Genomic DNA, 58205 nt, shown 5'->3' on the forward strand with positions numbered 1-58205 from the left:
AGTATTTTTCTTTCACAACAAATCAGCCGGAACAGTGTTTTGGTTTGTTTTTTCAGTGAAGCGAACGGGGTCAATCTTAAGGAAGAATATAATGCTCAACTTGAGTGTCATTTATTTTATATTTATTGTGCAATTATAGTTCATCTATAAGGATGGCAGGCCAGATGTGCTAGTGGTAACTAAAAAGAAAGAATTTGGTTATAAATAGAACAAAAATAATTCAATGGACCTATTGTGTCTTAATTACATTGCCAGGTTTTCTCTACGACCAATGGAACTCTAGCAAGATATGCAGATATTGGCCCCGTTCGGCTTGCTGAAACTTGCTGAAAAACACTGTTCTGGTTGAATTGTTGTGAGAGAAAAACACTATTCTGGCTGAAAAAAACAAGCCAAATAAGCTGGTTTCTGTGTAAGCCAAATGGGACCATTAGTGGAAAAGTGTGAATAGTAATATTAAAAATAAATAAATACATTTCGTTGGAACTCATATACTCCCCATCATTAGCTAGTGGTAGCTAGGTGATTACCAATTAGGAAGAAAGAAATAAAATTGGGTTACGTATCTGTGGTACTATTAAAGAGATGTGCGTCCTGTTCGCTTGGCTTATAAGCCGTACTTTTTCAGCCAACGAATAATATATTTCTCTCACAATAAATCAGCCAACAATACTTTCAACCAAGGCTTATCAGCCAAACAAACATGGCAGCGCTCCTACCCCAGAACGTAATCACACTCAGCTCATATCCTGTCACGAATTGATGGTGAAGATTGTTTTCCATAACCACCGAATAGGAAGGCCTTTAATGTGCATCAACAGCAACCCGTGATGAGACGATCTTTGCATCGCACGCAATTAAACACAAGGACCGTGAAGGTGAAGACCTGCCGCCTTGACTCGATCCATGATTCATCATCAAGTACTTGTGGATTGCAGTTCAATTCAGGCTATGTTTAGTTCTCAAAAAGTTTCTCAAAAAGTACTACAGTAGCTATTACATTGAATATTGCGATACGTGCATGGAGCATTAAATGTAGATGAAAAAAAACTAATTGCACAGTTTGATTGGAAATTGCGAAACCAACGTTTTGAGCCTAATTAGTCCATGATAGAACACTAATTACCAAATAAAAATGAAAGTACTACGGTAGCCAAATTCTCAAAATTCATGAACTAAACAAGCACTCACAGGATGTAAGTAGCATTTGTGCAGTAACTTTTTTTTAGCAATGCACGACTAGCTACCAAGCTCTGCCATGCATCTGTAATAGCTACCACTGTATCAAACACGCTTTCCGGCAACTTTTGAATTGATCGACTCTGTCCATGCTAAAATTACTCGAGGTTGTTAATTGTAGACTTGTAGTACACAGTACTTGACTGCGGATGAGTTGCAGATGAAGAAATATATGGGCAGCCGGTCCCTGTCATTTTCCTTCCATTAAAATTTGCCAACAATAACATTTTTAAATTTATTCTATGGCATGCATGCTCTGATTTTTGAATGAGTACTAGTTACGGTTGGGGTCAGAGTGCTCCGTTTCGCTGCATTTCCTTGGGCGTGGGGCCGGGTAAAATGACCCACAACAAACGCATTAACTAACCCAACGGCGACTGAATTGTCATGGGAAAAGTAGCTTCCTAAATCTTCACACCCAAGAGTTCTATGGCCCTCATTGAATGCAATCAATATCTTCGTCTTTGCCTGCACTTATTAATGAATGGGTTGTTAGGGCCTTTGGTTATCTCCGCATTAATGGCAGGCGCAAGTGCTCACCCGGGATTCTCTGTGGTAGGGTAGCTCAACGGCTGGTCACCGGCCCCCTTTACAGGAACTCCGTACGTTACTGAAATTCCATAGAATTTGGAATTGGAATTGCGGGAGCATAGTTTGCATTTACGACTAGGAATTATAGTTTGTAGGAAAAAGGTATAGTTTGAAACATCATAATTAAATTCGATGCTCGGAGCAAATTTGATTAAATAGCCCCTCAATAGACAGATCGGAAATTGGCTTAATCATGGAGGAGGCAAAAGAAATTGCTCGTCCAATGAGTGAATGGAAGGCTTCCCAAGTGAAGAGAGATTGTAATCAAGTAGTAAATGCTTCAAATTTGTTAGCTAGACGTTGTAAATACTCTGCGGTATGGCTGGGCCAAGCAACTGCATGTGCTTGGAACTTCTTCAACGCCACGCCGATTGTAATCCTTTTGTGACCAGCTAATAAAGATCTCTCTTTACTCGCAAAAAAAAAAAAAAAACTCAATGCTATAGCGTGCGGAATAGTTGAAGCTAACCGGAGCTCTATTAAACGGGACATAAGATGATAGATTTACTTATGTGTGTTTATAGGATTGAGTACATATACGCGTGGTCTGTGCCTGTAATATGTAGTTCACACAAAAAGTTAATTTTTTGTGATGTTTTATACATAATTACTATGTTATTTAAATAAAAAGTTGGTGGAGGCACGTGAATGTTTAATCACAAATGTGTAAGCTTCTCCTACCTATTTTATAATATATAACTTTTCATATTTTATAGATATATTGTAATTAAAATTAAATGAGTCAAATTAGGCTAAAACCATATGGCCTCACTTAATTTAATTAGTTATATTTGCGTCAGGAAGAAGTAAGAACCTAGCTCACCCAGGGCCCAGGGGGTTGGTGGATCAAGTACCTCTAGAAAAATTTAAGTATATAAAGGGCTTACAAGCAAATAGCATTTTAATTTGTGGTATCCCTAAGAAAAAAAAATGTTTTTTTCACGGAGTACTATACATACGTAGACACTTACATACAAGATCTTATGATCACATCCGAAAGCATGAGCCAACAAATCTAGAGATTGACTAAGTCACTATAGACATCTCGTTGTTGACTGCATCAGGCACGTCACCTATCAGAATAGTGATGTTAAATCAACAAATAAATTCAAGAAAATAGTAGCACCTATGTCAAGTCTCTTGGTCAGGTTCCACCACAACAAAATCTAATGAGTTGAGCTACGCCCAGTTTGCGAAAAAATATCTTCTTTTCATGAGTTGTGCTTGAATTTCATAGAGATTATAGCATTTTCTTCTCTCTCTTTTTTTTGCGAAAGTGTTATCTTCTTTTCTTATAGGCTAGCATGTTTATTAACATTAACCATATAAATTGGAGTCAGGGAGACTGGATGATTTAGCTTATCCACCGCCCCATGCGCATCCATCCATGAACCATGATTGTGTGGGCGTCATATGACTGTCTACACGTTTGACCGCCATTAAGCAGGTGACGTAGCCTTTTCGAGAATGAAATGTGAAATGGAGCATCAAGTTCTTATTCTATTTATCTATTATTAAATATACATATTTGTTGACCGTGGAGGAAAACATATCCGTCCTAACGTGCGGCTTCGGGAATGGGTATTTTATTTACATGATGATAAGATGCTAGCAACGCCCATGCATGGTCAACTAAGTGTTGCCAACCAAAATCCTGATTCCTGCGCCTTGTTTAGATGCCACTAAAATTCCAAGTTTTTTCACTTTCTCTCCATCACATCAATTTTTAGCCGCTTACATGGAGTATTAAATGTAGGTAAAAAAAATAACTAATTACACAGTTTAGTTGAAAATCACGAGATGAATCTTTTGAGCCTAGTTGGTCCACGATTGGACAATATTTGTCAAATAAGACGAAAGTGGTACTATTTATCGGGTTGAAATTTTGTCAGCATCTAAACGAGGCCCTGAACAACAACTGCATGCATGAATAGTCAACCGAGGGAAAATGGGGGAGAAACCATGCTGAATTGACTCTTCAACTTTAACCTGAGCAGAAAGAGGAAAAAAGCATCCAAGTTGAGTGACAGACATCACCCCATGCGTCAAATTGCAAATAATATAGGGGTATACTCATGGAGAATACAAATAAATACTCCCTCCGTATAGCTTTTAGACGTCGTTTAGTACATGATTCTGCATACCAAGGAGTGATTAATTAGGGTGATTTTTTTTTCTATTTGCTCTTATTAAATAGGGCTACGGGTGTATTGTGGACACAAAAAGAATTCGCCTTGATTGGTTGTTGCAGCATCTCCCGAGGTGATTAAATGAGCACTTGAACGGGCGGCGTGGCGTGCAAAGCAGCAGGGGCATTGCAGTCCAAAACAACGCATGCAAGCCAGCGACGACTTTCTTTGCCCAACTAACGGATTTGCGCAGGACGACATCTAAAAGCTATTCGGAAGGTGTACGCAATCATCAATGGATAGTGTAGTTAGCTAGGAGCGGTAGTTGAGAACGTGGACTTTGTGCTCTACGCAAACGGTTCAGAAGTCGGCTGATCCATAACTGCCGGATGACAGTACAAATTGCAGCATTAGTTCAGTTTCCCAGGCAAACGTGTAGCTAGCTCCATCATCGACCTTCCAGAATCAAGGAGGGGAGGAGCTCGAGGGCCCTCCTGCGACCAAAGAGCAAGCAGCGTATCGCAGATGCATGCGACGCAACCGATTGAACGCCATTACTGCTGCAAGGACGAGCAGGAATATAATCAGAGGAGCACAAATCTGAAGAACCACTGCAGCCGCAGCTGTGTAGCTCAGTCTCCAGTACCTGCCACTGTACAATCTGCGCAGTTAATCCTGTGTACTCCTACAACGGCTGGCTGCTTTGCATGCGCCAGGTGAAGGGCACGTTAGCCTGAAACCTTTTTTATTAAAATAATAATGTTTTTCTCTCACAATAAATCAGCATCAACATAATTTCATATTCCGAATGTCAATTCCTGTACTTGTACTTGTACTTGTGCCACGAAACTGCCATGGCGTAATGTGCAGTGGTTTTGGGGGGGAAAAACTGCGGCAGTAAAGTCGTAACGTACAGTACCGGTGGTAGCAGTTTCGGTGTACGGCGGTGCCGGATCTTATTTTCGTCGCAACGATTACTATCGCTGCTTTACATTATTAATTAAATTGCACTGCAATGGTTGCTAACTGTCCTCTGGCACAATAAGTCACGCACAGCTACAGTGTGGCTTGACACTAAGCCAAGAGGGTCGTGTATGTACTCGATAGGTTTTCTCCGTCATCTGCGTGGACGTGTTGTTGCGAAATCTCTGCAGACTCGTCGAGCTCGAAGCTTGCAAGTCAGCCCAACCTCCGGGTATTATTAAATGATGATGATTAGGTGCATGCACCTGCACGGATGGGGGGTGTCATGCTGATGCAGAGAGCGATTGTCATCGTTTGACAAAGCAGCAGGAATACGCATCATCTGCATCCTGTTCACTCACACACAGCATATGGAAGCAGACCAGCCGAGGAGGAGAGGAGTCTATAGCAGCAGGTACTAGCGGGGAAAAGTACAAGTCTTCAATAATACGCCCGCGCAATAATAAATGGTTCCATGAATGCAGAGTGGTTCCTGGTTGAAAAATCTATGCAAATATTGGGGGGAGGGGTCGTTTTTAGGGATTTAATGAGGGAAGGAAGTAGAGAGTTAGGCTAGGGTGGGCCCACCACTCATCCATTCATGTCCATGCTCTATGCTTTGAGTTCAAAAAACTTCCAATTTTGGCACTATGCAAAAAGAAGATTCTCTATCACATTAAATTTGCAGTACAAGCATGGAGTACTAAATGTTGATGAAATCAAAAACTAATTGCACAGTTTAGTTGTACTTTGCGAGACGAACGTTTTGAACATAATTAGTCAACGATTGGACAATTATTACCAAATAAAAACAAAATGCTACAGTGTAGCTACAATGCCGTCGAATTCAGCCGGCGCCGAATCTGTGATGAACTAAACGCGGCCTAGGCCTACTGAACTGTACAGAGGAACAAAACACATGCACGTTTATCAAACGAGCTGATGTAAGCAACTAAGCATCCACCAAATCCATGCATCGAAGATCTTTGTCGAGAGAATTTTTTATTTGACACTAGGAAAATGAGTTGTTCCTTTTTTTTGCCCTGAAATTTTCTTCGTTTCCTATTTGACACTCACTTCAACTTTCATCCCTAATTTGACACTACCGTCAAATCCGTTAGCTAACAGTGTTAACTGGCTGTTAAAAAGACGTTTTTACCCCTAGAAAAAAAGCGGCGAAGCAAATTTGAGAGGAAAAAAAACCTGCGCTCGCCTCTGATGCATGCGCCCAGCTGCAAAAAAAGGCGCAGGTTTTTTTTCCTCTCAAATTTGCTTCGCCGCTTTTTTTTCTATGGGCAAAAACGTCTTTTTAATAGCCAGTTAACACCGTTAGCTAACGGATTTGACGGTAGTGTCAAATTAGGGATGAAAGTTAAAGTGAGTGTCAAATAGGGAACGAAGAAAATTTTAGGGCCAAGAAAGGAACGACTCATTTTCCCAGTGTCGAATAAGGAATTCTCTCATCTTTGTCCTCCCTTGGCTTGGTCCTATTGTCTATACTCTGCACTCTTTATTCTCTATTCTTTGTAAATACTCCTATGTCCCAAAGAATGCAACTATATATGGGTTGTGTGCCAGTTATATTGATTCACGTTTGACTAAGTTTTTAGTAAATAATAGTCGTACTTATGAGTCTAAATTAATTTATTATGAAAATATATTTCGTAATCAATCTAATAATATTTATTGATATCCTAAATATTAATACTTCTTTATTTATAATTGGTCAAGGTTAAGATACCAAAACATTGCTCTGTGTTAGAATTGCATTTTTATAGGACAGAGGGGGTACTTCTAGTATAGTTGATGTTCAGAATACGAATCTGGAGTGAAACTTTTTCAGTTTGAGGGTGATATGCATAAATCTGTTAAGATGTTCATTTATATTTTGAAAAAGAAAATACTCGTCAAAGTTACGTTTAGGAGAGTGTCGTTGTAAAAAAAAAACGCAAGTGTTTGGAAACAGGAGATGGTATATTTCAAAAAACAATTCCTAGTCTATCTGCTTTTGTGCTGTGCTGTGCTGTTGTGTGCGTCAATTTGGTCCAACTGTTCCAATAAATACACCTTGAATTGGTGGCAATCTCTATCCTCGCCTTCAATTTCCTCGGCTCCTCACACCCAGAAATGAGAAAAAGCTACTGCAGCCCGCTCCCTCCTCTTAGAGGCAAAGGACAAGTTGGAGTAGGACGGGTTATTTGGCTCGATAATAATGAGTGTAATGATAAGGGTTATCATCGGTTGCTATATTTGATTTTCGGTAATCATCATGCACCAACAAAATAGTTGCATGTACCTTTTCCTAGATAACTATTTCGGCTTTCTTTCTTCTGTTTTTATTGATAATACTATAAAAGAATTATTACAAATAGGAGTAGTGTTCAGATATATATCACGTGAACGTTTTATTTCAGTGTCTGATCTAACACCGCGTGCCAGCATGCATAGGTTGATCTTCTAGAGACAGAATATTTCTTCAATATGCCATTTCAAGTTCAAGGAAGATTTTTGATTTATTATTAAATAAAATAATTTGGCAAACTATGTGCTCAAGTGGTTAGTTTTTTAAGGTAAAATCTATTCACTCAGGTTAAGCTATCAATTTGATGTGGGTGATCATATTTTTACATATGACTTTATTTTTTTCAGAGGATCTACAGGAGTAGGATGTGTAACGCCTGTGTATTTACTATTACTAGTATAGTGCCCGTGCTAACGCCACGGCTTCATTCAGGGATATACATAAAAACAACCGTCATATATTGGAAAAATGAAATGGAAAGAATCAGTTCATTTTCAGAGAAATAGTATAATGCCCGTGCTAATGCTACGGTAACATATAACCATGGAAATCAAATAACCAAAAGGCATATATGCCAAGTTATTAAGCATCACTGAGATATATTTACGATTCACAGAAAATTAAATCAGATATATTTATGATTCACGTAAAAAGAAAAAGTAAAAAGGAAGTCCATCTCACCCGATCAAAATATGAACAATAACATTTTTCAAAATTAGTGGTCACATCTATAACAAAGCATTTTCATTTGTCAAAAACACTTCTTTACAATTCTAGGCAGATATCTGGGCAGCAAGGAGATCGCATGTGAAGATCAACACAGGCTTAAAGAAATATAATATTCCAAGAACTTACCTACCATCTATCTAACAGAAGTATAGGAGGACTTAAGTTGATCCAAGAGAATACAACATCAGATGCTATTTGGTTCTAGAAATCAAATGACAATTGAAGTAGCAGGAGTATCATACTACTTTTTTAATGGTGGTATATATTTCTTTTTATAAAGCAGAATCACACTAATCAGAAACAGAGGCTTCATGTCATTTATCTCAGATCCTGGCAGAATTAAAAATTAATTGTGTATCACACTATTTTAGAAACAGAGCCTTCAATGCCCATGCATGCTAACTTCAAGACAAGGAGAAAAACGGGCATGCTAATGGATTGAACTGGTGGGAAAATGTACTATCGTTACATCTTGATTGCAGAGTCATCATTTTCCCTTCCTCCTCACATCCTTCACGGCATCGTTGATCCTTCCTTTGCTCAATTCAGTAGCTCATCATCAGCAGCGCTCCATTGCTGGATCCACTCCCACCACCCCTTGTCACTCCATTACCTCGGAGGCTTGAACTGGAGTCTAAATTTTTTTTCCAAAAGAAAAGATGTTGATATATAAGAAAAGCGAAGTTGTGAAAGGCAACCAAAGTAATAAATTTTCCCTGAATATGCAGAAACCTCACCAAACATTATTGACCAAGGTATCCTGAAAATGGTTCCAAACGCAAGGAGCCAACCTGAATTAGGTACATAGTTTGGTTGAAAGAAAGGAAGCAATATAAGATGCTTCAAAATTGGAGCTGTTAAATCAACGAATAAGAAAGGCACCATCTGACCATTTCAGTGTCTCAAAAATTTAATTTATCACTGTCAAGACAAAAAAGAGGTTTTAAGGTTCCGAAATTTCTTGTCTGGTGCATCATTATTTGTAGTTATTTTCAAGCCAAAACCATTACATACAGTTAGGTTACACTTTTGTTACCTTTAAGACACAATTTTATCCCATTTCAGCCCAAAACTAGAAAGAACGATACATGGAAAAAATTCATCCTTGCTCTTAGTGTTTGACATCTCTTAGATAAACAAAAGTTCAACCTTGCACTTACTTCAAATGATCTGAAATTTGGCAAAGTATATCGAGAAGATCAAAACAGAGGATAGAGGAGTATCTGTTACCTTCAGTAGGGGCTGACTGAAAAAACTATGAAATCCAAAATGCCTTGAAAAGTTTCATTAAGAAGCCACATGAGACAACATTCTTCTCAGCCGGACCCACTTCATTGATCTCAAAGGCAGATAATATGCAAGACAGTAAAAATATGATGAAATAGTCATGGTGGTGCAAGCTACGAGACCAACTTCATTGATCTCATAGGCAGATAATATGCAAGACAGTAAAAATATGATGACATAGTCATGGTGCTGCAAGCTACCTGTATGCTACTTAATTGCTCCAAACAATTTTACACATGAAGTACATTTGGTGATGTAATCAGTCGTCGCATCCTCCTTGGTCAGAGGGGCAAATAGCACATCCAGAATAAATCTGAACAAACCTATAATAACCTTCCAAGCATCCCATTTGGCTGTGTCCTTCCGGTTGAAAATGCCTTCAGATTGAAGTGATGAGTCCTTTTAGATTTAGTAACTACTCTATTAGGAAATTGTTAGTAAGCACTGTGGTTAAAAAAGATGCAAGATCCAAAAGCGTAGGGTAACCAAACTATATGTGTTCATCACTGTACCTAAGCTGAAGCACACCCAAGTTCAACTATTCCATCAATTTTTAGGATCCCCTCTAATGAGGCAATAACGAGGCAAAAGGATGCAAGGAAAGATTGTGTACCACCAGAATCTGGGCGGATCTAATGTAAAAATGAATAAAAACAATAGGAGAAAAAGAAGAGATGCTAGCTCACTGTTGCCCGAAACCCTAACCGTAGACGCCGCCACCGCCGACAGGGCTGTTGTCCTAGCAGCGTGCGACCTGGTGGCCGTCGGCTCATCGTCGCGTGGGGGAGAGGAGGAGTCATCATCACGTGGGGGAGAGGAGGAGTCAGCGTGCGAGAGGACCAGAGATCATTCACCTTGGAGAGGAAGAGGAGAGCCTTCTCTCGGAGCTCCAGGATGCAGAGGTTGAGCATGAGCTGCACCATGTCCTGATCCTCCATCGCGTAGTGATCCTCCTCCGTCGTGTCTGCACAGGCGGCGGGCGATGGTCTGCGGCCTGTGTTGGCCACTCTTGGAGTCGCGAGACAGGGAGGGGAGGTTAGGGTAGGTGACGGTTTTTCAATTTTTTTCCGGAAAAAGGACCACGGACGAACAGAGGGATCGAACCGTCGCCGCTATGGGTGCGAGCGCGTGGGGCTCAGGGCGGAGGGAGGGCGTGCGACCGCGGTGGAGTGGTGAAGTGGGGAGATCGGGGGTGGGAAATCCAAAGAATATCGGCCGTCAGATGTGGCTGAGTAAGGAGAGAGAATGAGTGAGAGTTAATTTGGTGCGCGCGTTTTTAATGTCATTTTTTCTGTGTGCGTTTTATGGGGTGGACGTAGTTTAGGTCATGACTATAGAGGTGGGATTTGTTTGGTGGCTGTAGGATAATTTGAAGTGGTGTATTATAGGGGTAGAGATTTGAAGAAAAATTGAAATCACAATAATGATTTTTTTGGAGAGGAAATATGGAATTGAAAATAGAAACAGCAGTGCTAGCGTTCGAACGTCCAGACGGACGCCCGCACCTACACTCTGTCTCTCCCCGCGCACCTCCATCCCGCGCTCGCCTACACAGGGCCCGCGGCGTTCGACTGCATGTGAGGAGTCCCCGCTTGCGCCCCTCCACTTTCTCACGTGCATGCACGCGGCCAACAGCTACTGTAGGTAACTACAGTAGGTGGCTATGCTAGCACCCATTAGAGGGGGAGGGCAGCGGATGCCTAGCCAGCGCCGGAGGAGGAGGAGACACCGAGGTGAAGGTGAGGTAGAAAAAAAAAGCATAGACAGAGGTGCAACACCCAATCTGCTTTTGAAATATCTGGATGCAACACTTATAACATACGTCTGAAGGCAGATGAAACACATGAACATACATCTAAAACACTAGCTGCAACACCAGATCTACTTTTGACATATCCAGATGAAATACTTGCAACATACATACAAAATAGCTGAAACACTCAAAATATGCGTATGAAACACTTGCAAAAATACCTGAAAACACAACACTTCATATGTGTGAAAACATATGCAACATACAGAGAAAACACTTACAACACATACGTCTAGAAAGGGAGATGAAACATTTGGAATATACACTCGAAACATACGTATAGCCATTACAACATGTGCAACATTTTGATCTACTTTTACAACATCCAGATGAAACACTTGCAACATCCATATGAAACATCTGAAACACTTGAAACGTACTCTTGTAACATGGGTTTTGCTTGGATGAATGGACGGCAGCGCATGGACCTCGCTGTGCGGTAGCGACACGAGCAACTCGCTGGTGGGTGCGGTGTCACACGAATCTCATCGCCCTCGTCTGTTTGCTGGACCTTCCATCATGGAGGCTCACCGGCTCGGTGGAGGTGGTTGCGGCGAGCGAGCCGACTGCGGCGAGGAGGCAGTGTGGTGGAGGCGAGCGGGGCATACTAGGCCTGGTGAGGAATGCGGCACGGAGAAGGTAGCGCGGGAAGGCAGCACAGAGGAGGCCACAGGGGATGGGGCTCGGCGCAGCGGGGGACCTGTGGCAACGAGGCGAAGTGGGGTGGCGGATGGGCACGGTGAGTTGGCGAGGCAAGGAGGAAAAAGACGCTGCGAGCATTGGGGTACGAGGATAGGATGAGTGGGTAGGATTACTGGGCAAATAGCGCGTGCCCAACAAACACCACGTTCGCTTGTTGGTTTCAGCCAGCCCAAACCAGCCAACCAACAGTGTTTTTTTTTCGCAACAAACCAGCACCAGCCAGCCTAAACCAGCCCAGAAACAAACCAGCGAATAGGCCAAAAGTCTTTTCCTTGGATGGCCTAGAAAATTAACCATCAGCCGGCCCAACTAAGCAAACCTGCTTCTCTACACCACCCAAGGCCCAATGCACGCGAGTCCACACGCCCCCAACTCCCGACTCCGCTGTCCACTGCTAGTCTGCCACCAAGCAAACCAGCCGCGGTGCCACCGGCGATGACCACCGCGTGGTTCGTCTCAACCTGCCCCACCCGCCTACCCTCCACTCTGGCTTCCCCGATTCCCAGAACCTCAGGGTGGGTTATCGGTCGGGTCCTTGCTTTCCCCGCTAGGCCACTCGGTTTCTCGCTTCGTCTCAAGCCGTCGCCTGCCATGGCCGCCGCCGGCGTCGGCGGCAATGGCTCCCCGACCGCACCCGGAGACTCTATAGGTAGTTCATGTGTTTGGTAGTGGAATTCTTTGCTCTCTATGCTGCTTCGTGTTTCATTTGTTCCTTAGCTGTGCCCAACACTTCATAGTTCTTCTACTAGCTATTTCGACTGGCTGTATTTATTTCACGCACATTTTTTTTATGATTGCGTTCAAAATCTTCAGGAACTTCTAGGATTGGAGAGGTTAAGAGGGTGACCAAGGAGACAAATGTGCATATGAAGATCAACCTCGATGGCACTGGTGTTGCTGATTGTAGCACTGGGATACCGTTCTTGGATCACATGCTTGATGTGACTATACTTTATCTGCGTTGTACAAGTAATTAGGGAATTGGAGGTATCTATACAGACATAATATGCTTGTGGTTCCTTTCTTTGTGATTTCTAGTGTCCATGGATGAGGGGAATGGGAACTTTAGGCCTTTTTGTGCAAAAGGGGAGAAAATCAAAGCCGCGTAGTTAACATGAAAGTATATTGATCAAATCCATAAAGTGGACTTACGGAAGCATCTTCTGATAGGAAAAGTCTTTTTGTATACTGCTCTTTGTTAGATCGGTTCTTTTAGGCATATTCATCAGATCGGGATACATAGTAGTAGAATAGGAATATAATAGGTGTTCGGGATTTACATGAGAGGCAGAGAGAAGGGGAGTGAGATATAGCAAACCATCGAAAGCCGTAGTGGTGGAAGCTCCGACCAGGGTCTCATTGACGGATGCCATCTGCGCGCCGACAGCGACGTTCGGTGGAGAGGGAGGAGTCGGCGCTGTGGCGTCCTCGGCGACGGCGTGTGCGTCGGGGTGGCGTTGCCGGCGTCGGTGGTGCTTCCCGTCGCTGGCAGCGCCCCTTCTCGAGATCGGGTCTAGGAATAGGATGTTAGTGGGGTGACTGGCGGCGCGGTGAACCTCGTACTGCGAGCCCCGGCCCCATCTTTCCTTTATAGCGCTGTGCGACAGGGGCCCACCAACCATGTAGGGTTGGACGCCCCCGATCAGGGCACGAGAACAAGGCCCAAAAGGCCATTGGGCCTAACTGGTGGGAGATCAAACCTAACATTCTCCCCCTTGATCTCTCATCTATTCTTATTTCATACTCAAAACTTTCAATTCATATTTTTCTTACTTCCATCCTATTTCATCACAGATTAGTGCATAGAACTGTCCCATCGTCACAGCAATTAGTGCCGTTAGACTAACAGCCACAATACAATTCTCCATTTTGAAATGTAAACTTTCTTTGGGCCCTTCGTATGTTCGGGACTCATAGGCTTTCCCTTAAACCCATGCCGGCTACGTGTTCTCTGAACACGTTGGGTGGTAAGCCCTTTGTGAGCGGATCCGCGAGAATTTTCTCTGTACTTATATGCTCAAGATTTATTATATGATCCCGAACTTTATCTTTCACAATATAGTACTTTATGTCAATGTGTTTGGCAGCACCACTTGACCTATTGTTGTGAGCGTACTGTACCGCTGGATTGTTATCACAATACAATTATCACAATACAATCTCAGTGGTTCATTTATATCATCAATCACTTTCAATCCGGGTATAAATTTCTTCAGCCAATTTACCTGCCTCGTTGCCTCATAGCATGCTACCAACTCGGCATACATTGTCGAGGATGTAGTTACGGTTTGTTTGGAGCTTTTCCACGATATAGCCCCTCCTGCGAGAGTAAATACATATCCTGACGTGGATTTTCTTTCATCTCCCGCATAATCAGAATCTAAATATCCCTCTATCTGCAGGGAGCCAGATCTTCTATGCGTAAGCATGAGACCTTTCGTACCCTGCAAATAACGTAGGACTTTCTTCACTAATTTCCAATGTTCAATTCCTGGATTCTTTTGATATCTGCCAAGTAACCCGGTAACAAAAGCTAAGTCAGGGCGTGTACACACTTGAGCATATTGTAAACTTCCAACAGCTGAAGCATATGGTACCGCTTTCATTCGGTCAATTTCATATTGGTTCTTGGGACACTGATGTTCCCCAAATCTATCGCCCTTGACTATAGGAGCAGGTGAAGGACTGCACGCATGCATACTAAATTTCTTCAGGACCTTTTCTATATATACCTTTTGCGATAATCCTAGAACCCCTTTTCTCCTGTCTCGGTGAATCTCTATTTCCAAAACGAACGAGGCCTCACCGAGATCTTTCATATCAAAGTTTAAGGACAAAAAATTCTTCGTTTCCATTAGTATATTGATATCACTACTAGCAAGCAAGATATCATCCACATACAAAATTAGGAATATGTACTTTCCATTCTTGAACTTTGCATAAACGCAATTGTCCTCAACATTTTCTTCAAACCCAAAACCTTTTATCGTTCTATCAAACTTCAAATACATAGATTGATTTCTTCAAGCGGCATCCCATATTTTCCTTTCCTTTTACGACAAAACCTTTCGGTTGTGCCATATAAACATTTTCTTCCAAATCTCTATTTAGGAAAGCTGTCTTTACATCCATTTGATGTAACTCCAAATCATAGTGGGCTACAAGTGCCATTATAATTCTGAATGAATCTTTATATGAGACTGGAGAAAACGTCTCATTGTAATCAATCTCTTCTCTTTGCGTGAAGCCTTTCGCCATAAGTCACGCTTTAAATCTTTCTATAGTCCTTTGGGAGTCATATTTCGTTTTGTAGACCCATTTACAGCCTACTGTTTTGGCTCCTTTAGGAATATTTTCTAAGTCCCAAACTTTATTGGTACTCATTGATTTCAATTCATCTTCCATGGCCTTAAGCCACTTTGATAAGTGGTCGCTTCTCATGGCTTCTTCAAATGAGGTGGGATCATCCCTCATCTGACATTCTTCTATTTTATAAACTTCATAGTCATCAGTAATAGCTGATCTTCTTATTCTTTGAGACCTTCTAGGTGCCTCCGGCACTTGTTCCACATTTGGCTGTTGTTGTTCTTCCTCATGTGCAACATTTGGTTCTATAGGTTCCTCAAGGATAGGTCCTCAAGGACATGTTCCTCATGTTCATTCATTGTCGCCACGGGAGAACTTGCAACAGGTGTTGGCACTACAGTGTCCTGCACTATCGGTGCAACGGCAGTAGGTAACGTGAAGAATGGTTCTTCAACCATCGGAGTGGGTACATGTACCCGCTTCTCCCGTAGGCTGATTTCTCGTGCTACCATGCTCCCTCTGATCATGTTATCCTCCAAGAACACAGCGTGTCTTGTTTCTACAATCTTCGTATGTCTGTCAGGACAATAGAAGCGATATCCTTTTGATCTTTCTGGATAGCCAATAAAATGGCAGCTGACTGTCTTGGAGTCTAACTTTTCTATGTTTGGGTTAAATAATTTTGCCTCAGCTGGATAGCCCCACACACGCAAATGGTTAAGTGAGGGTTCCCTTCCTGTCCATAATTCATACGGTGTTTTAGGCACCGATTTACTTGGTACTCGATTAAGTATGTGAATGGCGGTTTTCAATGCCTCCATCCATAAACTAATCGGTAATGTGGAGTAACTCATTATGCTTCTTACCATATCCATTAAGGTACGATTACGTCTTTCAGCCACTCCATTCTGCTAAGGCTCCCCCGGTGTGGAGTACTGAGCAACTATGCCATTTTCCTATAGGAACCTTACAAATGGTCTAGGAATTTGGCCATAGGGGGTATGTCGCCCATAGTACTCTCCACCTCAGTCTGATCGTACTATCTTGATTTTCTTATTGTGCTGATTTTCAACTTCCGCTTTAAATATTTTGAATTTATCCAATGCTTCCGATCTTTCTTTAATTGGATAAATATTGCCATAACGAGAGTAGTCGTCTGTGAATGTTATAAACGAGTCATAACCATCCACACTTTTCACAGGAAAAGGACCACATATGTCTGTGTGGATTATTTCTAAAATTCATGTGCTTCATTTGGCATCTTTCTTAATTTTTTTGACATACTTTTCTTTGATACAATCAAAACATTGTTCTAAATCTGAAAATTCTAAGTACGAGAGAATTGATTTCTTAACCAATCGTTCCATTCTCTCCCTCGAAATATGGCCCAAGCGACAATGTCATAATTTCGAAGAGACAGTATCAATTCTCTTCCGGTTCTTAGTTACATCCACAGATGGGGAATCATTCACATTCTTATCACATACATTGTTCGCATTCTCATCAAGAGATAATAAATAAAGCTTGTCTTGTCGGAAGGCAAGACCAACACATTTAATATTAACCAGTATCTTACATTTGCCATCACCAAAATGGCAATCAATTCTATCATCATCAAGTTTCGAAACACTTATCAAATTTCTACGCAAAGAGGGAACATAAAGTACTTCTTTAAGTCTAAGCACAAAACTATTATTCAATTCTAAAGAAAAATCTCCAATGGCTTCAACATTGGCTTGGACTCCATTTGCAACTTTAATCGTTCTTTCTCCTCTTTGCAAGGTTCTCGTCCCACTTGACCCCTGTAAGGAATTGGCAACATGAGTAGTTGCTCCTGAATCAACCCACCAAGTGGATTTGTCATAACATAAATACAAGGATTCATCTACAAATATAATAAATTCATCACCTTTCTTTAGCAGAGATTTTAGGAAGTCTGGACAATCCATCTTGTAGTGTCCCTTCTTGAAGCAGTGCTTGCACTGATCTTTTTCAGCTCCACCATACTGCTGATTCTCATAATCCTGGGGTTTCTTTCCCTGTGAACTGGAAGAAGAGGTCTTATCCCACTTAGGTTTCCCTTGTGGTTTAGAATTCTTGCCATTAAAGTTCTTTCTTTTGTTATCCTTCGCAAAATGAGCAGATTCACCTTGTGAGGACTTTATCCTCTCCTCTTCTTGAGCACACATTGAGATGAGTCTTTCTATGCCCCATCTTTCAGGCTGCATATTGTAGTTCACAATGAAGATGTCATATTCTTTTGGCAAAGAAGCAAAAATCAAATGAATCAGGAAATCCTCCTCCTTTAAATTTATTTCTTTTAGCTTAGATGCCGTAGTGTTCATCTTCAAAATGTGCTCTCTTATGCTACCACCAGTGAATTTCTCATTCACAAGCTTCTTAATCAGTGAACTTATTGTGGCCTTGGTAGACCCAGTAAACTGACTCTTGATTTTCTCAAGATATTCTTTAGCAGTAGCACATTCAGGGATTGAGCCCCTTATCTGTTCTTCTATGGTGGCTTTGGCTACCAACAGGCACTTACGGTTGGAGAGAGTCCATTGCCTATGTTCAAGGTCATATTTCGTTCTTATTTCAGCATGATCATGCTTTCGAGCAGCGAAATCAGCGTCAGATTCATTGTCACCTCTCACCAGGTCCTCTGGCTTAGTAGGACACGGTGAGATGATGGCAAAATCGACCTCTCTCAACGCAAGTTCCAATTCATACTTCTCCCGCCACACACGGTGATTGGTTCCGTTGAGTGTCGGGATGTTGGCAATGTTCCTAATGCATTTGCCTCCTGAAATTACACCAGAGTAAGTAAGAAACATTTATACATAAAATTTCATGCTTTAACTCAATGTTGGTCAAATTAAAACTTATAATTCATCCATGCAAACATTTTACATCACCGTTGGGCAGAAGTAAAATTAATGCACAATTTCTCATGGATCAAAATTATAATATTGTTATTAACAACGTTGGTCAGAAAATAACAATATCATAATCGCATCAAAATTATTAGAAATTCATTTCTCTTAAAATTAAATTATCCTATTGGTTCAAATTTAATCAAAGAGAACAATAATTATCATGTACAGCGGAAACATTAATAATCTTTTCATATTATTATTTTTCAGAAGCACTAAAAAATTCACTGTTTTCTGAGCAAAATATCGTTGGATAAAATTTGCACAGAAAATTGTATCAAAATCATTCAAATTCATCAAAAATATGCATTAAAATTGCTCCTGAAAAAAATAATAAGAAGATTTTCTTCTTTCATTTCAGGCCTGCGCGGCCCAACTCGCCCAGCAGCGCGGCCCGGCCAGCAGCGCGCGCTGCAGCGGCCCAAGACGGCCCAGCGTCCACGCGCTCGCCCAGGCCGCACCCAGGCCGCAACCTGGGCCTGGGCCGGCAAAGTGCCTCGGCAGCGCACTCCCACCTGGGCCTCGAGTTGGCCCAGCGAATCTCGAGCGTCCGTCTCGATCCGACGACCAGGCGCACGTTTCGCCGAGTATAAAACCGTGACGCCGCGCCCGATCGAGCAAACCCTAGGTCATTTTCATTCGGTCTCTCTCTCTCTCTTCGCCTCACTGCTCTCTGTCTTCTCCTTTCTCAGTCGCAGCAGCGAGCCGCAACCGAGAGCGAAGGAACGGGCGCTCCATGGCGCTGTCACCGCCCCCCTCGCCGGCGCGCGTGCTCCCCAACGGGTGAGCACGCCGCCATCGAGCGGCCTGGCCGCGGCGTCCCTTGGCCGAGCCTAGCGAGCAGCGAGCCGAATCGGCGCTTCTTCTCCCGCGCCGGCGAAGAGCCGGTTCGGCTCTTCTTCTCCCGCGCCGGTGACGGTGAGTCCGCCCCCTTTTTACCTTCTTCCCCGTCCTTTCTCTCTACTGGGATTAACCCATGGTGGGGATGGGGAAAAATTAGGGTTAGGGTTCGATTTTTGCCGATTCGGTTTTCTGTATTTTTGGATTTCTTTTCTTTTTCGTTCATCCGAATAGGAAACTAGGGTTAGGGTTAGGGTTTGGACCCTCCTTTCTTTCTTCTTCCCCTTCTTCCCTCTTTCGGATTTGGGTCTAGGGTTTTCTTTCTATTTTCTTTTCCCGATCCGCATCAGATCGGTCGGTTTCATTTTCCCGATCTGATTTCTTGTCGAACCGTGGCTCCGGTACCATTGTTAGATCGATTCTTTTAGGCATATTCATCAGATTGGAATACATAGTAATAGAATAGGAATAGAATAGGTGTTCGGGATTTACATGAGAGGCAGAGAGAAGGGGAGTGAGATGTAGCAAACCATCGAAAGCCGTAGTGGTGGAAGCTCCGGCCGGGGTCTCGTTGACGGACGCCATCTGCGCGCCGGCAGCGACGTTCGATGGAGAGGGAGGAGTCAGCGCTGTGGCGTCCTCGGCGGCGGCGTGTGCGTCGGGGTGGCGTTGCCGGCGTCGGTGGTGCTTCCCGTCACTGGCAGCGCCCCTTCTCAAGATCGGGTCTAGGAATAGGATGTCGATGGGGTGACTGGCGGCGCGGTGAACCTCGTACTGTGAGCCCCGGCTCCCACCTTTCCTTTATAGCGCTGTGCGACGGGGGCCCACCAACCATGTAGGGTTGGGCGCCCCCGATCAGGGCGCGAGAACAAGGCCCAAAAGGCCGTTGGGCCTAACTGGTGGGAGATCAAACCTAACACTCTTAACTTAAGAATATGTTTAAGAGGGCCAGTAGGACAATCATTTTTTTAGAAAGTGATGTATTGTACCATGAGAACTTGAGGCCATCCTGACGTGGAAAACTCTACCACTTTTCTAGTTCCACGTGTTGCAGGTGGTCACTCTTGGGACTGTGCTATCGAGCAATTACTTCGCAAAATACCTGTTTCAATTTTCCTTTTCCTAGTATGATGTGATCCATGGCGAGAGTGCTACTTCTCTTCCACCAATCAACCAATGTAGTTAGTGGGATGTATGCCTCTGGTTATTCCATACAGGTAACAGAAATGATTACTGTACTTGAGTGAGTGACTAGCACTTGTGAAGAGAAATAACTGTAAATACTAAAATAAACCAAAGAAGAAAGCAAATATTCGTGTAAAAAGGCCACCTATTTCCATTATATTCCCTTTTAAGGCATTTATTTGTGAACAGGCTGCTGCTCTTTAATGGTCTCTATTCTATTGTACTTATGTCATGCGGTTCAAAATAGAAGGTTCTAAATGAGTTAGATAAGTACTATGCTTTTCTCAGTCAAAGTTGGCCATTAACTTTGACTCTTTGAGCTTAAAACTTGCAGCAGCTGGCATCACATGGACTCTTTGATGTGTACGTGAAGGCAACAGGTGACACGCATATTGATGATCATCACTCAAATGAGGACATTGCTTTGGCAATTGGAACGGTGATTATTACTTTCCAAGAACATTTCTCCCTTTTACCTCTAGATGCATTTGTATGGATCATTATTAACTTGAGGTTAGGACATCCATATAGTTTCCTTTCCCAACTTTTGTACTAAACTTAAACTGAATCACCAACTTTTTTTTTTTAGTTTTTGACTTTTGCTGAATCACCTGTAATTCAATTCCATGCAATCAGCATCAGCATAGATAGGCAGACAATCAATGAGATGATATTCTCTTATTGTCTATGCAGGCACTACTTGAAGCACTTGGTGATCGAAAAGGAATTAACTGATTTGGGCATTTTACAGCACCCCTCGATGAGGCAGCGGTTGAGGTTATACTGGTAAGTTGCATTCTCTTGCTGTATTTACACACTATAAATGTGTGATTTTGCATTGACTCTATGTGCCAATATATGTGCCATTTATGCATTCATAAGCCTCAAATGCTGTGTGGGCTTGTACCTGAGTTGCACATGTCTGGCATGCTCTACACTTAAGAAATGCTCAATCACCTAGTTCTCTGTTTTTGGATTTCCATGTATTCATGAGCATATACTATTACTAGAGGCCCGTTCATATGCATTTATTGATACTTCATCACTAACATTCAGGCTGTTTATTAGGTTTTTGTTTGTGTATGAAGTTTTTCATATTCATCTATCACATACAAATTGAAAAAAAATACGATTGCTGCTCTGTTAAATTTTATCATATATTTGTTTGCCATTTTTGGTTCATGTTAGTTTAAGTTATTTTATTGGACACAATGGTCATGTTGTCGATGTTTTAACTTCTCTTCACTATGGATATGCAAATTTTAACCACCTCATTTGTTTTTTTAATAAGCTGAAACAAATTGTTAGCTATTATTCTATTATTCTCTTCACTATGGATATAGTTGAGCATAAGGACGAGATGGTTGAGTTTTCTCTATATTTTATAGCTAATTTGCATGACCCTGCCCCTATCACCTTATCTCGCTCCATATTGTCTTTTGAAGCTTGCTGGGAAAAACTCACACCATATCATTGAGGCATCTTTCAAAGCATTTGCTAGGGCCCTTCGACAAGCAACAGAATATGACTTGCGCCTTCAAGGCACTGTCCCCAGGTCTGTCTTACCTTACTGAAAACTTTATTCAGAAAACTCTCCTTAGTTCATGACCAGTAGGTGAAAAAATGCTTCAAGTATTGTTATTTCAATCCACACCATTCTGCAGATGTAGTTCAAGTTTACTACTGTTGATTGATATCTGGCATTGGTAGAGGATAGCTGGGTTTAAAAGCTAACTAACATAGCATGCTCTTCATATTCTACGATCTACACCCCTGCTGTCTGCTGATATGTTTCTTGGTTGTCTCAATGGCAGCTCCAAAGGTTTTTTTGTCAAGATCATAGCATTGCGAGTTTGAAAGAACGCATATCATTCATTGCAGCGCACATCAATGAGAGGAAGCCTGCAGAGTAGGCAGCTACAGCTTGGTTTCTGCTGCTTATTACATTGGGAGCCTCTGTTCACCTCTAACACCAAAGCATGGACCTTGCTAATGAGATCATCAAAAATCAAATACTACTCATTATCTGCCTTGTGACAGTGGCATAACGCATCTGCTCGCTACTGAAACTCTATCTGCTCTCTGGAGTTACGCGATATCTGAAGATTGAAATAGGTCTAGACAAGCTGTGGCTTTGAGAGCTACACTTGTCAGGAATAATGCTGCGCCTTGTATGAACTTTGCGACGTGGATCATCCGGTCACATATGTAATTGTTTGGCCATTGAAGGGAATAAATTGTTTTTTGTGTCCAGTTTCTGCCAACAAACTGGAGTTGAGCAAATATGAGCCCTCCAATTATCTGGAAAGAGGGACCAGTTGCGGTTACACTAATCAGCGAACGTGAACGTTTGCTGGATGCCTAATCAGCAAGTCTCCGGCATAATTTTGGCGCATGGCCATGTGGCACGCATCAGTAGTTGACAGGTGATGTCGCTGCCGGAGTTGACAGCATGGCACGCCGCGTGCCTGGTTTAGCAAAGTCTACGGCGATCGCGTGTGTAGACTGCTTCCGCTGCTCATGGATACGCAGGCCGGCCGCGCCACTGAAGTGGTTCGTTGAGCGTCGTGCGCTGGCAAAGTGGCAAACGTCCGCTGCGCGAGAACCCGCCTCCATGTTGGTGCATCTTACTACGAACTAGGTCAAAATATACGTTCAATTTGGGACAAAACGGAAGTAAATTATAGCTTAGAATGGGGCCAGTACTGGGTCAAAATTGAAGTTTAGCTTGGGATAATGACAAAGTGAATTATATAGTTTAGAACGGAGCAGAGTACAACATATAAAAGCGCGGCTAGTGCAATAGTACTACCAGTACTAGATCAAACACTGAAACTTTCGATTTTATTTCATATATAGAGGAAAACGTAAAGATTGCAGTACACTTGGTGTGGTTTCACCACAAATTATTCAACCCGATCGAGCTACTACTGCTCGATCAACACAAACACCGCATTGCGCGTGCACAATATAGCTAGTAAACTAGGTGTGTGGGTGTGTGGTACACCTGACCTGACCTGACCTGACCATTACAACCGAATTCATACGTATAAGTATAACCTTCACTTCACGTGGCCTCATGTTTGAGGACTGGAGGTACTATGTATATATACTTTGTGTATGGCGGCCTGATCCACGCACTCGGCTGCACTTGTGCAGCATGCATGCTTGGCGCCGCCGTCGAGTCACCACCGTACCGATCAGGTACGGCCGGGGTACCCCGGATAACCGTTGCCGCCAGGATAGCCGCCGCCACCCGGTAGGCCACCGCCACCGGGCAGGCCACCGCCGCCTCCTGCCACCGGTGCCGCGCCGAACGCCTGCTGGACCCAGTCGACGGTGGCCTTCTCGAGCATGAAGGCCCTGGCGAGGATGTCGTCCAGGATGGGCGGCTTGGCCCCGAACACGGCGTTGGCGATGGTGATGGTGCCGGGGTTCTGGCTGCTGAGCGCGGCGATGGCCACGGCGGGGGTCTTTCCGTTGTTGAGCTGGAAGTGGATGAGCCCCTGCGGGAACACGAACACGTCGCCCACGCCCAGCTGCTGGGTGAAGAGCGTGTTGTTGAGCAGCTGGTTGGAGGTGACGAAGCCCACCAGGAGCGTGCCCTGGATCACCGTCAGGATCTCCGACCCGCGAGGGTGCGTGTGCGGCGGGTTCTGCCCACCGGGGACGAAGTCGATGCGCGCCAGCGAGATGCCCAGCGTGTTCAGCCCCGGGATCTCGGTCACCGCCACCGGCGCCACGCCGGAGCCCTGCCCGTTTGGTGCCGCCGGCACGATGTGGAAGAAGAAGTCGTTTGCCTTCACCACGTTCGGGTTCTTGCACACCACCCCATTCACCAGCACTGCATGCACACGCCCACCAGTGTCAGTACAGGCATCGCAGATCATACACATGACTTGCCTTTGCACGCATACATACATACATACATGTCTAGAAAATATACTGAATTGAACAAACTACTCCTACTCGTACATATAGCAAGCCATAGTAATAATATATTTATTTATTTACCAGGGCTGTTGTTATCAGCAACACAGAAGTCCTGGAGCTGGGTCGGGTCAGTTGCCAGACCACGGGGAACTGAAGCAAAGCCCACAAATGCTAGCACTGCAAGCAGTGTAGCAAAGGCACGGGAAGCCATCGCAATGTTTATTTTGCTAGCTAGTGACCAAGTGTGTTCTCTCGATCGAGCTGCTTAGCTAGCTTGTGTGCTCTAATACACTTGCCAGGGCACCAATTTATACTGTCATAAAGGTAACTGCGCAGTAGTGGACTGCTTGCACGCTCTGCTCCACAATTCACCATCCATCACTAGCTCGCTCACACTGTGTAGTTTGAGTAGGCATCCGCGATGCTAGTCTCCCGATGGCTTAGGTAGAATGTATCTATGTCTTGTTGTTACAGTTCCACTAACTGTTTGTTTAATTTAATATAATTAATCACGTGCCTGATATCATTGTGGAATTACATGCATGCACGTACGATGTGGTTGGAAAATGTGGGTGAAGATAACAAATTTTTTCAACCACTCTAAACACTTACCCACTAACACAAAGATTTCCATAAACCCACTTGTGACTTTGGATCGATCCGCATCCGTAAACAAGTACCGCTCTGTACTGAAAATTCTACGGGTGGCACCTCCTGAGGAAGGTGACTAAAATTTTCTTTAAACTCGCGTCTCCAAGGTTCCAGAGTGCTCGTCCGCCACGCCACACCATACATATCAAGTGATATTAATTCATTTTAAAGAATTTCAAGGTTTGATAAGATAAACCAAGGGCTATAGGAGTGTACCTACACCAAATAAATATTTTGGTGATGGTCTTGTATTATGTTTGTCTCATGCAACATATTGCATATCTTGACTCAGGGAACCAAATGATGGTCTTGTATTTGTTGGATTTCACTTTAGTCATATTCATCAGATCGGGATATATTGTATAGGAATAGAATACATGTTCGGGATTTACATGAGAGGTAGAGAGAAGGGGAGTGAGATGTAGCAAACCATCGAAAGCCGTAGTGGTCGAAGCACCGGCCGGGGTCTCGTTGGTGGACGCCATCTGCGCGCCGGCAGCGACGTTCGGTGGAGAGGGAGAGTCGGCGCTGTGGCGTCCTCGGCGGCGGCGTGTGCGTCGGAGTGGCGTTGCCGGCGTCGGTGGTGCTTCCCGTCGCTGGCAGCGCCCCTTCTCAAGATCGGGTTAAGGTTAGGATGTCGGTGGGGTGACTGGCGGCGCGGTGAACCTCGTACTACGAGCCTCAGCCCCTATCTTTCCTTTATAGCGTTGTGCGACGGAGGCCCACCAACCATGTAGGGTTGGGCGCCCCCGATCAGGGCGCGAGAACAAGGCCCAAATAGACTGTTGGGCCTAACTGGTGGGAGATCAATCCTAACATTCTCCCCCTTGATCTCTCATCTATTCTTCGTTCTTTAATTTCATACTCAAACTTTCAATTCATATTTTTCTTGCTTCCATCCTATTTCATCACAAATTAGTGCATAGAACTGTCCCATCGTCACAGCAATTAGTGCCGTTAGACTAATAGCCACAATACACTTCTCCGTTTTGAAATGTAAACTTTCTTTAGGCCCTTCATATGTTCGGGAATCATAGGCTTTCCCTTAAACCCATGCCGGCTACGTGTTCTCTGAACATGTTGGGTGGTAAGCCCTTTGTGAGCGGATCCACGAGCATTTTCTCTGTACTTATATGCTCAAGATTTATTATATGATCCCGAACTTTATCTTTCACAACATAGTACTTTATGTCAATGTGTTTGGCAGCACCACTTGACCTATTGTTGTGAGTGTACTGTACCACTGGATTGTTATCACAATACAATCTCAGTGGCTCATTTATGTCATCAATTACTTTCAATCCGGGTATGAATTTCTTCAGCCAATTCACCTGCCCCGTTGCCTCATAGCATGCTATAAACTCGGCATACATTGTCGAGGATGTAGTTACGGTTTGTTTGGAGCTTTTCCACGATATAGCCCCTCCTGCGAGAGTAAATACATATCCTGACGTGGATTTTCTTTCATCTCCCGCATAATCAGAATCTGAATACCCCTCTATCTGCAGGGAGTCAGATCTTCTATACGTAAGCATGAGGCCTTTCGTACCCTGCAAATAACGCATGACTTTCTTCACTAATTTCCAATGTTCAATTCCTGGATTCTTTTGATATCTGCCAAGTAACCCGGTAACAAAAGCTAAGTCAGGGCGTGTACATACTTGAGCATATTGTAAACTTCCAACAGCTGAAGCATACAGTACCGCTTTTATTCGGTCAATTTCATATTGGTTCTTAGGACACTGATGTTCCCCAAACCTATCGCCCTTGACTATAGGAGTAGGTGAAGGACTGCACGCATTCATACTAAATTTCTTCAGGATCTTTTCTATGTATGCCTTTTGCGATAATTCTAGAACCCCTTTTCTCCTGTCTCGGTGAATCTCTATTCCCAAAACGAACGAGGCCTCACTGAGATCTTTCATATCAAAGTTTGACGACAAGAATTTCTTCGTTTCCATTAGTAGATTGATATCACTACTAGCAAGCAAGATATCATCCACATACAAAATTAGGAATATATACTTTCCATTCCTGAACTTTGCATAAACGCAATTGTCCTCAATATTTTCTTCAAACCCAAAACCTTTTATCGTTCTATCAAACTTCAAATACCACTGTCTTAAAGCTTGCTTCAATCCGTAGATTGATTTCTTCAGGCGGTATCCCATATTTTCCTTTCCTTTTACGACAAAACCTTTCGGTTGTGCTATATAAACATTTTCTTTCAAATCCCCGTTTAGGAAAGTTGTCTTTACATCCATTTGATGTAACTCCAAATCATAGTGGGCTACAAGTGCCATTATAATTCTGAAGGAATCTTTACATGAGACTGGAGAAAACGTCTCATTGTAATCAATCTCTTCTCTTTGCGTGAAGCCTTTCGCCACAAGTCGCGCTTTAAATCTTTCTATATTCCCTTGGGAGTTATATTTCGTTTTGTAGACCCATTTTACAGCCTACTGTTTTGGCTCCTTTAGGAATATTTTCTAAGTTCCAAACTTTATTGGTACTCATTGATTTCAATTCATCTTCCATGGCCTTAAGCCATTTTGATGAGTGGTCGCTTTTCATGGCTTCTTCAAATGAGGTGGGATCATCCCCCATCTGATATTCTTCTATTTCATAAACTTCATAGTCATCAGTAATAGCTGATCTTCTTATTCTTTGAGACCTTCTAGGTGCCTCTGGCACTTGTTCCACATTGAGCTATTGTTGTTCTTCCTTATGTGCAACATTTGGTTCTATAGGTTCCTCAAGGATAGGTCCTCAAGGACAGGGTCCTCATGTTCATTCATTGTCGCCACGGGAGAGCTTACAACAAGTGTTGGCACTACAGTGTCCTGCACTGTCGGTGCAACAGCAGCAGGTAGCGTGAAGAATGGTTCTTCAACCATCGGAGTGGGTACATGTACCCGCTTCTCCTATAGGCTGATTTCTCGTGCTACCATGCTCCCCCTGATCATGTTATCCTCCAAGAACATAGCGTGTCTTGTTTCTACAATCTTCGTATGTCTTTCAGGACAATAGAAGCGATATCCTTTCGATCTTTCTGGATAGCCAATAAAATGGCAGCTGACTGTCTTGGAGTCTAACTTTCCTATGTTTGGGTTAAACACTTTTGCCTCAGTCGGACAGCCCCACACACGCAAATGGTTAAGTGAGGGTTCCCTTCCTGTCCATAGTTCATACGGTGTTTTAGGCACCGATTTACTTGGTACTCGATTAAGTATGTGAATGACGGTTTTCAGTGCCTCCATCCATAAACTAATCGGTAATGTGGAGTAACTCATCATGCTTCTTACCATGTCCATTAAGGTACAGTTATGTCTTTCAGCCACTCCATTCTGTTGAGGCTCCCCCGGTGTGGAGTATTGAACAACTATGCCATTTTCCTGTAGGAACCTTACAAATGGTCCAGGAATTTGGTCATATGGGGTATGTCGCCCATAGTACTCTCCACCTCGGTCTGATCATACTATCTTGATTTTCTTATTGTGCTGATTTTCAACTTCAGCTTTAAATATTTTGAATTTATCCAATGCTTTCGATCTTTATTTAATTGGATAAATATTGCCATAACGAGAGTAGTCGTCTGTGAATGTTATAAACGAGTCATAACCATCTATACTTTTCACAGGAAAAGGACCACATATGTCTGTGTGGATTATTTCTAAAATTCATGTGCTTTGTTTGGCATCTTTCTTAATTTTCTTGACATATTTTCCTTTGATGCAATCAATACATTGTTCTAAATCTGAAAATTCTAAGTGCGGAAGAATTGATTCCTTAACCAATCGTTTTATTCTCCCCCTCGAAATATGGCCCAAGCGACAATGTCATAATTTCAAAGAGACAGTATCAATTCTCTTCCGCTTCTTAGTTACATCCGTAGATAGGGAATCATTCACATTCTCATCACATACATTGTTCGCATTCTCAGCAAGAGATAATAAATAAAGCTTGTTTTGTCGAAAGACAAGACCAACACATTTATTATTAACCAGTATCTTACACTTGCCATCACCAAAATGGCAATCAATTCTATCATCATCAAGTTTCGAAACACTTATCAAATTTCTACGCAAAGAGGGAACATAAAGTACTTCTTTAAGTCTAAGTACAAAACCATTATTCAATTCTAAAGAAAAAACTCCAATGGCTTCAACATTGGCTTGCACTCCATTTGCAACTTTAATCGTTCTTTCTCCTCTTTGCAAGGTTCTCGTCCCACTTAACCCCTGTAAGGAATTTGCAACATGAGTAGTTGCTCCTGAATCAACCCACCAAGTGGATTTATCATAACATAAATACAGGGATTCATCTACAAATGTAATAAATTCATCATCTTTCTTTAGCAGAGATTTCAGGAAGTCTGAACAATCCCTCTTGTAGTGTCTTTTCTTGAAGCAGTCCTTGTACTGATCCTTTTCAGCTCCACCATACTGCTGATTCTCAGAATCCTGGGGTTTCTTTTCCTGTGAATTGGAGGAAGAGGCCTTATCCCACTTAGGTTTTCCTTGTGGTTTAGAATTCTTGCCATTAAAGTTCTTTCTTTTGTTATCCTTCACAAAATGAGCGGATTCACCTTGTGAGGACTTTATCCTCTCCTCTTCTTAAGCACACATTGAGATGAGTCTTTCTATGCCTCATCTTTCAGGCTGCATATTGTAGTTTACAATGAAGGTGTCATATTCTTTTGGCAAAGAAGCAAAAATCAAATGAATCAGGAAATCCTCCTTCTTTAAATTTATTTCTTTTAGCTTAGATGCCGTAGTGTTCATCTTTAAAATGTGCTCTCTTATGCTACCACCAGTGAATTTTTCATTCACAAGCTTCTTAATCAGTGAACTTGCTGTGGCCTTGGTAGATCCAGTAAACTGACTATTGATTTTCTCAAGATATTCTTTGGCAGTAGCACATTCAGGGATTGAGCCCCTTATCTATTCTTCTATGGTGGCCTTGGCCACCAACAAGCACTTGCGATTGGAGAGAGTCCATTGCCTATGTTCAAGGTCATATTTCATTCTTATTTCAGCATGATCACGCTTTCGAGCTACGAAATTAGCGTCAGAGGACCCGGTGAGGTGATGGCAAAATCGACCTCTCCCAACGTAAGTTCCAATTCATACTTCTCCCGTCACACACGGTGATTGGTTCCATTGAGTGTCGGGATGTTGACAATTGTGATGTTGGCAATGTTCACAATGCATTTGCCTCCTGAAATCACACCAGAGTAAATAAGAAATATTTATACATAAAATTCTATGCTTTAACTCAACGTTGGTCAAATTAAAACTTATAATTCATCCATGCAAAACATTTTACATCACCGTTGGGCAGAAGTAAAATTAATGCACAATTTCTCATGGATAAAAAATTATAATATTGTTATTAACAACGTTGGTCAGAAAATAACAATATCATAATCGCATCAAAATTATCAGAAATTCATTTCTCTTACAATTAAATTATCCCGTTGGTTCAAATTTAATCAAAGAGAACAATAATTATCATGCACAGCGGAAACATTAATAATCTTTTCATATTATTATTTTTCAGAAGCACTAAAAAAATTTACTGTTTTCTGAGCAAAATATCATTGGATAAAATTTGCACAGAAAATTGTATCAAAATCATTCAAATTCATCAAAAAATATGCATTAAAATTGCTCCTGGAAAATAATAAGAATTTTTTTTCTTTCTTCTTTCATTTCAGCCCAGTGCGGCCCAGCTCGCCCAGCAGCGCGCGCTGCAGCGGCCCAAGACGGCCCAACATCCGCGCGCTCGCGCTGTCCCGCGCGCTCCCCTGCGCCCAGGCCGCAACCTGGGCCTGGGCCGGACATTCGGCCGGGCGTGCTCTCCCGCCTGGGCCGCGACGCTGGCCCGCGCATCTGGTGCCGTTCCTCCTCATCGGATGGTCGTCCGTTTCCATCGCTCGGATAAAAACCCCGACGCCGCGCGGGGGCCTGAAACCCTAGCTCATTCGGCTCCTGCCCTTTCTCTCTCTTCGCTCTTTCTCTCTTCTCAGCCGCAGCGATGATAGCAGCCACCGAGCAGCCGCGAGCGAGGACGGCAGAGCGGGCAGCCATGGCGAGCCTTGGCGCCGTCGCCGGCCCCCTCGCCGGCGCGCGTGCTCCCCAACGGGTGAGCACGCCGCCGTCGAGCGGCCTGGCCGCGGCGCTTCCTTGGCCGAGCCCGGCGAGCCAGCGCCCCCAGCTCGGCTTCTTCTCCCGCGCCGGCGAAGGTTCATCCGACGCACCCTAACCCTAACCCTACTTTCCCCTTTCTGATTTGAGTTGTTCTTTTCGGGTTTATCCGAATGGGAAACTAGGGTTAGGGTTAGGGTTCGTTCTTGCCGATTCGGTTTTCTTTGCTTTCGATTTCTTTCTTTTCGTTCATCCGAATGGAAAACTGGGGTTAGGGTTAGGGTTTTGACCCTTCTTTCTTTCCTCTTCCCCTTCTTCCCTCTTTCGGATTTGGGTCTAGGGTTCTTGTTTCTATTTTCTTTTCCCGATCCGGTTTCTTCTCGGAACCTAGCTCCGGTACCATTGTTGGATTTCACTTTAGTCATATTCATCAGATCGGGATATATTGCATAGGAATAGAATACATGTTCGGGATTTACATGAGAGGCAGAGAGAAGGGAAGTGAGATGTAGCAAACCATCGAAAGCCGTAGTGGTCGAAGCACCGGCCGGGGTCTCGTTGGTGGACGCCATCTACGCGCTGGCAGCGACGTTCGGTGGAGAGGGAGGAGTCGGCGCTGTGGCGTCCTCGGCGGCGGCGTGTGCGTCGGGGTGGCGTTGCCGGCGTCGGTGGTGTTTCTCGTCGCTGGCAGCGCCCCTTCTCAAGATCGGGTTAGGGTTAGGATGTCGGTGGGGTGACTGGCGGCGCGGTGAACCTCGTACTACGAGCCCCGGCCCCCACCTTTCCTTTATAACGCTGTGCGACGGGGGCCCACCAACCATGTAGGGTTGGGCGCCCCCGATCAGGGCGCGAGAACAAGGCCCAAATAGGCTGTTGGGCCTAACTGGTGGGAGATCAAACCTAACAGTATTATGTTTGTCTCATGCAACATATTGCATATCTTGACTCAGGGAACCAAACAACGTAACTATCAGCCAAACTAATAATATACAAACAACCGAACAACACATGCACCTGATCCTGATCTGGTTGAGTTGATACGATCCATATATGCGCTATGGTACCCAAACAACAAACTCGACCCTAAGTTGGACACTGAATTACAAATATGTAAGTTAAAATCATTCATATTTGGCCTCCTTTATTCATTCCAAACGTCTACTAATTGGCTACCCTAATGTTAACATTTATGTCCCCATTCTTGTTAGTTCGATCCTCACTTGAGTCAATAACGCAAACATGGCATCTTGTGATAACTGATAAATACTAGTATCCTAGATGTCTCTATTCCACCACTTAACACCCTTTCCAAAAATAAAAAAAAATCACCACCTAACATGATCCTTGAAGTCAACTGAGCGTAGCTTAACTACTTGGGTTCCACGTAGTGGAACCTGCCTACTACTCTATTTTAAATTTTTGACTTGACACGTGCGCTCATATTTTTCTAGATTTGCTCTATGATTTAGCAGTGTTTTTGTTTTAGTGGTGGGCGACATGCCTATTTCAGTAGAGTGTGTGTACCTTCATAAGGGTTGATTTACAAAAGTTGGTCCTTGATTATGGCTAGTGCAGCGCCATAGCAAAAACTGCCACCCCAGCTATCCACGCTGACATGAAACCAATCCTCATCTATTACCTCTATACGTTCAATGATAGGCAAGGTGATCATCCGGTTGGTCCTTAATTATGGTTAGTGCAGTGCCATAGCAAAAGCTGTCGCCTCTGCCATCCACCGCCATCCACCCTGACGTGATTTCATCCTCATCTATTACCTCTATAGATTCAGTGGTATAGACAACGTGTCTATTCGTTAGATTGTATGTGCGTGCGTTCATAAGTGTTATTCACAAAACATGCCCATCCATCATGGCTAGTGCAGTGCTAGCAAAAGCCGCGCCGCTTCCATCCAGTCCGATATGAATCCATCCTAATCTATTACCGCTATAGGTAAACTGGTAAATAAAGTCAATTATCTTTCAGTGAATAGGAAGAATTTTTTGGCAAACGATGCCGAGAAAATCCGACGATACCATCAATCGGAGCGCATTGAGCAAGCAAATTGACTTGTACATAAGAAACTTTCAGCACGCTGATAACTGATGACAGATAGCAAAACCAAACTAAACCTCGATCATTCTGTGATTCATAATACGTCATGGTTTGAAAATACGGCAAGATAACAAAAAGTCCTCAGTACATGCGCGCAGTTCCGATCCTAAAATTCATCCACCAGGCCACTAACAAGGGTTTCCATAAGCTCCACTTCACTTGTGACGTTGGATACGATCAGTTCGTCAACAAGTGCACTGGAAATCCCACCGGCCAGGATGGCATACAGCACTCTGCGGCTGCGGGGACATTACACGGCGAGTAATGGGCTAATGGCATTAGGTCACGGGCCATTCTTCCCCGTGCTTATAAGACCAAGCGAACATAACCTTTACTAAACTACCTAAAATGGTACAGCTCCTAAGCAGGTTTTTATCATCAAAATTTTGTTAACACGTGACAACCGCCACTCATATACTCTACTATAGGGAGCGATATTTCCCCAAAAATAAAAAAGGTTAAAAAATAATTCTCGACCGCCACTGAAATGTAGACAGCGCACAGCGATGCTTCCCTAAGATAAAAAAAAAGTTTTTAAAAGATTAATTCGTCGACCACGATGGGACTCGAACCCACAATCTCCCGCTCCGGAGGCGAGCGCCTTATCCATTAGGCCACGCGGTCACGTTGTTGCGAGTCGTAGATTAGCTTTTTTTGATGAGTGGAATTTGGGCCTCCCTAAGAAGAACCCATCGGCCCACGAGGCCCAGCATCTTCGTGGTGCCCCTCCTTGTCCGGGCACACCGCCGCCGAGCCGCGTCCCCGTCCTCAAGCTCTGTGCCTCCGTTGGCCGTCCTTGTCCTCCACCTCTAGCGCTGGCGCACCGCTGCGGAGCTCAACCAGCGCCGCGCAGAGACGCCCCTAGGCTCTAGCAGGCTAGCAGCCTGTCGCCTGAGCGCCGGGCGGCCACTGCCCGACCCCGACGGTCAACGCTTTGCGTGCAGCATCTGCGTCTCTGGTGAGTGGTGGTTTACGATTTCAAGTGTAGAATCTTTGCATTTGATTAGCGGTTTTTAGCTTAGCTTGAAATTGGTGTGTATGTTGACATGTTTGTGGGGGGTAGGGTCATAGGGATACATTCATTGTTTCAATGGACATTGGTTAGAGATTTGCTATGTTAGCCTAAAATCAAATCAAAGTCTGATATGCTATCTTTTTTAGTTAAAAGTATAATGAGACCTTTTAAAAATATTGTCATGTTTTCTTTATTTTCGTATATCAAACCATTTACCGAAATATGTATTGGATTATCCCGTATTGCACATTAGGGTTTTTTGTCTAGGCATACCCTGGGTTCAGGGTCTGCCAATGCTCACTCCTCACCCAGTTCCTACCTCCTTGACCACAGAACATGTCGAGAGCCTTAGTGCGTCGCCCGGTGCCTCCTTTCCTGAAACTTCGCTCCACAGTGTGCGACGACGGCTACTGGACGGGCAGATTGGACCACAAGGACTGGCTCGCCCCAAATGAGGTGCTCAAGATATTTGTGAACATCAGGGACCCTAGCCTGATAAACAGTGTATTCAAGAAGGCATGCAGCCGGAGAGACTACAAGCCCAGCGAGGCGCTCTACAGCTTGATGATTGACAAGCTGGCCTGCGCCAGGAGGTTCAGTGATGTGGAGGAGTTGCTGTCCAAGGCAAGAACTGAAAAGTTCAGGTTTTCAGACGAGTTCTTCTACAGGCTGATCAAGATGTACGGCAACGTGGCAGAACATCCTCAGAAAGCCATCGACACGCTCTTAGCAATGCCTGGGTATAATTGTTGGCCTTCTACAAAGACATTCAATTATGTTCTTCACATGCTTGTGTGCAAGCGGCAGTCCGAGGTTGTTCATGAGGTCTACTCGAGCGCGCCCAGGCTTGGGGTGACATTGGACACCTGCTCCTTCAATATTCTTGTCAAGGGTTTGTGCCAATGCGGTAAATTTGATGAGGCTATCTCCTTGCTGCATGAGATGCCGAAGCAAGGGTGTCAGCCTAATGTTGCGACCTACTCGACCTTTATGCATTTCCTTTGTCAGCGTAGTCAGGTTGATAAAGCATTTGAGCTGTTTGAGAGAATGCAGAAGCAGGATATTGCTGCAGATACAGTTGTGTACAATATTTTGATCTCTGGTCTCTGCAGGGAGGAAAGAGTGACTGAGGCATTCGATCTGTTCAAATCAATGACTTCTGAAGGGTGCTATCCTAATTCAGGCACTTATCAGGTACTTCTCGATGGTCTCATCAGTTTAGGGAAGTTTTTTGAAGCCAAAAGCCTTGTTAGCACTATGAGTACAGAAGGTGTGAGGCCTAGCTTCCAATCATACAAGCTACTGATTGATGGCCTCTGTAGTGAGGACTGCGTGGATGATGCACATCTTGTCTTGAAGCAAATGGTGGGCCAAGGTTTTGTTCCCCGAATGGGCACTTGGACAGAACTTCTGACATCTATGTTCTAGTTTTTGTTTTCACATAGGTGATTTCCTTGGCCTAAAAAGACACATGAATGGAAACTTCAAATTTTACCATACACCTGAATGAAGGTCGTCAAGTTTTTGTTAGAGGAGCAAGTGGACCAATGCTGGCTTGAGTTTGTGCTTGTAGTCTTGCATACTGCAGCCATATGAATGCTGCCTGTACATGATTACAGACTTACAGTCCGGTGTTAGCTTCCACGGATGTCAACCTGAAATATATAAGGCTGACAAAAAAATCCATTCAATTTTGTAGGTTTGTAGCTTCAAATTTAAAAACCTTTCCAATACTCATAAGGTTAAAATGTGAAATATTAATCTGAATCCATTTGCAGGTGATTTATGCTTGGCAGTTGAATAACTAATCTTCTCTGGACCTTTCTGTGGAATCTAGTTTCCAGGCTAACAATATGAAGATGCATGCCTTGAGGTAGTCCTTTTGGCCTTTTACATCCTTGAAGAGAAACAGAGCATCCTAAATAGTTAGCTCTTCTGTTTGGTGTTCGGCTCCTTAAGTAATCGCATGACTAATATATTCTGCTCACTAGGTTGCCTGATAGTCATGAAATCCACATGTTAGCCTTGCATGACAACTGTACGTGGAGAATTATGTGGTTATGGATCTGTACGTACAAGAGGGTCTTGTAAGCCCACTAGATGAAGATTTTTAAACTATATTACTCTCAGCGATTTACTTGTTGCAATTTTATTTGCAGTTTTGATACGATCTATTCACAGCAGGGAAAGGATCTGGTGACCAAGGAAGCAGCTGCATGGGACCATGCTATCACTGTTTGACTGGAAAGCCTGGGTTTAAAGCCTTAAAGGTGGACATGCGTTTTGTGCATTACTGCAGTTGTTTCGGAGAAAGAACAATGGGCACATCAATTTAGATGCCCACGGCAATATACTGTTGAGAAAATAGAAATTACCTGGTTCAGCAATATAACTGCGTATGTGGTGGTCTTGAAACACCATTTGAACTATTGTTTGCATTGTACTTAGCCAATCATGTGCACCTGCCTAGGACACTTGGACCATGCTACTGTACTGGTATACGCGTTGTCAACTATATCTTGTATCTGAATAAGTGTACAGTATTTGCACAGTACATTGCCGTTGCAGTACTCTGTCACTATAAATTCTCCATATTTTATTTCCAAGAACTGTAAATTTGGCCTGTTGAGAATGTCGTGGTAGGATTCCTTTTTTGAAATCGCGGGGTCACTAGTGTGCCTCCAGTACTGACTGGCAGCGGCGGTTGCGGATCGACGGCGCCGAGGTGCAGGGCCAAGCCACCGTCAAGCTCTTTGGCCGCGTAGCCTCTGTCCTTCCTCACCGCTGTCCCCGAGCTACAGCGCCCAGGTAGGCCTACCGGCCGACTCCATCATGGCGGGACACCTCCATTCGATAGCCGCGGCCGCCTCCACCTCACCAGGTGCCACCTCCATTCGACAGCCGCGGCCGCCTCCACCTCGCCAGGTGCCACCATCTGCTGTCGCGGCCGCCTTCACCGTGTCAGTTTGCCGCGCTGTCCGCGCCATGTTGCGCTAAAAAAACGTGTGTTGCAAACATATGTTTCAGTCAGAGGTATGTTGCAAGTGTTTTATACGAACGTTGTATATGTTGCAATGATTTGTACAGTATGTTGCAAGCGTCTGTTCCCAATGTTTCATCTATTTTCAGACGTATGTTGTAAGTGTGTTTATCTGGATGTTGCATATGTTTCACACTTATGTTGCAAGTGTTTTATTTAGATGTTGTTTATGTTTGTAATGGTTTTAAGTGTTTTTACGTTTTTTTGCAAGTGTTTCATTTGTCTTTTTTTTATATGTTGCAAGTATTTCATCTAGATGTTTTAAAAGCAGATCGTGTGTTGCATCTCCTTCCTCGTCTTCTGTTGCTTTGACTTGGTGTCTCCTCCTCGCCTTCTGCTATCTTGCATCCTTCTCAGACTGCATAGGGGGTGCGGTGGGGGGCCAGCGGATGGGGCGCGGCAGCGGATGGCAGCGCGAACGCGAGCGCACGCTCTCCCCTTCCGTCACATGGGCAGTTAGGGCTTCGGTTCACTTTTTCTGATGCTGAAATGCGATGCTCTTGTTGATGGGTCTGGGACTAGAAGCTGTGTCCGGACGCGCTGTCGGCGCCGGACGTTCGGGCGCGGGTACCTCCATTTGTGTACTAGAGAAATACTGTGTGCCTGCAGCCGCAGCCAAAAGATTAGCAGCCTGTTCGGCTGATGCTGATACGATCGTATACGATCATGGATTATTACTGCTGGCTGGTTTAGTGTGAGAGAAAAATATTGTTCTAGCTGGAAATTTACGATCGTTTACGACCAAACGAACAAGCTCAGGTGGTATGTTTTGTTCCTGAGCCTACGCTTGAATCCTGTGCATGTGCTGCAGAACTGTGTCCATGTTTGAGGAGCATGTGGTGAACTGTTTCAGGGATGGCATGGAACGGGGGATGCCAATGAGGCATTCACTGGCAGATCATCAGATCAGGCAGCTGCAAGCCTGCAAACGAACATAAAAAGGTTCTTTTTTTTTGTTGCTTTCATCCACGTCATTTCGTTTCGCCCATATTACTCGGCCTTTTCTGCCGCTGAACATGACTAGCCGCCAATAGCTACCTGATGGACTAGCCGATCATCCCCGAATCCAGAACTAAAGTTTAGTGTCACATCGGATGTTAAGGAATGTCACATTAATATTCAGATAGTAATAAAAAAATAAATTATAGAAATCATCGGTAATCCGTGAGACAAATTTATTAAGCCTAATTAATTCGTCATTAGTACATGTTTACTGTAGTACCACATTATCAAATCATAGAATAATTTGGTTTAAAAAAATTATCTCGCAAATCAGTCTCAATTTATGCATTTAGTTTTATAATTAGTTTATATTTAATATTCTATACATGTGTTTAAATATTCGACATAACATGGCTAAACTTTCGCTCCGAAGAAAACAAGCAGGTCTAAATCAACATGAACCATCGCGTCCTTACCGGCTATCATCCCCGAGGGCGAAACCTCAGGTTCTGCCATTGCCCTACAGCCCTTCATTTCAATTGCATGTTTCACCACCCAACTGGAGGGGAACACGAGTTAGTTGCCCATTGACACTGGCAGGCAGGTGCCGGTGCACTGGCTGCTCGTGCTGTGACGGGCCACCGTCACCACACTGGTATTGAGCCGTGACCAAACTTTTGTCGTTACGTCACCGATCGCGAGCCTCCCATAAAGTCCCCAAACACGCCCAAACGCGCACGAAAATGAGCCCAGTGCTTGTTTGCTTGCTCCAATACGTAATTTGCAGGTGTTAGGCTGTCTTCAATAGTAGACCTATTACGGAATCTAAATCTACAGTATCTATAGCCTCTAACACAGTACGGAAGATCTATTTTAGGTGCCAGGAGAGGCATAACCCAAATTTAAATCCATTTGTAGAAAATGGTTGTATTTTGGGTCTTGTTGTTGGAGAAGACCAAAAATAGTTATTGAACATTTTATCTATAGCGCTATTTAAAATACGAATGGGTCTATTATATTTGAGGTCGTGGTCGTTAGAGACTGTTAGGCAGTATAAGAAGCAGTCGTCGTGCTGAGCCCAGCACAGCTACTGAAGATTCCAAGAAGCAAACAAGAAAAAGCGAAAACGAGACGTACGGAAACTAATAATGAATAGAATAAAATGCATGCATTGCAGCCTAACACAGTACTCCTCCGCTGTGTGATTAGGTATGGTTAGGTACCACCTCAATCTTGCGCACAGTAGCGTTGACCATCACCTGCTCTGAACCGCTCAATCGACCGATGCTTCCCCTTTGGACAGTGTATATATATATAGCCGGTTCGGTAAGCCGTAAAAGATCTTATACGATCGTAAATTATAAGTTAGAATAATATTTTTCTCTCACGCCAAATCAATTAAACCAGTCAACAATAAATAATTCATGATTCAGTTTAGCCAGCCGAACAGGCTGAATATGTATGAGCTTGATGTAAGCAGAATTAAATTCGCTTAAACTTCCACCGTGGAAAAACTGGCATCTCCTTTTAAAAAGAAAAGAATATTGACATCTGAGCCACCGGTTTTGGGGTCAGTATCGTTGTTTCTGCTCTGAATCCTGCGTTGTCGGAGGGCACATCACTGCACTGACGGGGCGGTCGGTGAGGGCACACAAGCCGAACCTTGAGAGGCAGCGAAAAGAAACTCGTAGACGGCTGGAGTGGAAGGAGGAGGAAGCCGCCTTCGGTCCATCACGTGACGCGAGCAACGCGGCGGAATTGGCACGAAATGGGGCCTGGCCCTGGCCGCCTGGGGGAGAGCGGAGAGGAGACTGGCAGCTTTCTCGATGCCAAGCTACCCCCGTCGGCCGTCCTGTGCAAAGCTCGCAACGCACCTTCTGAATTTGGAGGCACTCAAAGCTCGCCAAAACCGCCGTTACAAGCCGCGCCCGCGCCTCGAGTCCTGCTCAAGCATGTAGGGTACCCCTTTCCAGAAAATCCGAGCTCTGTTTGCCATCATTCGCAGCGACAGGGCACGGCAATTCGCGCGCTTGGCCAGTAACGAATAATATTTTTTTCTCGTAACAAATCAACCAACAATATCCGTCAAACAAACATGACAATTGTCTACGATCAGCCGTCAGGTGCATGGTTCGGTTCTTTTCGTCGTCAGACCAAACGAGCGGTACCCGTTCGGTTCAGTGTACTATGATTTATACTACCAGAAAACACAACGATCCTGATCGTTTGAACTGCTTCAGCAGAATGTTTTCTTTTCGCAACAAATCAACATAAACATCGCATAACAAATCAACGTAAACATCGCATAAATCAAATTTCGACGAAACGAACATGACTTGGAAATCACAGAGAATTAGTTTTTTTTAATAGCTTAACTTTTTGCAAATTCGCAGGAGTACGTAGTACGAGTATATGCCAGCCAACTACACGCAAAAGGATTCATTGGACAGAAAGGAAAAAAATGTGAAAAGATTCCCCACATGTGCTTATTATGACCCGACCCGGTAGTAGAAATTAGAAACGCCCCTCCCGATGACTTGCTCCGCCTCCCTCCTCAGTTGTTGCCACCACCCTTCCCTCCCTCCCTCTCCGCGTCGCTCCCCATCCCATCTTGGCCTGGACACCTGGGCTGCCCCCCCTCCGTTTCCGCGCCAGCGGACGCGCCGAGTCGCCGCCCGAGTCCGCCCGCCCTCCCGCCGCTGCCTACGTCGATCTGCGACCGAGCGACCGCGACTCCGCGAGGTGGGGTGAGTTCCCTCCCCGTGATCCAGTTTTCTTTCCCCGTCGTTTTTGAGCTCTCGCCACGCGTTTTGGGTGTTGTTATTCGCCGACACTGTTGCCTTTTCTCCGCGTGATTAATGGAGATCCTTCTGTTCTGTGCGCGCGTCTGCGTGTGTATCTGTATACAGATGGTGCTTGGACTTGCAAAGGTTTGATCTTGAGATGAATTTTAATCGTGCGTTGATCGCGTGGTTTGCAGATTCAGAGGTAGGACGAGGGGAGACGAGTTCTTGTCGCCTTGTCAGTTTCATTCTTTGGGCGCCGACTTCACATGCCAACAACCCCAAGGAGCAGAAGCCAGGCTAGGACCACTAGGCCTTGGATCTTGTCAGGTACATCAATTCCTTCCCTGCTTTACGCCCCTCTCTGTTGCCTCCTTTTTTTGCCTCTATAATAACTCCACTGATCTGTCTTTAAACAGCAAAGGAGTGATTTTCGACCACTAAATTTCAAACCAAAATGCCGTCCTTTCAAGTTTACTGTGCACCACAATTTTTTTTTTTTTGGGAAAAAAAAAACTGAACTAGCTGATCATGTAAATTTACTTTCTATTGTGTGCTGGACGTTCAAATTTATTTAGTACAAAACCAATAAACTCGTGAGACTGCGTACTTGAGTCCCCAAATGAGTGGTGCTAAGTAGAAATAACTGATCTTTCGGGCACCCAGACCACAATTGGGCCCAGCCATCATAGTTTATTTTGTGCAACTTTTAAATTTTTCCCTGTCTTTTTCACAGGGATGGACTTTGCTGATTCGCGACGGAAGCCTAATTTCACGGGGAAGATTGCCGTGGCTGCTGCCCTCACGGTCATGTGCATTATCGTGTTGAAACAGTCCCCTAGTTTCAGCGGTACCAGCATGGTACGTGCTGAATCTCTCCACAACTACCCCCATGTCACTGTCGCTTGCTGCTGTTGAGTTGGCACTACTTGTCATTATTCCTTCTTCCAGACGACTTAAGTACACTGCTTATTTTCCATGGAACATCAACGCGATGGGTTCATCTGGGAACTGCCATTATGGTGATCGGATGAGACATTTGTGCGATGAATGATGCCTTCTATTCTCATGGTTTAATGTTTGCTGTTGTAACTCTATCGTGCAAGGGTTATTTTACCTATACGTTTATGCTGTTGTGTTAGGGTCATTTTACTGATACATCTATGCTATTGTACCAGGGTTATTTTATACATATATGCATCATTTGTTCTTGATAGTCACAATTCTGTCACAGTTGTACAGTTCAGAAATTTTCTAGCAGCTGTTCAATTCATGTGTCTGCAGTTCTTTATTGGTAGTTTTTTTAAATCTTTCCAACTGGAGTCATTTTGTTGATGCACTCACATTTCCTGCAGTTCTCTCGCCATGAAACTGGGGTGACCCATGTGTTAGTAACAGGAGGAGCTGGGTATATTGGCTCACATGCTACTCTTCGTCTCCTTAGTGACAACTACCGAGTTACCATTGTGGTAATTATTATTCCTATCTCCCATTCTATTCCTCATTATTCCCATTTCCCATTCTATTCTTCTCTGACAGAGTTTGGTGGTAACAGCAACTTCCATTATTTGATGTTTATTACAGGATAACCTATCCAGAGGGAACATGGGAGCTGTCAGAGTTCTTCAACGGCTATTTCCAGAACCCGGAAGGCTTCAATTTATTTATGCTGATTTAGGCGATGCCAAAGCTGTATCCTTTGTCTGAAGTTTAGTAACTTAGTGCTCCCCCCTTCCCTTACATTTCTGTGTTGATGAGATTTGTTTTGCACTTAACCAATAATCAGGTGAACAAAATATTTTCAGAGAATGCATTTGCTGCTGTTATGCACTTTGCTGCTGTTGCTTATGTTGGTGAGAGCACAATGGAGCCACTCAGGTAAAGGCCTGTCCTAGGCATGTAATGTACTGGTTTTCTTTTACTGCTCAAATATTTCAAAGCTTGGACTTACATGATTCTGTTGAATTTTCTTTGATGTGTATTGTATGTAGCGAAGCACCCTATGTTCCTTAATTATTGGAACGGAATTGCTACATAAGCCATCTAATTGGTACTCTGTTAAATCAAAATTAAATTTATAATGGAAGTCCACACAAAATTTGTCATTCCTGGAAGCCTGTCTTCATCTTTAGCTCAAAATGCTTCTATAGTTTAAATGGATGCAGTGCAAGTTTGCAATTTTTTGCTCCAACTGTTTCCTATGCTGCCTCCTTGGTATTAGTTCACCTTGCAGCCAAAGGATGGCTAGTCCAGTTGGTTGACTGAGATATGCTAGTCACTCCGGCGGCACCCTCTAGGTCCTGAGTTCGACTCCCAGTGGGAGCGAATTTCAGGCTGGGGGTTAAAAAAATCCCCTTGCCGGTCCCGGGTGCCAAAGCACTGGTTTAAAGGAGACAGCCCATCTCACGGGTTACGTCTCCCAGTGTCGGGCCGGGGCCGGGGTTCGGGGGTTTTCTCGGCCTGTGTGAGAAGGCCTTCTTCTTACGTATAATGCCCGGGGGGCGGCTTGCCCCTCGCAGGTCGAGTTTTTTTTTTAGTTCACCTTGCAAAAGTTATATGCAGCAAATGTTGTTCTTCCTAACCAACTGTATATACTCTGTTAACACTGCTATAACAGGTACTACCACAACATAACATCAAACACATTGACAGTTCTTGAGGCTATGGCAGCACATAATGTAAATACTCTGATTTACTCGAGTACTTGTGCAACCTACGGTGAACCTGATACGATGCCTATTGTAGAAACAACTCCTCAGGTTAGCCTCTCAATCCACGAGTTTTTACCTTCCTTTTTATAGATGCTGTCATGATTCTAACTATTTTCTCAACCACTGCAGAATCCTATCAATCCGTATGGTAAGGCAAAGAAGATGGCAGAGGACATCATCTTAGATTTTACAAAATCAAAGAAGCAATCAAACATGGCTGTCATGATCTTAAGGTTTGTTTTCGGCAGCCTATATTAGATTGTAATCCATGGAATAGTTCTAACCCCTTTCCCGCTCTGCATAAATTAGATACTTCAACGTGATTGGATCAGATCCAGAGGGACGGCTAGGAGAAGCTCCAAGGCCAGAGCTACGTGAGCATGGACGGATATCCGGTGCTTGCTTTGATGCAGCTTTGGGAATCATTCCAGGGCTAAAGGTATTCTACATGCTCATTTCAGTGCCATCAATTCCCCTTTTACTTTTGTATAAGTAGCTGCATCCATTAATTTTACATGTATAACAATTGTATATATGTGATTCTTTGCTCTTTTCAGGTTCGTGGAACTGATTACCCCACTGCAGATGGAACTTGCATCAGGGACTACATCGATGTCACAGATCTTGTAGATGCCCATGTAAAAGCTCTTGGCAAAGCTCAGCCAGGCAAAGTTGGAATCTACAATGTCGGAACAGGCCAAGGTTGTTGAAAGATCAATAACCAATAACCAGATCAACAATTTCAGAGAAAGATACCCTTTTATTTAAGATCATATGCCTTCCTCTGTCTCTGAACGTGGTGTTTCTTTTATGTCTTATCAGGTAGATCAGTGAATGAGTTTGTGAAAGCTTGCATGAAGGCAACAGGAGCTTCCATCAAGGTTGAATATCTTGCCCGTAGACCCGGAGATTATGCCGAGGTATACAGTGATCCATCGAAAATCCACAGGGACCTCAACTGGACAGCCCAATACACTGATCTTGGCCAAAGCCTCGCCCAGGCGTGGAAATGGCAGAAAGCGCACCCGAACGGATACGGATCAGCCTGATTCAGAGTTGAAAGGTTGAGAAACTCATCACGCAGATCCAAGGGGTCCATGTGCAGTCATATAGCCTTCATATAGCCTGTTCGGGAGGCCGTAAACAATCGTGGATTATTTACTGCTGGCTGGTTTGGTGTGAGAGAAAAACACTGTTCCCGGCTGGAAATTTACGATCGTTTACGAGCAAGCAAGCAGCAACAGAAAAGTCTGATTCTTTTATTGCAGCGCTGGAAGAAGACAAAAGTATCACAGAGAGAATGCACTACCTGTTCCTTGATTAGTTTCATATATATAGGTCCTCTTTTCGTCGTTGACATTTTAATATAATTTGATGTGTGCTGAGGCACTATTAATAACACAAACGAAATTGTGTTGTGTAGACAGGGTAGATCAATCTCGTGTATCAACCTTGATGGTGGTAGAATGAAAGAATATAAATAAGCTGATGTATGTTTTTGTTTTCGGACTTGTTTCAAGTCTACACAAGGCTGCTTTTGCCAGGTTCAGCGAGCTGAGCTCGTGTTATGCGATACAGTGAGTCAGTGAGAATGACACAAGCATTTCTTTGAAAGGCGGTCTCACATGCAAATATTATACAGAGAACCTGTGATTACATTCAAGATCCTAAAGAAAAAAAGAATGCTAGCTTAATCAGAGGCCCAGACTCACCGTAGTTTCATCCAAAGGTTTGAGTCGACTTGGCCATTCCGTATGACAGGGACCCCATGGACGCAGAGAGAAACTAGACCAAGAATTTTCCTAATGCCCCTCTTTATTTACCAATCCGTTGGAACAGGCATGCATGTAAAAGTGCATGTGATCTTTCTTAACCTTTGCACCATCAGATCTTAGCACTACCTACACTAGTCAATGCCCTGGTGACACTGACAAGTCAGCCGATGATGCTTATTTGGGAAGCAAAGTGACCAATTAGGGAAAACAACACCACCACCAAGGCACCAAACTAGGAGTCCATGAACCCAAGAAACACACACATGGACACTTAAAACCACGAGGAAACAAAAGGACTCTCCTGTTCGGCCGGTATTAAAGCCGACTAATAAGCCGGCTGAAGCTGTTTTATTGTGAGAGAAAAATACTGTAGATTCTAGCTGATAAGCCGGCTGGTAAGTTCAATCGAACAGGCCTAAGTCGCTTGCGAATCGGCTGGATCATGGATGAACGAACTCACCGACAAGACAAGCATGCGTTCTTGTTTCTCTGAACGAACTCTGCAGCTGGCTGGGCCTGGGCCTGGGCCCTGGGCGTTGTGGTCGTCAGAAGAAATCGAACCAGGCTTCGAGAAACGGGAGCAGGAGGAGGGCCATCACGGGCAGCAGACTCTCGGGCCCACCCGCGTGCCACATCACGGCCCCCGCGGCGCCAGCAACGCGGCGCACCAGAACGGGAGGCCGCGCTCCACGGGCGCGTATCCCGTGCATGATCAGCAGCAGCCCGCCGGCCATGGCCCCGAAAGCCAGGATGACTTGCCACTCCATGCCCGGGGTGGAAGCAGGCTGGCCGCCGCCGTCGCCGAGGAGGAGGAAGAGGTACGACACCGCACTGAGCACGAGCGCGAACCCCGTGCCTACGAAGTCGGCGTCCGCGGCGCCACGGTGGCGCCCTTGTCCGTGGCGGCCTGGGTGCATATTGGCGGCGACGGACGGCGCGGCCGGATTTCTGGAGCTAGTAGGATTGCGTAGGTGATCGCGGCAAGCCGGCAACAGTAATGCGGAGAGCTGCAAGGAGGAATGGATATGCAGCCCAAGTTTGGGCCTTGGTGTGCGCGCTGATCGCTTTAAAATGAGAGGAGTGCTCGCCCGAGTGTGTGGTATGTAGCTCGTCTCCGCGGTTAGGAAGACGGGGTGTGTACCAAGGGAATTGGCACGGAAGTTGTACGCCATTTCGCCAGAAACGTCTCGGATGACGCTTGTTTGCTCTTACATACATTAATCCATCCATGGTGTAGTTTTCATAGGAGTCCGGTTGCTTCTTCGATCCTTCATATGTGAATACTTTTCACAGTTCCTGCTCCGTTTTTTTTTTTTTTTTTTTTGTAATTTCCTTTCTCTAGGATCATTCATCGTAGGAATGCCACATCCATGTATATTCACTGAATCTAATTGTTCGGCTCTTACATAAGGAAAAAGAAATGCAACTGAAGATGGAGACAGGCAAAGAATCATTATTTTTTGTGTAACAAAATCATAAAGGATGGTTTTTTTAATAGTTGAGGAGGATTTGATGATGTTTCCCTGAAACTCTGATGGTGGCCATGGGCCATGGCCATGCTTGGTGATACGACCGGCTGAATGCGGAGCACTAGCTCCCAAATGCCCACCTCGGTTTGAATTTCAAGGATCCTGACTTCCAAATCCCTGCTAGACAATAGAAATGGCTTTCAGAAAATGGTACTACCTCTGTTTTCAGATTTATATAATATAATGTCCTGTACTGTACAAGCCAACAAGCCGCCTGTTCGGCTGGGGCTGTCGGCCCCTCACACGGGCACTGTTCACATGAACAGTGTTTTTTAGTCTGAACAGTATTTTCTCTCACACAAATCAGCCAGCGGTACTTCTTCACGAACCAGCAACGATACAAACCAACCAACCAAACAGGCTGAAGTTTATTTTCATATTTTAAATGGAGGGAGTAGGTCCCACTTTGAGCGAGGAGGCATATGAATCCCGCAAAGCTGCAGAAGCTGGACAAATGGCATGAAACCAACACATGGAACGTCATTGACTCGTGGTATCATTTGTTTATTACCCATGAATAATTCACTTCTCATTGGCTTTTAGCAGGTTTCAGTTAGTTTTTTAATTAATCAGATGCTGGTAGTTTGTTATACCGCTAAATGCAGACAGGAGTACAGGACAGGACTAGTGGAAGCATCACCCTTTTTTTTCTTTCTTTTTTTTTGAGAAAGAAGCATCACTTGTTGTTTTTTATTTAATTCTGAAAATCATATAAGAACCGTGTCAATTCCAGGCTGGTTCGGGTGGATCATGGGCCCTGGCTTCTCCCTTAACTTCACAAGGGCTGTTTAGAATCCAAAAATTTTTGCGCAGTAACTGTCACATCGAATCTTGCGGCACATGCATGGAGTACTAAATGTAGACGAAAAAAAAAACTAATTACACAGTTGGTCGAGAAATCGCGAGACGAAACTTTTGAACCTAATTAATCCATAATTAGACACTAATTACCAAATACAAACAAAATGCTACAGTGGTCCAAAATCCAAAAAATTTTGATCTAAACGGGGCCTGAGACTCACTGTTCAGATAAAGAGTCTGCAAACTCTGCTAATAATAACTGCTGCGGTCACTGGACACCAAGATCGTTAGATTCTGCACACTAGGGGCATGTTTGGAAGGCAGGAATTTTATAGGAATCATACAGAAATTTTACAGGAATCAGTTCAATTTCACAGAAAAAACGCAGGAATAGAGAAAAATTTCCACATTCCAAACAGGCCCTGGAACTTGTAAAAGAAAACCAACAGACAACACTATGGTTTGTCAGTATCTGAAGCGCCTCCATGTCTCGTTTTAAAACGGAGCAGGGAGATGGAGATGCCAGTGTTGCGCCTGTGAAAATTTGCTCATACTCTCTGTGCGGGATTAAAATCATATTGGAAAAAAAATTTGTAGCACTAAAAAAAATCATAAGGTTACCGAAAGAACTCCTTGAATACCATGGAATGAAGCAAGTTGCAAAAATTGTTTCTTCCGATGATATTTTCTAAAGGATAGAATATATTTTTAACCTCCAGTGTTAGTCCGATTTTCATTCGTGAACAATAAAATCGGATAACAGACGTCCTTTAACTGCTAAAACCGGGAAATTTTGTTCATATGGTTGGTTTCCAATGTGGTTTTCTATTTTCTAAAAATAATAAGGTTCTAGTTTGATCTCTAAAAATTCATAATTAATATATTTCAAATCAGAAAAATATAAAACTAGTATGATTCTTTTCTAAAAGTGTTAGCTATATATTAGTGCTCTGCTTAGAGTTATTTGGATCTTATTTTGTTTTAAATAAATAATGAGCACGAGTATAAGCAATAAGTCAGTTTCAAATAACTATATATACATCAAAAACATGTATAACACTTCTATAAAAAAATAATAGTGCTTTCATATTTCTTTTGATTTAAAATAAATTATTTATAAAATTTTTATATAGTAAATCAGATTTTTATTATTATTAGAAAAATAGAAAGTCACCTTTGAAACCAGCAAGAGGACCAAAATTTTCCAGTTTTTACAGTTGGAGGATGTCCATTACACGATTTCGTAGTTAAAAGGTTAAAAACTAGGCTACCATGCAAGTTGGAGATTGAAAATATACTTTATAAATATTGTCATCTATTAATGGTATAGAACCAATTTTTCCAATCACATTCGTATTGGTCCTAGTTTTCAAAATATTCGCTAGGCTACCTCTCAAAATATTTGCTTTTGTTTTTTGCTAAAAAATATATTGTACCACCCTCGAAGAATATAGTAACAACTATGCGTATCGTAATTTGTGTTTTTTCTTTAAACAGTGAATATCCTTTTTTAATAAAACAGTGACTCCTACACATATTCGCTTGGGAAAGTAAAGTTGCAGGAAAGCGGACCAGTTTCCCCAGTCCAGTGAGACGAAAGAGACAGGCAAACAGCCATGCTGAGCATTCTACATGTACTAGTAAAGTAGTACTAGCTGGGTTGTTTTAAGATTTACGTGGCCATTTCTGTTGAAACATACACATACAGTCATGCTAGATACTACTACTGGGCCTTGTTTAGATTGAAAAAAATTTCAAACCGATGAATAGTAGCACTTTCGTCTTATTTGGTAAATATTGTCCAATCGTGGACCAACTAAGCTCAAAAGATTCATCTCGTGATTTCCAACTAAACTGTGCAATTAGTTATTTTTTTTACCTACATTTAATGCTACATGCAAACGACTAAAAATTGATGTGATGGAGAGAGAGTGAAAAAACTTAGAATTTTGAGGGTATCTAAACAAGGCCCTGGTAAAACTGGTTTGTTTTCCTGAAATGCCGATGGCTTCGACGAGAGCCACGTGCCATAGCTTCCGTCACAAAATGGTCTTCCTGACGTATGACAGGTAAATTGATTGGCTGAAATAACACTATACTATATCCGTCCACAAAAGAATATAATTCTTGGATTTCAAGGAGTCAAACATCCTGAACTTTGACTGAATTTATATAAAAAAAAGTACAAAAATTTTCGATACAAAACAAGTGCTATTATTAGATTAGTTATAGAATATATTTTCATAATAATTTTTTTTGAAAACATAAATGTTAATACTTTTTACTATAAACTTAGTCTTGATCTCAATCGACCGGCACGGATACTGTAACTGCATACTTCGGACCGGCTGGCCCAAATGTGGTTGGCCTAAAAGGTAAATCAGCCAGTAGCTTCTGCGAAATAGACAGAGACTGCGGTCTACTCTCTGATGGCAGAGGAAGCTGTTTTTCCCCTTGGTTTCTGCGGCGCAATTGCCTGCTTCCGGCGAGCCAGGCCACCGAGACGAGACCGGACTGCCGAGCCAGATTGCCCAGACCTGCGGCTGGTGGCGGCGGTCCGGTCATGCGCAGTTAAGTCCGCATCGCTCGTGCGCCGTCGCTTTCCGGCCGATGTTTATCTCCTCCTGCCGTCCTACGTGTCGCCGCCGTGTCTCTGTCCGTCCTTGAAGTCGAAGCAACTTCGCAATTCGCACGTAGGTTCGCGACAGTCGGAGCGTTTGGACATGGTTACTCGCTTGTGTTTAATCGGCATCAGGTTGCAGTTAAATAACTAACCAAGGCCTAGTTCACTTTGCAAAAAAAGTGAACCCGATGAATAGTACTACTTTCATCTTATTTGGTAAATATTGTCCAATCGTAAACCAACTAGGCTCAAAAGATTCATTTCGTGATTTTCAACTAAACTATGTAATTAGTTATTTTTTTACCTACATTTAATACTTCATGCAAGCGGCTAAAAATTGATGTAACAAAGAGAGTAAAAAAACTTAAAATTTAAATGGCATCTAAACACGGCCCAGGTGCTGCTAACTTGGTTAGCCTTCCAAAAAGGGGATTTCGTACTCTCTTGTCCTTGTCCAGCTTGTGCCGAGTGCTGACAGGGCCTAGTCAAAGCCTGTATTCGTTTGTGTTTAGGCGTTGTTTAAATCTAGGGCGTAAAGTTTTGAGATGTCATATGGGGGTGTCGTATGGGATGTTTGGATACTAATAAAAAAACAAATTATAGAATCCATCAGTAATCTACGAGACGAATTTATTAAGCCTAATTAATCTATCTTTAGCACATGTGTTACCGGTGGCGGAGCCACACGGTATGCCGGGTATGCACCAGCATACCCTGCAAAACCGGTGGCAAGTAGTATATATATACTATATAATATAGTGTGTACGCTGTATTTATAAAAAAGAAAAATGAAAAAGCATACCTGGACACCATGGCTTGATGACGGGAGGCCCATGTAACGCGGCCCACTCGGCAAGTGAACCCATACGGTATGCACGCTCTGAGTCTCTAAGGGCCTGTTTGGTTCGCTATGACTAAACGGTTTAGTCACTTTAGTAACTTTTTAACCAAACGCTATAACTAAAAGCTACTAAAAAGACTTTAGTCCTCTCTAGTAACTCTGGAGTTACTAAAAGTGACTAAACCGTTTAGTAGCTACTAAAGTTTAGTAGCTCGAACCAAACACCCCCTAACTCTGTACACGATGTTTCAGTTTCCTAATTTGAGTACGGAGCCACGGAGGGACACACCGCCTGCGCCTGATGCCCTGACCGAGTGAGTCGAGTCGGTGCTGCCCTGCCGCCCTGGCCCCTGGTGCCTGCCGGCTGCCGCCCTCCGCCCTGCTTTGAATTAGAGGATCGCCGTCTATTTCTCACACGTCTCGTCTGCAATATTTACGGTAATTTAATCTTTGCTCTTTAGGTTTTTATAGAAAATTATTGTTTAACCTTTTGAATGATTGTCTAGTCACTTTCGTTGAGCGAGATTTTTTTTAAAGTTGATGAAAATGATATAGTCAAGACATTCATGTCCCTTTGTAAACGTCGACTAAACCGGTGAGAAAAATAGCATCGTAAGTCTCTCGTACTCTTTTATGCTTATATTTGAACTATTTATATTGTATTTAGTGGATGATCTGAATCTAATCCTTGAATTTATCGAATCATATTGTAAAATTTACAATTATTACCGAATTACTAAAATGGATTTACCAAATTGTATATGAAATTTTTTTAGCAGCATACCCTAAGCTAAAATCCTAGATCCGCCAGTGTTACTGTAGCACCACATTATCAAATCATGGATTAATTAGACTTAAAAGATTCGTCTCACAAATTAGTCGTAAACTGTGCAATTAGTTATTTTTTAGTCTATATTTAATACTTCATTTATGTGTCTAAATATTTAATAGGATAGAGAGTAAACTTTAGAGGGACTAACTAAAACCAGGCCTTAATCGGGGAGAAGGGGAATCATGTGGGTACTATTAGTGGTACCGTTAGTGACAGAGCTCAGATGGATCTTGTAGTAGTACCTGAAAGCTGTCAAATTCCGGAGCAGATCCTTCGCAGCGCAATTTCTGAGAAACCTACTGACAAGAATGTCTCCAACAGGTACTAACGTTTACGTGCCATATTTATCTCAATAAGAGAAATGAAGATCAAATCAAGCCTCCATGAGTCAAGGATGAACAAGGGGCATAGCCGCATAGGGCCTGCATCAGTGCATCTTCATACAAGATCCCACTCTTTTGACATGTATGATCATAGGGCCAGATATAACTCTGGCTCCGTTCGTTTTGCTGAAAAAATAAGACAAAATATTCTTTTGGCTGATTTATTATGAGAGAAAAATACTGTTCTGGCTGAAAAAACAAACTGAAAAAGATGGATTATAAGAGAAGCGAACAGGACATCAGTGGATAACCGCAGTAATAAATATATATAGATTAGAAGAACAACATTCGAAGCACTACTACTGACTTCAGAGTCCCTTTGCCATTAGCTTGGGAGCCTGGGATTATCAAGTACAGAAAGCAAGGGGTATCTTGACCAACAAAAACACACAGCCAACTAGTAATACTTGCAGCTCCTAATCTTGTTTAACATTTGAACCACGGCAGTGGCAAGTTGCAACATGAACCTTTGTTGCTACCTGCGCTATCATCACGGCTGAGTACATAGAGCCAGCCAACACTACTAAAAGCAAGCATGGCTATAGTAGTGTCCACATCTCTTTCTGCAATTTCATGCCTACACATCAAGAAGAAAAATGATGAAACGAGTGAACATCCCAAGTTCAGTTCGCAAACCAACTCAATGGCCAAAGTTGAAAAATAAACTTTGCCTCGGTATAATACACCAGATTTTTCTTTTGCCTATAAAAAGCAACATTCAGCACTCTGGTGCTGATGTTCCAAAATTTTATTGTCATGCACCCGTAACTTTGTTTTCTGCACATGGTCTGCATAATTTTCAATTTAATTGAGCAAGTACCAAAGTTAATTTTCCAGTATTGATGTACAGATTTCACTTTTAACCTGAACTAAATTCTAATGGCAATGGCAGCAAGAGGGGCTAGCCCTTCCTGTTCTCCCTAAAAAAAGAACAATAACAAAGAATTTGTTGTAAGCAAGTTCTGGTAGGGTACAGATGAAACTTAACAGCAGCAACCTAAATTATAACACAACAGAAGATATAGGAGAGCAACTTTGATGAGAAAGAATACGCTCAAGTGCATTTAAACAGAAAAAAGCAGATGGCTATATTCATACATAAAATGCATGCACAATTCAACCAAATGGACGACCCATCACCCATGCATCGAAAAAAAAATCAATAGTTTGATTATTCCTTACGATGTTATTTCTGGTTTGCGAGCTGCATCTTGAGCCTGCTTAGCAGCCATTTCAGCTTTCAGGGTAAAATTGTGGTTGTTAGATGCACTGGACGAAAATGTTTGCTTCGCTCCTCTAGCAAAATTAAGAAAAGCTGCCTCCATGCAATTCAATATAGTTGACGGCATTTCAGTTGTTGTCCAGCTTGTTTTAGCTTCAGCAAGGGAGCATGACAATATGTCGAAGTACTTTCTAGCCTGCATTAATTAGGCAGGAGAGAAGTCAGAAAACACACTTGCAATATATACTATATAAGAGTGCTGATATAATCTTGTCACACTAACATCCTAAAACCTCAAAGATACATATATTGATAGCACCGCAACAAAGGAAAGAAATTTGTCAAGTGCGAGACACGGCCGATATAGCAGAGATTAAAACATACATTTCTGTCACATTGTTACACCAAGTACAAACTAGAGACTAACATCTCAAGGCAAAGCTTATGTTTTATGGTAGTCATGAATCATATGGTTCTTGTGAACTGACATGCCTGTATGAACAGCAGCTCGACAGGAAAGATTGCTGAGGATTTTAACACTGCCTCTAGGGAGGCGATAAGAAAATGGTAAGTATCCATGATATCTCGTAAAAAAAAATAAAGCCAAAGTTCACCAACTTACAAGGAAAACAAGAATTTAGGAAATATACATACAAGGTAAAATAAATTGTAATGTGCTATGTTCAGTGCCCGTCCTAGGTTTTTGAGGACCCTAAGGCGAACTCTTCGTGATCATGTATAAAATTTTATAATATACCCATTTATATAGGCGCTAATTTCAAGCAAACGAAAACGAATCCAACAAATAATGTAGACTAAAATAACAAGATATTTGTGTTTCTAAAACTAATATGATTATCTTAAAAGAATAATAAAATTCCATCATATAAATTGCTTCTCATGAAAAGATACATCTTCGGTAATAAAAAAATTTTAACACCTAAATTAGAAGAAACCAGACTATCTGTTTCTTCTCTCAGCCCCCAACAAATGTTTCTTAGATAACATTAAAATTTTAACACCTAAATTAGGAGAATACATACACTATTACACAAAATCTTTTACATAACGTTTACCAAATGGGCTCCCAGACGGTTGGCCTGGTTGCCCGCCTCGGTTATTCGAGGCAGGACAACATGGCCAACAACCGCCTCGGTTAATCCTTAACTGAGGCGGGTACTATAACGAAACCGTCTCGGTTAATGCTTATTAACCGCGTCGGTTGTTCTAAAGCAACCGCCTCGGTTAATAGGCGATTAACCGAGGCGGTTTCCCTATAATGCCCGCCTCAGTTAAGTCTGGGCTATAAATACAGTTGCACCCACCCTTATTCCTCACGGCTCCTCCTCCATTTTTTAGGTTTTGACCTCAAAACCCTAAAAAGTGGCCATTTTCTAGGGGGAGAGGTTTTGCCCTTGAATTTGTTGAAGGGGGCACCGCAAGAGGTTGATTCTCGCTCTTAAACCCTCAATCTTCTCTCTTTTTCATGATTTGGGTGCTTTTTCTCAAGATCTAGATCTAGATCTATATGGAGGAGAGAGAAATCAGATCTAGAGCTACCTAGCTGTCTTTTTTCCTACCGCCCCACTTATATGCGCCATTTTCGCTATTTGTGTGTGCAAGGTGTTCGCGGTCATGGACAGGGAATGGATGTACAAGACATCGAGGCTGGAACCAGCTTAACTGGATCATGTGACAAAGTTTATTGCCGCTGCGAAATAAAATACCTGGGTTCTGATTGAGCCACTGATTGAGCAACTGATCGCAACTCGCAAGATGTCGAGATGGGGATAAATCGTGGATTTGGGGTGGCTGGTGGACGGTGGTCGCCTGATCGGAGTGGCGATGGCGACTGCGTCGAGGCCGTCATGCGTCGTCGTCGAGCCTGTCGCCCGTCGCTGCGGCCGTCGAGCGTCGTCGTAGAGTACTCTCTGTCCTGTGGTCTTCGTCGCGGCTTCAACGCATACTAGGGGTCGTCAGTATATATTGAGACTCGCTCGGGACTAGGCGTTTGGTCTTCTTGGGCCATCTGGCTGGTCCCTTCCTACCTGGGATCGAGCCTCTCTCTCGCCTGGGCCCTAGAAGGTCGCACCCACTACACCTCCCTAGGGTGTTAGGGCCGGCCCTGGCCCCTGGATGTGTTTTCATACATGGACAAGGGCGGGGAATATGGAAAATTTTACATGAGATGCATGGAATGCGTCAAAACTGTGGACAAAGCCATATGAGGCATCGCCCGTCGAAAGAATGCTTCATGGCCGCCCCCAAGAGCGTCAACGAAGACGACCAACACGACGAATGCTCTGGCTCCCAACACGGCAGCCGTGGATGGCAATGTCAAGGTTGCCGCTGAGACTCTGGCACAAGAACTCCAAAACCAGTTGTTAGCTATGGAGGCATATCGCGACAGGCTCCAGCCGGAACAACTCGACCTCCAACATGAGATTGAGTGGCGAAACGGCCTGCACGACAGGGGTCGTGCCACCCACGAGGGCATTCAACACGATGGGGAAGGCGTCCTCATCTAACCTCAGGTAAGACAAAACCTCACCACGGCAGTCCAGATCCTCGATCGATGATCTCCCCGCAGCGTCCAACTCTTAGATTAGCCAATCCCATTGGAAGGCACATGTCCTCGTGGAATGAGCCGCTCAGACGGCACAAAGTTCCTCCGAGAACTAAACCTGATATAAAATTTTGGTTAAAAAAGAAAACAGATTTACTTAGAACTTGTAGTTAGAATTATACAGCATGTTCGTTTCGTCGTAAACGATCGTGGATTATTTACTGCTGGCTGGTTTAGCTGGTTTGGTACGAGAGAAAAATATTATTCCAGCTTATAATCCTCGATCGTATACAATCATATAAGTCCAGCCGAACAAACTAATATATTTTAGGGGGTGAAGTCAGCACTACTCGTCTCCATGAGTTTCTTCACTTCTTTACAAACAGATCTTTGTAAAATGAAAGAAAAAAGCAAGATGCTGTCGTGATACTCGTCAGATTTTGTACAAAATTCAGCATCTCGGTCTCAAAATGGGAAAAAAGAATCTAGCATCTCGTAACTTCTTGTAAATTTTTTTACCATTATTCTAGTACCGGTGAGCGTGACTGGGACTGGGAAAGGAGTTCTCTATCACACGCAGTTTCTCTATTAGGGCTCCCCCCGCACTTCAAGTTGGTGTACTAACTCAGTTGCCATATCAGCACCCATGTCCAGATCACAGCGACTAATGGTCTCGCAGACCGTCAGTAGCGCCTGCAGAAGCATTGTATGCCCCATCTCACAAATGTTGAAGCAGCACTTGAAATCCGTGTTGTGGAGAAGAAAGACTTCAGTACTTGCTTGGGACCACAACAAGTTAAGAATAAAGAAAGATGTGATGGAAAATGACTATGAAAAAGATTCTCCACTCATCTCACAAATAGACCTCTGACGGAAAGAATTCAAAAAATAGACCCTAGCTCGGCGCCACCGATGCAGCGTCCCTGGCGCCGAGCCCCTGGGCTAGGGTAAACTTACATGGAAGGAAGCTCGGCGCCAGTCACTCTGGCGCCGAGCTCGGCGCCGTAGATGCTAGCGCCGAGCTCGGCGCCGTTGACGCTGGCGTCGAGCATGCCAAAATGGATATATAAAATTTTGGCTAACACACTAGTTTTACCGTGAGATGGATATATAAAATTTTGGCTAAGTCCTTAAATTTACCATGAGATGGACATGCTGAAATTTGTTAAGCCTGGATTTTTACCATGACTTGGACATTGTCAAATTTGATTTTTACCATGGGACAGACATATGCAAAAATGGGGTTAAATTTAGTGGTCGGCGCCATGACCTATGGCGCCGAGACGTTACCTTGGCTTGCCGCAACAGACTAGGCAGCGGGCATGCACTACCTGCGGTAGCATCGTCTCTACCGCTCTGAATGGTCTCCCGGCACCCGCAACAGGCTAGGTTAAAATGTTTTCAAAAGGGACCAAAATACAAAAATTTCACTTCTGCTCGCGCATCAATCGATCCATCGACAGACTGGTCTGGTATTCAGCCCTACCCGTCTGGGACGGCACACGGACAGCAAGGCTTAGCCCTGCCCGCCCGGCTGCATGTCCCTGATCCAGCGGATTCTTCTTTCCTTCCTCCCCCTCTGGCGTAATCTGGCCCTCTGACCTCTACTGTAAAATCACGCACGTCGTACTTTGCTATTCACGCGCGTCGTACTGCATGCTCGGCGTCAGCGTCAACGGCGCCGAGCTTGGCGTCAGCATCTACGGCGCCGAGCTTGGCGTCAGCATCTACGGCGCCGAGCTCGGCGCTAGAGTGACTGGCGCCGAGCTTCCTTTCATGTAAGTTTGCCCTAGCCCAAGGGCTCGGCGCCAGGGACGCTGGCGCCGAGCTCGGCGCCAACATCGGTGGCGCCGAGCTAGGGTCCATTTTCTGAATTCTTTCCGCCAGGGGTCTATTTGTGAGAAACTTTCGAAAAAATGACTAAAAAGTAAAAAATTCGGACTAAGACGAGTGCCTCGGACTCAGCCTCGTCTGCCTATACCATAATTTTTGGTTGAGGTTAACAAGGCTGTTAGCCTGAGTTGCTGGTGCCCTTAGCGAGCTGAGAGCAGGCCCAACGCACCGGCGTGGTTAGTAGCTCCAACCTTCCACGTAGACTCAAAGCTCTAGTCATAGGTAATAGGTGGTTTCCGAGAGCAGCAGAGTACCCTGTAGAAGCAGCAGGTTCCCCAACCGACAAAAGATTGGAGCACCCTACAAAACTCGCGATGGGAGAGAAATGCTGCCTTGAAAGAGCACCTGTGCTTGCTGTCATCATTGTTTTAGCTCTGAACAAATG

General features: G+C 43.6%; 3 protein-coding genes, 1 non-coding gene and 1 pseudogene across 16 annotated transcripts; 3 read left to right on the forward strand and 2 right to left on the reverse strand.

The window, feature by feature from the left end:
* Positions 1-12287: 12287 nt before the first annotated feature.
* Positions 12288-22149, forward strand: LOC136494494 (imidazoleglycerol-phosphate dehydratase 2, chloroplastic-like; annotated as a pseudogene).
* An 884-nt stretch (positions 22150-23033) lies between these two features.
* LOC136490728 (germin-like protein 4-1) lies at positions 23034-24183 on the reverse strand. Its single transcript, XM_066486927.1, has 2 exons — positions 24034-24183; positions 23034-23863 (listed from the first exon to the last, which is right to left on the reverse strand). The coding sequence occupies exons 1-2, from the start codon at positions 24161-24163 to the stop codon at positions 23220-23222; spliced, it is 774 nt and encodes a 257-aa protein (XP_066343024.1). The 5' UTR covers positions 24164-24183; the 3' UTR covers positions 23034-23219.
* A 9232-nt stretch (positions 24184-33415) lies between these two features.
* TRNAR-CCG (transfer RNA arginine (anticodon CCG)) lies at positions 33416-33488 on the reverse strand. Its single transcript has one exon. It is a non-coding gene; the product is annotated as a tRNA-Arg (tRNA).
* Positions 33489-33594: 106 nt separating this feature from the next.
* Positions 33595-36451, forward strand: LOC136493682 (pentatricopeptide repeat-containing protein At3g14580, mitochondrial-like). Of its 12 annotated transcripts, XM_066489789.1 has the most exons (5): positions 33595-33822; positions 34213-35578; positions 35658-35752; positions 35871-35947; positions 36039-36451. In XM_066489789.1, the coding sequence occupies exon 2, from the start codon at positions 34216-34218 to the stop codon at positions 35305-35307; it is 1092 nt and encodes a 363-aa protein (XP_066345886.1). In that variant the 5' UTR covers positions 33595-33822; positions 34213-34215; the 3' UTR covers positions 35308-35578; positions 35658-35752; positions 35871-35947; positions 36039-36451. The 12 variants fall into 12 exon arrangements, with proteins under 12 accessions (XP_066345886.1, XP_066345885.1, XP_066345883.1 ...); XM_066489788.1 differs by having other exon boundaries at positions 35658-35947; XM_066489786.1 differs by having other exon boundaries at positions 35871-36451.
* A 3936-nt stretch (positions 36452-40387) lies between these two features.
* On the forward strand, positions 40388-44898 carry LOC136493684 (probable UDP-arabinose 4-epimerase 2). 2 transcript variants are annotated; one of them, XM_066489798.1, is made up of 11 exons: positions 40388-40608; positions 40842-40974; positions 41381-41505; positions 42000-42113; positions 42229-42336; positions 42431-42522; positions 43262-43403; positions 43485-43588; positions 43665-43794; positions 43913-44057; positions 44178-44898. In XM_066489798.1, exons 2-11 carry the CDS (start codon positions 40914-40916, stop codon positions 44402-44404), a joined length of 1248 nt encoding a protein of 415 aa, XP_066345895.1. In that variant the 5' UTR covers positions 40388-40608; positions 40842-40913; the 3' UTR covers positions 44405-44898. The 2 variants fall into 2 exon arrangements, with proteins under 2 accessions (XP_066345895.1, XP_066345896.1); XM_066489799.1 differs by having other exon boundaries at positions 40388-40603.
* Positions 44899-58205: the final 13307 nt, after the last annotated feature.

Source organism: Miscanthus floridulus, chromosome 11 (genome assembly GCF_019320115.1).
Source record: "Miscanthus floridulus cultivar M001 chromosome 11, ASM1932011v1, whole genome shotgun sequence".
In the NCBI taxonomy this organism is placed as follows: domain Eukaryota; kingdom Viridiplantae; phylum Streptophyta; class Magnoliopsida; order Poales; family Poaceae; genus Miscanthus; species Miscanthus floridulus.

Coding starts and splice junctions, on each gene's coding strand:
- LOC136490728 (XM_066486927.1), bottom strand. CDS start 24,163: ATGGCTTCCCGTGCCTTTGCTACACTGCTTGCAGTGCTAGCATTTGTG. Junction 23,864..24,033: donor TGCTGATAACAACAGCCCTG/GTAAATAAATAA, acceptor GTGTGCATGCAG/TGCTGGTGAATGGGGTGGTG.
- LOC136493682 (XM_066489785.1), top strand. CDS start 34,216: ATGTCGAGAGCCTTAGTGCGTCGCCCGGTGCCTCCTTTCCTGAAACTT.
- LOC136493684 (XM_066489798.1), top strand. CDS start 40,914: ATGCCAACAACCCCAAGGAGCAGAAGCCAGGCTAGGACCACTAGGCCT. Junction 40,975..41,380: donor TAGGCCTTGGATCTTGTCAG/GTACATCAATTC, acceptor TCTTTTTCACAG/GGATGGACTTTGCTGATTCG. Junction 42,337..42,430: donor ATTTAGGCGATGCCAAAGCT/GTATCCTTTGTC, acceptor ACCAATAATCAG/GTGAACAAAATATTTTCAGA.